Source organism: Hordeum vulgare, chromosome 5H (assembly GCF_904849725.1).
Source record: "Hordeum vulgare subsp. vulgare chromosome 5H, MorexV3_pseudomolecules_assembly, whole genome shotgun sequence".
In the NCBI taxonomy this organism is placed as follows: Eukaryota; Viridiplantae; Streptophyta; class Magnoliopsida; order Poales; family Poaceae; genus Hordeum; species Hordeum vulgare.
In genome coordinates this window covers 129,181,734-129,253,822 of record NC_058522.1, presented here as the reverse complement: position 1 = coordinate 129,253,822, position 72,089 = coordinate 129,181,734, and positions in this window count along the sequence as shown.

Genomic DNA, 72,089 nt, shown 5'->3' with positions numbered 1-72,089 from the left:
ACTACTTTGCCATGTTTAATGCTTGTCACTAGGGCCCGAGTGCCATGATTTCAGATCTGAAATTATTATGTTGTCACCAATATATGTGTGTTTTAGATCCGGTCTTGCAAGTTGTAGTTACCCACTATGTGTTATGATCCGGCAACCCTGGAGTGACAATAACCGGAACCACTCCCGGTGATGACAATAGTTTGAGGAGTTCATGTGTTCACCAAGTGCTAATGCGTTGGTCCGGTTCTTTATTAAAAGGAGAACCTTAATATACCGTAGTTTCCTTTTGGAGCCCGCTGACACGGCAGGGATGGACAATAGATGTCATGCAAGTTCTTTTCCCTAAGTACGTATGACGACACACGGAATGGATGCCTACATCACATTGACGAACGGGAGCTAGCTACATATCTCTCCGTGTTATAGCTGTTGCATGATGAATATCATCCAAACAAATCACCGACCCATTGCTTATGAGTTTGTCCTACTGCTGTTACTTGTTTTGCTCTACTGCTGCTGCTACTACTGTTGCTACTGCTGTTACTTGTCTTGCTCTGCTGCTGCTACTACTGTTGCTACTTCTGTTACATGTTTTGCTATCCTCCTGCTGCTACTACTGTTGCTATTACTGTCGCTTGCTACTGTTGCTACTTGCTACTACTGTTCCTTGCCACTCCTGTTACTCTTTACACTGCTGCTATCTGGTACAATTTTGGTTCACTGGACGTTGACGGGAAATGACAACTTCCGTCAACGCGGCAACGGAGGCGCCATTGATACAATCGTTAGGAATAGTCTCCCGTCAACAGATCGTTTCTGACACCGTTGTTATCATATTACTTTGTTGTTACTACTTTGCTTGCAGATACTAATCTTTCAGGTGTGGTTGAATCTGACAAATTCAGCTGCTAACACTCGAGAGTATTCTCTCACCTCATGTCGGGCTTATCAACAAATTGGGTCGAATACTCTACCCTCAAAAACTGCTGCGAACCCACACGCTGGTGGGCCATCAACAACATTCTTCTAGTTCCATTGCAGGGGAGTGCTAGCAGCATTCTTCTGGTGCCGTTGCAAGGGAAAGTTTGTTGTCATCAGCATTCGTCTAGCCATCGCCAGAGATTGCAATTAGGACGACACCCGTGGATACTGCTAGCCATGGGAAGTGTTTGAATGGTTGATGGGGAGAAAAATTTCAATTTTGTTTTGGAATCGCCAATAATGTGATTAGGATGGAATATATTGAAACCCTTGTCGTAATGTTGACAGGAAAGGCACATCACTAAAAAATATATTCATCTCTGCTTTAAACAATGAGTTGTGGCACCTATGCATATCCCCGCTTCCCTGCGCGAAGGGACAATCAATTTACTTTCATCTTATTTACTTTTCATGTCGATTCAGCTTCCTATTCGAACCTCAATCTATTAGTTTGCAAGCACTATGTGGTGGGGAAAGATCCAAACACATATATCCTGTCAAATATATTTGATCATGATTCATTATTGTTGACAATTATCTTCATGATAACTATGTTGGGAGGTGAAACACTGAGCCCCTATCTTTCCCTATGTTCGATGTATTTTGTTTGTTATAAAAAGATACTTTGAGTATTATCAATCATATAAGACTATATGTTAATTGAGTATGTGGATCTCTTACTTAGACTTGATGATACTTTGAAATTTTTTAATGACTAAGAACATATATTGTTAAGTTTCAAGAGAAATGCATTGTTCGAATCATGACATGTGAACTGATTCCTACTCTATCATAATGAATTTAATGAGAAGATTTGATGTTATTCATGTTAAGGAAAACTGGTTGAATTATCAATGATATATGCTAGCATTCACACTTCATAAATTACTTCTTTTATCATTTACCAACTCGAGGGCGAGTAGGAATTAAGCTTGGGGATGGTGATACTTTTCCAATGTATTGATAACTTGTGAAGTATTCATGGCATTTTTGCCTATGTTTACAATATTTTTAAATGGTTTTGATGCATGTTATATGAATTAATTAGAACTAAACTAGACTGACGTTGTTTTCAGCAGAATTACAGCAGTGTTATTTTTTGTAGAGAAAATGAAAGTTCTCGGAATCACCCGATACTTTTGATAATTTTTTCTGGCACAAATGAAAAATATTAGAGCAAACACCCACGAGAGGAGAGCCACATGTAACATCCCAAAATTATAAATTTTGGAATGTTAATATAATTATTAGATTGATTGTTTGTTTGTTTGAGTGATTGAAACTTGAGTGAAATTTAAAACTTTTTGAAACTTTTAAATGAGAGGGAATAAAATGACTTTCCCATTTTTCTTTTGAATTCAAATTCATCCATTTAAAATCAGTGAGAGAAGATAACATGACTTCTTCAACTATAAAGAATTTGAATGAATGTGGCATTTGATTTTTCCTTTAGTTTTTGATTTGAATTTTATTTTTGGCACAAGATTTCAACCACAATTTTTTTCGTGACAATATACTTGCCAAGAAAGAAAGAGAGGAGGTAACATGACACCCCCCAAAAATATAAAGTCAGAAGAAAAATAGTGCCAAAAATTTAAAGAGAAAATTTGGATTTTATTGAATTTAAAAAAATATTTTTTTATAAAATTTTTATTTTTTGAAAAATCAAATGTTCATGTTGTAGGACATTTTATTCTCAATTTTTTTGATATATAATATGCCTATATAAAATATTCTCTTATTTTCGTTTATATTTGTTTTCGCTGTTTATTTTCAAAAATAAAAAAGGCACTGTTCACGAGGAAATACTGTTCATCCGAAATAGAAAAAAGGCCTGGCCGGACTTGCGTGTGGGCTGGCCGAAATTCACTTGGCCCATGGACATTTGGTCCCTCTTTTTCTCCTTTTTATGTATATGTTTAGTCCCACGTTGCCTAGCTATTGACCTTTAGACCTTCTTTCCACCTATAAATATAGACCCATAGGAGCATCCAAAAATCATCTATTGCGGGTTAAATCAATCTTTGACTAGGTTTATTAAATAAAAATATTCTCTTCTCTTCGGCGGGATTTCTCGAAGTCGTCTCCTTATTGGAATTAATTCTTACTCTGCATTCTAAAGGTATTTCTCTTCGTATTTTTTTCTTTTATACTCCCGTAGTTTATTATTTCTAGACTAGTATTACTACACTAGTATACGGTAGAGTAATTAGATTTATCAATTAGTCTCTGTATTTACACATTAGTCCTAGAATTCTTCTAGACATCGCATTTTTCTTCCGTAAAACAGCTTGGCCCTGATTTTTCAAATAGGCATAACTTTTTACTCGTTTATCCGAATTAGATGAAACAAACGTCTAGAGTTGTTTTGATCCCACCTATCCGGTGAACCTATCGCATCAACTTTTTTGAAATTTTCAAATTTCGAAATTTGTTCACACTGATATTCAAACTTCTTTTGATCATATCTTTTTATCCGTAACTCCATTTTAGATGAATCCAATTGCGTATGATTCATATCAAAGTAATCTTCCCGTTTGTATCATTAGTTTTAACTTTTCAACTTATAATTTTGATCAAATCAGATTTATCTATTAGTGCACAAAAGTGTTCACATTGTTCTAAGCCGATTCAATGTTATATTGAAGTATTTGTATCTTTTGATCCAGTATTTCAAATCTAGTAATTACTTTTTTCTACACGCTCATATTGATCTCCTATATCCAGTAGCATCATTAGTTTCGACCTTTGAACCTTACAAATTTGAGAGATTCAAATTTGTATTCAAATATTCATTTGATCTTATCTTGCAAATCGTACCACCTTTTCAATTGATTACTTTAACCCCTAAACACTCATGTCATATATTTTTGTATGTAACCATCGTACTTCAGTTCAACTTCTCTTGACCTTCTGAATGCAAATTCAATTCATACTTCAATTCGCTATAACTTGTGTTGTAGTGCTGCATTTCAAGAAATTCTTTCGACAAATAAATTCTTATGTCTTAATACTATTTGTCAAACAACATTCATGTTGTTCTCCCAATATTTTTGATCATCTCCCATAGTGTATGCAAGTCGAGCTTATATAGCGATAGTTGATCATCCTTTGACTCTTTTGAGTTGACCCCTTTCACCGTTCCTTTTAAAACACCATAAGGCCGTATATTTTCTTATTAAATCTTGGTATGTTGTTATTTTGCACCAAGACATGTTTTGTTCTTATGTTCTTTTGGTTCTTCCTTTTGGCATGATTGTTTATTGAATGCTATTTCATTTACGATAGATTGCTCGAATTGTGACGAGTAGAATTATCAGGATTATGAGAGCATCTATCTTCATCAAGTAATACCAGGCAAGTCACGTTGATCATATTATTACCTATGTTTTATATGCGTTGTAGTTCTACCTTTCTTCACCCAATTGCATGCAAAGTAGGTACTTGGAAATTTTGTAATCTTGATGTAGTATCATGTGGTAGGCACCCACCCCCTTGTTACTTTGGTTGGGACGTTATTATGCTATGCTCATAGTAGACGGGGTTTTGGTTGAATGTTTACCATGAGTGTTGTGAGAACTGAATAATCAAGACCTGAAGAACTCCAAGACTTGCAAGACCTTAGAACGAAATATACCTCTGGGTGAAGGACGGTTTAGATGGGCTCCCTGGAGAAACCACTAGATGACCCGGGATGCATGGGGAACCGCCATGACATCTTGCGGAAAGCTTCACCCAAGCTCAAAGAGACGGACGGATATTTTCAAGACCCAAGGCTTACCTGCACAGCCACAAGTCATTATGGGATCTGGCTTGGTTGGACAACGTGGCGACTCTGGACAGGCGGTGCTAGCAGATGTAGAAGAACGGTAGGATTGGATGGGCACCGACAGGGGATCAGAGGGACCCATTGAAAGACCATGTTTTGATCATCCGGTCTTCAAACATCCTGAAGTGCGAGGACATACACGGAGGCGATCAAATCTTGTGGGGAACGTGTGCAAAACTCTGCAGAGTACTCAAACCTAATCGATTAGCCGTGTCCATGGTCATGGACAACTTGAGCCAAAGGAACTGAAATTATCAGGAATTCTCAACACCATTATATAAATTTGATGTGGGTAATATTGATAATTTGGGCACGAGAATTGGTTGGCGGAACCATATTGTTAACAACCAACAATATAGTAATATTTTGCTTTTAACCCTCTCTTGTTGTAGGAGAAAACTTGCTTTTCGCTGAACACTTATAGCCCCACCTGCCATATATGCATATAGTATATATGATTACTTTTCACCCCTCTCTCATGTGACTTGCCGGCATATTTAATATGCTGACCTACACGGATGCAACGTCTTATGTTGCAGATATGTTTCTTTGACGAGTAAGAGTACGATTCAGGGTTACGGTCTGCACTCAACTTGCCGTTGTTGTTTATTGGGACTCCAGTCCCTTTGACTGTTTCCGCTGAGAATTTAAGGTATATATCAGAATTACGTTAGTTTACATGTGATTGCACTTTGATATATACATTGATGTACTGTGTGTGCCAGCATACTGATCCAGGGATGGCACAGATACACAGAGGCTTGACTCGTTTTGAGTCGGGTCGCTACACCACATGTGGGCCACGAGGCAATAGGGCGCACCCCACCCCACCTAGGCGCACCCAGTTGTGTGTTGGCCCCACGTGGCTCGGTTTGGCGTGTTTCCAACATTGAAAAATCCTATATATACCAAAACCCTCATAAAATTAGGAGAGAACTTCCGCTCCACTATCGTCACTCTACGTATCGAAGAAAAACCCAATTGGAGCCTTTGGAGTACCCTATCGGAGGGGGACATCATCTCCGGTGGCCATCTTCATCATCCCGGTGGAGGCCATAGGAGGAGGGAGTAGTTCACCCTCGGAGCTGGGGGTATGTTAAAGATCTATATGTTCAATCTCTCTCTCTGTCTCGTGTTCTTGAGATGGCACAATCTTGATGTATCATGGGCTTTGATAATATAGTTACATCATATGGTGTTTGTCCCTTGCCATCTTGTTGTGATGAATTGTATCTTTCCCTTTGAGATCTCGTTATGTTGGATTGAATATTGGATTTGAGAATACTTGATGTATGTCTTGCATGTAGATACTTGTGGTGACAGTGGGGTATTCTATTGATTCACTTCATATATGTTATGGCATCAACTTGCAGATTCCAGTGACCTTGGGAATCTATGCATAGGGGTTGTTTGCATGTTTTCATACTACGTTCTCCGATAGAAATCTTGGGGTACTCTTTGAAGTTCTATGTGTTGAATTGAATATGATGAATCTGAATTTGCTTGATTCATGTCGTGTAATTAACCCACGGATACTAGAGGTGACATTGGAGTATCTAGGTGACATTAGGGTTGATTGATATGTATCATAGGTGTTATTCTAGTACAAAATCTAGTGATGTTTGGGATAGTTGTAGGAATAGCCCAAAAGATTGATCGAAAAGAATAACTTTGAGGTGCTTCGTTGCCTACAACAACTTCTTCCTATATTCTCTGCTAATGGGAACTTTGGAGTGATTATTTGTTGCATGTTGATGGATGATCATATGATTAAACTTTGTTAGCATTGTTGAGAGATTGCACTAGTGAAAGTATGAACCCTAGGATTTATTTCCAATCATTTATACAACCTTTTTCTCGATATTTAGTACTTGTTACCTTGCTATTTTTATTTATTCCGATTATAAAAATATATTTATACTAGCCATACTACACTTATATCAAGATCACTTCGCCGACCTAGCGTACCTATACAATTTGCCATTGAAGTGGGTGTGTTGGAGACGCAAGAGATTTCTTGTATTTGATTGGAGGGTTGGTTGAGATTGACCATCTTCATCCTACACCTCCCACGTATTGATAAACCTTAGGTCATCCACTTGAGGGAAGTTTGTTATTGTCCTACAAAACTCTGCAATTTAAGGCCCAACAATGTCTACAAGAATAAAGTTTCCTAGTAGACATCAACGGGCAAGAGGGTTGTCAATCCCCTTGGACTCATTATCTCTAAGCAAGTAAAGTGTGTAGATAGAAATTTTAAATTGTACAGTAAGTAAGAATTAAATGAAGGCACTAAGAAATTGTAGCGTTTGTAAACTTATAAGTGAATAGACCCGGGGTCGTAGTTTTCCCTAGTGGCATCTCTCATGCAGTAGGCGCACGATCGGTAAACAAATTGCCTTTGGGCAAATGATAAAAAAGAGCATAGTTATGTGATACTCAGAGCAATGACTATGTGTATATAGGAATCACATCCATAAGAGAATAGGCCAACTACTCCCTGCACCTATTACTATTACTCCACCCATCGACAGCTATCCAGCATGCATCTAGAGTATTAAGTAAAATAGAGTAATGCTTGGAGAACAATGACATGATGTCAAAAGAGAGAACTCAATTAATATGAAATAACCCCATCATTTTATCGTTAGTGGGAACAATACAAAGACATATATTTTCTTCTTTTGTCACTAGGATATAGAAACCCGTCACGTTGAACCCAGTACAACGCACCCCTCTCACTGAAGAAATATCAATCTAGTTAGGCAATGTATTTCAATAGACCGTAGAGGTATATGAAGCTATGATAATTATGGAAATTAGTATCATAATTATAATTAAGAGAAGACTCATATATTTATCATGAATAATCTGAACATAAACACACAATTCATCAGATCATGACAAACTCACTGCACAATAGGATTACAACGGATAGATTAAAGCGAAGATTCAATGATCATTGTATTGAAGATCAAGAGAGAGAGATAGCCATCTGGGTACTAGGTACGAACTTGTAGGTCCGTGGTAAACTAGTCACACATCACCATTGGATCAACAAGGTTTATGTATAGCTCCTCCGTGATCGATCGCCCCTCCCACAAGACACCCAAAAAGGGCTCCAGATGGTCTCAAGGCGAAACAAAGACTTGTGGAGGCGGAAAAAGGCAGGACAGATGATCTCTAGGGGTTTTGGGGTAATTGAGGATTTATAGAACGAAGAGGGACATCAGGAGGCGCCAGGGGGGCCCACCACACATCACGGCACAACCACCACCCCGGACGTGCCATGTTGTGTGATGACTCTCTCATGTGGCATCTTGCCTCCTTTCGAAGCTTCCATGTGTTCTTTTGGTCCAGAAAATATCATTAAAAAGTTTCGGGGAATTGGGCTTCATATAATATTAATTGGTACAGAAACACCAACTGGCACTCGGCACTAAGTTAATAGGTTAGTGCTAAAAAATAATATTAATTGATATAAAAACACCCAAAAAGTATCTTATTATGATAATATTATAGCATGGAACAATAAAACATTATAGATATATTCGAGACATATCACTCCTCCGCCTAAGGGATCCCGTGTTTGAGCAAATAAATTACCTCATACTTTGAAATATGCTTATCTTGATGAAAAGAAGATATATCCTGTTATTATTAGTGGTAACCGTTTAGAGCATGAAGAAAAGAGATTACTCAAAACTCCGAGGAAGCACAGGGCTGCTATTGGATACACTCTGGATGATCTTAAAGTCATTAGTTCCACTTTATGTTAGCACAAGTCTGACATGGAACCGGATGCTAAACCGGTTGTCGACAATTAACACTGCTTAAATCCTAAGATGGAGGAGGTGGTAAGAACTGAAATACTAAAGCTTCTCTAGGCAGGTATAATTTATCCTATTGCTAATAATAGATGGGTAAGGCATGTTCATTTTGTACCTAAGAAAGGATGTATAAATGTTGTGCCTAATGATAAAAATGAATTTATCCCACAAAGAATCATAACTGGTTATAGGATGGTAATTGATTTCAGCAAATTAAAAAATCTACGAGAAAAGATAATTACCCCTTACTTTTAGTGATCAATTGTTAGAAAGATATCTAATCACACACATTTTTGCTTTGTTGATGGATACACTGGTTTTTCTCAAATACCTATGTCAAAAGAGGACAAAGAAAAAACTACTTTCACATGCCCTTTTGGAACTTACGCTTATAGACATATTCCTTTTGGTTTATGCAATGCACCTACTACTTTTTGAAGACGTATGACTGTTATATTCTTTGACTTCTGTGAAAAGATTGTGGAGGTATTCACAGATGATTTTTCCATTTACGGGTCTTCTTTTAACAATTGCTTGAGCAACCTTAATCGAGTTTTGTAGAGATGTGAAGAAACCAACCTTGTCTTGAACTAGGAGAAGTGCCACTTTATTGTGTATGAGGGTATAGTACTTGGGCATAAAATTTCTGAAAAAGGTATCAAGGTAGAAAAGGCTAAAGTTGATACAATAGAGAAAATGCCATGTCCTAAAGATATCAAAGGTATACAAAGTTTTCTTGGTCATGTTGATTTCTGTAGGCGTTTCATTAAACATTTCTCAAAGATTTCTAGGCCATTAAATAGTCTTCTTCAAAAAGAAATTCCATTTTTTTGTGATGATTATTGTGTAGAGGATTTTGAAATACTTAAGAAAGCCTTGATTTCTCACCTATTGTACAAGCACCTGGCTGGAATTTACCATTTCAAATTATGCGTGATGCTAGTGATTATGTTGTTGGTGTTGTTCTAGGACAAAGAGTAGACAAGAAATTAAAATTCATCCATTATGCTAGTAAATCCAAGACAATGCTCACAGAAGTTATGCTACTACTTAGGAAGATTTTTAGCAGTTGTGTGTTGCATGTGATAAGTTTAGACCTTATATTGTTGATTCCAAAGTTACGGTTCACACTGATCATGCTTCTATTAAATTCATTATGGAAAAGAAAGATGATATTTCTGTTAAACATGAAGTACTGGCACGTCTAGGTTCGATCTATCTTGAGGATCAAGGAGTTGTTAGGAGATAGTTATTCAGTTTACCCATTGTATCTTATCTCTATCTCCCTCCTTGTAAATATCTCTCCCACCGGTTGATCTCTATTAAAATCGGTGCTCAACTTGTACCTCAAGTCAAGATAAATATATAGTAATACTATTCATCATCCAGGGTGCAAAATAAGTTATTCTTCACCCAGGTAATCTTACGATTGTTTCATAAATAAATTACATTTCTAATACAAATAGTTACATTCATATTTATCTCTATGTAAAATTTGGCATAAGAAAACAAAAATATAGGCCATAAAATAAAAAAAAAGCATTTTATGTATAGTTTTCACTATGTTTTTACATTCGTAATGTTATGTAGCAAAAATAGTTTTTACAGTGATTATATATTTCCTTACGATCTCTTTTTATGTATAAAATAAGATAAAATTTACGAAACGTAAAATTACGGTGCATTGATGTTAAAATAAAGGGGGTGAAGAATAACTATTCCTCACCCAGGGTGACGAATAGCGCGACCCAATATAGTAATAATATATATATATATATATATATATGTGTATGTATGTATGTATGTATGTATATGCGGGCTCCCATCTATGGGGGTTGGAGACACTTCATACAAATTTGATATGGTATACAAAGCCAACGTCTTCCCTCGTATCTAAAACCCATCCTCTCCGACACAACACCCAACCATCATCTTCCTCCTTGCACCGCCTTGTCAACCTCAACACAATCTGCCTCCATCGGCCTCAATTACACAACTTCAAAACCCCTCACATCGACCAACTTCATCCTATGGCGATCCCAAGCTCGCCCCCAAAGCATGAGAGCAGGGCTATATGGGTATGTCTATCTATCAGCTCCCGAGCCACCCAAAACCATCATCACAAAAACCTCAGATGGGAAGGACCAGGTCGTTCCCAATCCTGCTTATACCCCTTGTCTAGTCCAAGATCAGCAAATAGTTGTTTGCTTGCTCAGGAATCTCTCCAAAGAAGTTATGATTCAAGTTGCATCCTTAGAAACATCACATGTCATTTGGTTGGCTCTAGCAAACATGTTTGATGCACAATCTAGGTACTGCATCAACAAGTGTCGTATCGCCCTATCCAATGCCCAGAACGGAACCCAACCAGCTGCTACCTTCTTCGGACATATGCGATCTCTCTCAGATGAGTTAGCAACAACTTTCAAACCTATCTCCGAGGAGGAGCTCGTTTCTTTCATCATAGTCGGGCTTGATATGGATTATCAACCCATCGTATCTATTGGAAATATGCCCTAGAGGCAATAATAAAGTGGTCATTTTTATATTTCCTAGTTCATGATAAGTGTATATTATTCATGCTATAATTGTATTAACCGGAAACCGTAATACATGTGTGAATATATAGATCACAATGTGTCCCTACTGAGCCTCTAGTTGGCTAGCTCATTGATCAATAGATGATCATGGTTTCCTGATCATGGACATTTGATGTCATTGATAACGGGATCACATCATTGGGGAATGATGTGATGGACAAGAGCCAATCCTAAGCATATCACTAGATCGTGTTGTTCGTCCAGTAAAGCATTTGTAAAATCGAGTATCGTTTCCCTATACCATGAGATTGTGAAACTCCCGGATATCGTAGGAGTGCTTTGGGTGTATCAAACATCACAACGTAACTCGGAGATTATAAAGGTACACTACAAGTATCTCCGAAAGTGTCTGTTGGGTTGGTACAAATCGAGACTGGGATTTGTCACTCCGTGTGACGGAGAGGTATCTCTGGGCCCACTGGGTAATTCATCATCATGTTAAGCTAAGTGTGACTAAGGAGTTAGACACGTGATGATGTGTTACGGAATGAGTAAAGAGACTTGCCGGTGACGAGATTGAACAAGGTAAAGGGATACCGACGATCGAATCTCGGGCATGAATCATACCGGTAGAGAAAGGGAATTGCATACGGGATTGATTGAATCCCTGACATCGTGGTTCATCCGATGAGATCATCATGGAACATGTGGGAGACAACATGGATATCCAGACCCCGCTGTTTCTTATTGATCAGAGAGGTGTCTCGGTCATGTCTGCATGCTTCCCGAACCTGTAGGGTCTACACACTTAAGGTTCGATGACGCTAGGGTTATATGAGAATAGTGTAGGTGGTTACCGAAGGTTGTTCAAAGTCCAGGATGAGATCCCGAATGTCAGGGGAGTTCTGGAATGGTCCGGAGATAAAGATTCATATATAGGAAGTGAGGATTTGATTGCCGAAAGTGTTTCGGGTGTCACCGGTAATGTACGGGGACCACCGGAATGGTTCCGGGGGTCACCGGGATGGGCCACCAACCCCAAACTGCTACATGGGCCAAAAGTGGATGGAAACCTGCCCCTAGGTGGGCTGGTGCGCCACCACTAAAGGTCCAAGGCGCAGAAGGGGTGGAGGGGGGCAAACCCTAGTCGTGGAGGGGCTGCCTTGGGCCTCAAGGGCCACACTAGGGTGCCTCCACCCTTGGTCGCCGCCCCATCTAGGGCTGCTGCACTCCTTTGGGTGGAAACCCTAAGGGTGGGCACCCTCCTCCCTCTCCTCCTATATATAGTGGAGGGTTTGGGGCTATTTTGAGACACACTTGCCTCTCTCCTTGGTGCAGCCCTACTCCTCCTCGTCCTCGTCCTCCGTAGAGCTTGGCTAATCCCTGCCGGAGTACCACGTAGCTCCACCATCAACACGCCGTCTTGTTGCCGGAGCTCTCCGTCAACCTCTCCTCCCTTCTTGCTGGATCAAGGCGTTGGAAACGTCACTGGGCTGCATGTGTGTTGAACATGGAGGCACCGTTGTTCGGTGCATAGATCGGAATCCACCGCGATCTGAATCGCTGCGAGTACGAATCCATCAACCGCGTTGTAGCAACGCTTATGCTTAGCAATCTTCAAAGTTACGAAGATGCTCTACTCCTTTGTTCGTTGTTGGTTCTCCATAGATAGATCCTTGTGTGACGTAGGAATTTTTATGAAATTACTATGTTCCCGAACAGTGGCATCCGAGCCAAGGTTCTTGTTGGAAATATGCCCTAGAGGCAATAATAAATTAGTTATTATTATATTTCTTTGTTCATGATAATCGTTTATTATCCATGCTATAATTGTATTGATTGGAAACACAGTGCATGTGTGGATACATAGACAAAACACTGTCCCTAGTAAGCCTCTAGTTGACGAGCTTGTTGATCAAAGATGGTCAAGGTTTCCTGACCATAGGCAAGTGTTGTCACTTGATAACGGGATCACATCATTAGGAGAATCATGTGATGGACTAGACCCAAACTAATAGACGTAGCATGTTGATCGTGTGATTTTGTTGCTACTGTTTTCTGCGTGTCAAGTATTTGTTCCTATGACCATGAGATCATATAACTCACTGACACTGGAGGAATGCTTTGTGTGTATCAAACATCACAACGTAACTGGGTGACTATAAAGATGCCCTACAGGTATCTCCGAAGGTGTTCGTTGAGTTAGTATGGATCGAGACTGGGATTTGTCACTCCGTGTGACGGAGAGGTATCTCGGGGCCCACTCGGTAATACAACATCACACACAAGCCTTGCAAGCAACGTGACTTAGTGTAAGTTGCGGGATCTTGTATTACGGAACGAGTAAAGAGAATTGCCGGTAAACGAGATTGAAATAGGTATGCGGATACTGACGATCGAATCTCGGGCAAGTAACATACCGAAGGACAAAGGGAATGACATACGGGATTATATGAATCCTTGGCACTGAGGTTCAAACGATAAGATCTTCGTAGAATATGTAGGATCCAATATGGGCATCCAGGTCCCGCTATTGGATATTGACCGAGGAGTCACTCGGGTCATGTCTACATACTTCTCGAACCCGCAAGGTCTGCACACTTAAGGTTCGACGTTGTTTTATGCGTATTTGAGTTATATGGTTGGTTACCGAATGTTGTTCGGAGTCCCAGATGAGATCACGGACGTCACGAGGGTTTCCGGAATGGTCCGGAAATGAATATTGATATATAGGGTGACTTCATTTGGTTACCGGAAGGTTTTCGTGCATTACCGGTAATGTACCGGGAATGACGAATGGGTTCCGGATCTTCACCGGGAGGGGGGACCACCCACCCGGGAGGGCCCAAGGACCTTGGGGGTGACGCACCAAGTAGGTGGGGTCAGCCCAAGGCTGTCTTTCGCAAGAGAAAGAAAAAACCAAAAGAAGAGAAAGAAAAAAAAGGAAAGGTGGGAAAGGAGAGAAGGACTCCACCTTCCAATCCTAGTTGGACTAGGATTGGAGGAGGACTCCTCCTCCCCTTGGTGGCGCAGCCCTTGGTGCTCCTTGAGCCTCAAGGCAAGCCTCCCCTCCCTCCGCCTATATATATGGAGCAATTAGGGCTGATTTGAGACAACTTTTTCAAGGCGGCCCGACCACATACCTCCACGGTTTTACCTCTAGATCGCGTCTCTGCGGAGCTCGGGCGGAGCCCTGCCGAGATTAGATCATCACCAACCTCCGGAGCGCCGTCACACTACCGGAGAACTCATCTACCTCTCCGTCTCTCTTGCTGGATCAAGAAGGCCGAGATCATCGTCGAGCTGTACGTGTGTTGAACGCGGAGGTGCCGTCCGTTCGGCACTAGATCGTGGGACAGATCGCGGGACGGTTCGTAGGACGGTTCGCGGGGCGGATCGAGGGACGTGAGGACGTTCCACTACATCAACAGCGTTCACTAACGCTTCTGCTGTGCGATCTACAAGGGTACGTAGATCAGAAATCCCCTCTCGTAGATGGACATCACCATGATAGGTCTTCGTGCGCGTAGGAAATTTTTTGTTTCCCATGCGACGTTCCCCAACAGTGGCATCATGAGCTAGGTTCATGCGTAGATGTCTTCTCGAGTAGAACACAAAAGTTTTTGTGGGCAGTGATGTGCGTTTTGCTTCCCTCCTTAGTCTTTTCTTGATTCTGCGGTATTGTTGGATCGAAGCGGCAAGGACCGACATTACTCCTACGCTTACGAGAGTCTGGTTTCATCGCTACGAGTAACTCCGTTGCTCAAAGATGACCGGCGAGTGTCGGTTTCTCCAACTTTAGTTGAATCGGATTTGACCGAGGTGGTCCTTGGGTGAGGTTCAATAGAAATTCATATATCTCCGTTGTGGTGTTTGCGTATGTAAGATGCGATCCTACTAGATACCCATGGTCACCACGTAAAACATGCAACAACAATTAGAGGACGTCTAACTTGTTTTTGCAGGGTATGCTTGTGATGTGATATGGCCAACAATGTGATGTGATATATTGGATGTATGAGATGATCATGTTGTAATAGTTAATATCGACTTGCACGTCGATGGTACGGCAACCAGCAGCAGCCATAGGGTTGTCTTGAAACTAACGTTTGTGCTTGCAGATACATTTACTATATTGCTAGGACGTAGCTTTAGTAGTAATAGCATGAGTAGCACGACAACCCTGATGGCGACACGTTGATGGAGATCATGATGATGGAGATCATGGTGTGACGCCGGTGACAAGAAGATCGTGCCGGTGCTTTGGTGACGGAGATCAAGAAGCACATGATGATGGCCATATCATGTCACTTATGAATTGCATGTGATGTTAATCCTTTATGCACCTTATCTTGCTTAGAACGATGGTAGCATTATGAGGTGATCTGTCACTAAAATTTCAAGACGAAATTGTGTTCTCCCCGACTGTGCACCGTTGCGACAGTTCTTCGTTTCGAGACACCACGTGATGATCGGGTGTGATAGACTCAACGTTCACATACAACTGGTGCAAAACAGTTGCACACGCGGAACACTCGGGTTAAGCTTGACGAGCCTAGCATGTGCAGACATGGCCTCGGAACACATGAGACCGAAAGGTCGAGCATGAATCGTATAGTTGATATGATTAGCATAGAGATGCTTACCACTGAAACTATTCTCGACTCACGTGATGATCGGACTTGAGATAGTGGATTTGATCATGTACCACTCAAATGACTAGAGAGATGTACTTTTTGAGTGGGAGTTCTTAAGTAATATGATTAATTGAACTAATTTTCATGAACATAGTCTAATGGTCTTTGCGAATTACGATGTAGCTTGCGCTATAGCTCTACTGTTTTTTATATGTTCCTAGAGAAAATTTAGTTGAAAGTTGATAGTAGCAAACTTTGCAGAGGATTGTCCTCATTGCTGCGCAGAAGGCTTATGTCCTTAATGCACCACTCGGTGTGTTGCACCTCGAGCATCGTCTGTGGATGTTGTGAACATCCGACATACACGTTTCTGATGACTACACGATAGTTCAGTGCAAAACACTTAATGGCTTAGAAGCAAGGCGCCGAAGACATTTTGAAACGTCACGGAACATAAGTGATGTTCTAAAGAGATGAAATTGTGATTTCATGCTTGTGCCCTTGTTAAGAGGTACGAGACCTCCGACAAGATTCTTTGTCCACAAAGTAAAGAGAAAAGCTCAATCGTTGAGCGTGTGCTCAGATTGTCTGAGTACGACAATCGCTTGAATCAAGTGGGAGTTAATCTTCCAGATGAGATAGTGATGGTTCTCCAAAGTCACTGCCACCAAGCTGTGAGAGCTTCGTGATGAACTATAACATATCAAGGATAGATACAATGATCCTTGAGCGATTCGCGATGTTTGACACTGCGAAAGTAGAAATCAAGAAGGAGCATCAATAGTTGATGGTTAGTAAAACCACTAAGTTTCAAGAAAGGCAAGGGCTAGAAGGGATACTTCGTGAAATGGCAAAACAGCTGCTGCACTAATGAAGAGACCCAAGATTAAACCCAAACCCGAGACTAAGTGCTTCTGTAATGAGGGGAACAGTCACTGAGGCGGAGCAACTCTAGATACTTGGTAGATAAGAAGGCTGGCAAAAGTCGAAAGAAGTATATTTGATATACATGATATTGATGTGTACTTTACTAGTAATCCTAGTAGCACGAGGGTATTGGATACCGGTTCGGTTGCTAAGTGATTAGTAACACGAAATGAAAGCTACGGCATAAACGGAGACTAGCTAAAGGCGAGGTGATGATACGTGTTGGAAGTGTTTCCAAGGTTGATATGATCAAACGTCGCACACTCCATCTACCATCGGGATTGGTGTTAAACCTAAATAATTGTTATTTGTTCCTTGCGTTAAGCATGAACATGATTGGATCGTGTTTATTGCAATACGATTATTCATTTAAAGAGAATAATGGTTACTCTATTTGCTTGAATAAATCACCTTCAATGGTTTATTGAATCTCGATCGTAGTGTTACACATGTTCATAATATTGGTGCCAAAAGATACGAGGTAATGATGATAGTACCACTTACTTGTGGCACTGCCGCTTGAGTCATGTTGGTATAAATTGCATGAAGAGGCTCCATGCTGATGGATCTTTATACTCACTTGATTTTGATTCACTAGTGACATGAAAATCATACCACATGAGCAAGGCCTTGTTTTCATTGAGATGAAACACGATAGTAACTTGTTGGAAGTGATACATTTTTATGTATGCAGTCCAATAGGTGCTGAGGAACGCAGTGGATATCATTATGTTCTTACTTCAATGACGATTTGAGCAGATACAAGAGTATTTACTTAATGAATCACAAGTCTGAAATATTGAAAGGTTCAATTCTGTTTCAGGAGTGAAGTTCGTCGTAATAAGAGGATAAACTGTCTACGATATGATCATAGAAATGAATATCTGAGTTACGAGTTTTGGACACAGTTAAGACAACGTGGAAAGTGTTTCGCAGGTCATGCCACCTCGAACATCATAGTGTGATGATGTGTCTGAACGTCATAGCCACGCACTATTTGGTATGGTGCATGCTATTATGTCTCTTATCGAATCACCACTATCGTTTATGGGTTATGCATTAGAGACAACCGCATTGACTTTAAATAGGGCACCACGTATTTCCGTTGAGATGACACAGTATAGACTGAGGTTTAGAGAAATCTAAACTGTCGTTTCTTAAAAGTTTGGGGCTTCGACACTTGTGTGAAAAAGTTTCAGTCGAATAAGCTCAAACCCAAAGCGGGTAAATGCATCTTCATAGGATATCCAAAACAGTGGGGTACATCTCCTATCTCAGATCCGAAAGCAAAGTGTTTGTTTCTAGAAACTGATCCTTTCTCGAGGAAAGGTTTCTCTTGAAAGAATTGAGTGGGAGGGTGGTAGAACTTAATGAGGTTATTGAACCATCACTTCAACCAGTGTGTAGCAGGGCGCAGGAAGTTATTCCTGTGGCGCCTACACCAATTGAAGTGAAAGCTGATGATGGTGATCATCGAGCATCGGATCAAGTTACTACAAACCTGGTAGGTTGACAAGGTCGCGTACTACTGCAGAGTGGTACGGTAACCCTGTCTTGGAGGTCATGTTGGTGAGAAACAGTGAACCTACGAGTTATGGAGAAAGCAATGGTGGGCCCGGATTCCGACAAATGGCTGGAAGCCACGAAATCCGAGAGAGGATCCATGTATGAAAACAAAGTGTAGACTTTGGAAGAACTACTTGATGGTCATAGGACGGTTGAGTAAAGATGGATTTTTAGAAGGAAGACAGACGATGATGGTGATAAGTCACTATTAAGAAAAGCTCGACTTGTCGCAAAGATGTTTCCGACAAGATCAAACAATTGACTATGATGAGACTTTCTCACTCGTAGCGATGCTAAAAGTCTGTTAGAATTATGTTAGTAGTTGTTGCATTATTTATGAAATATTGCACATAGGATGTCAAAACATTGTTTCCTCGACGGTTTCCTTGAGCAAACATTGTATGTGATACAACCAGGAGGTTTTGTCAATCCTAAAGATACTAGCAAGTATGCAAGCTCCAGCGATCCTTCAATGGACTGGTGCAAGCATCTCAGAGTTCGAATATACACTTTGATGAGATGATCAAAGATTTTCGGTTTGTACAAGGTTTATGAGAAACTTGTATTTCCAAAGAAGTGAGTGGGAGCACTATAGAATTTCTGATAAGTATATGTGGTTGACATATTGTGGATCAGAAGTAATATAGAATTTATGTAAAGCATACAAGGTTGTTTTCAAAGGAATACCTGGATTGCGCTACTTGAACGTTGAGCATCAAAGATCTATGGAGATAGATCGAAAGCGCTTAATGGAAGTTTCAACAAGATCCATGCCTTGACAAGTTTTTGAAGGAGTTCAAAATAGATCAGCAAAGGAGTTCTTGGTTGCGTTGTGATGTGTGAATTTGATTAAGGTTCAAAACCCGACCCCGGTAGAATAAAGAGAATAGACGAAGGTCGTCTTCTATGCCTTGGCCGTAGAATCAGAAGTATGCCATGCTGGGTACCGCACCTGATGTGTGCCTTGACTCAAAGTCTGTTGAGAGGTACAGAGAGTGATCCATGATTGAATCACTAGCAGCGGTCAAAATTTATCCTTAGTAACTGATGGACTAAGGAATTTTTCTCGATTATGGAGGTGGTTAAAGAGTTCGTCGTAAAGGGTTACGTCGATGCAAGCTTTGACACTAATCCGAATAACTATGAGTAGTGAAACGGATTCGTATAGTAGAGTAGATATTTGGAGTATTTCCGAATAGCACATAGTAGCAGCATCTATAAGATGACATAAAGATTTGTAAAGAACACACAGGTCTGAAAGTTTCAGAACCGTTGACTAAAACCGCTCTCACGAGCAAGACGTGATCAGACACCATGACTATATGGGTGTTGGATTCGTTGGAATCACATGGTGATGTGAACTAGATTATTGACTCTAGTGCAAGTGGGAGACTGTTGGAAATATGCCCTAGAGGCAATAATAAATTAGTTATTATTATATTTCTTTGTTCATGATAATCGTTTATTATCCATGCTATAATTGTATTGATTGGAAACACAGTGCATGTGTGGATACATAGACAAAACACTGTCCCTAGTAAGCCTCTAGTTGACTAGCTCATTGATCAAAGATGGTCAAGGTTTCCTGACCATAGGCAAGTGTTGTCACGTGATAACGGGATCACATCATTAGGAGAATCATGTGATGGACTAGACCCAAACTAATAGACGTAGCATGTTGATCGTGTGATTTTGTTGCTATTGTTTTCTGCGTGTCAAGTATTTGTTCCTATGACCATAAGATCATATAACTCACTGACACAGGAGGAATGCTTTGTGTGTATCAAACGTCGCAACGTAACTGGGTGACTATAAAGATGCTCTACAGGTATCTCCGAAGGTGTTCGTTGAGTTAGTATGGATCGAGACTGGGATTTGTCACTCCGTGTGACGGAGAGGTATCTCGGGGACCACTCGGTAATACAACATCACACACAAGCCTTGCAATCAATGTGACTTAGTGTAAGTTGCGGGATCTTGTATTACGGAACGAGTAAAGAGACTTGCCGGTAAAAGAGATTGAAATAGGTATGCGGATACTGACGATCGAATCTCGGGCAAGTAACATACCGAAGGACAAAGGGAATGACATACGGGATTATATGAATCCTTGGCACTGAGGTTCAAACGATAAGATCTTCGTAGAATATGTAGGATCCAATATGGGCATCCAGGTCCCGCTATTGGATATTGACCGAGGAGTCACTTGGGTCATGTCTACATAGTTCTCGAACCCACAGGGTGTGCACACTTAAGGTTCGACGTTGTCTTATGCGTATTTGAGTTATATGGTTGGTTACCCAATGTTTTTCGGAGTCCCGGATGAGATCACGGACGTCAGGAGGGTTTCCGGAAACGAAGATTGATATATAGGATGACTTCATTTGGTTACCGGAAGGTTTTCGGGCATTACCGGTAATGTACCGGGAATGACGAATGGGTTCCGGATCTTCACCGGGAGGGGGGACCACCCACCCGGGAGGGCCCAAGGAGCTTGGGGGTGGCGCACCAAGTAGGTGGGGTCAGCCCAAGGCTGTCTTGCGCAAGAGAAATAAAAAACCAAAAGAAGAGAAAAAAAAGGAAAGGTGGGAAAGGAGAGAAGGACTCCACCTTCCAATCCTAGTTGGACTAGGATTGGAGGAGGACTCCTCCTCCCCTTGGTGGCGCAGCCCTTGGGGATCCTTGAGCCTCAAGGCAAACCTCCCCTCCCTCCTCCGATATATATGGAGCAATTAGGGCTGATTTGAGACAACTTTTTCAAGGCAGCCCGACCACATACCTCCACGGTTTTACCTCTAGATCGCGTCTCTGCGGAGCTCGGGCGGAGCCCTGCCGAGATTAGATCATCACCAACCTCCGGAGCGCCGTCACACTACCGGAGAACTCATCTACCTCTCCGTCTCTCTTGCTGGATCAAGAAGGCCGAGATCTTCGTCGAGCTGTACGTGTGCTGAACGCGGAGGTGCCGTCCGTTCGGCACTAGATCGTGGGACGGATCGCGGGACGGTTCGTAGGACGGTTCGCGGGGCGGATCGAGGGACGTGAGGACGTTCCACTACATCAACCGCGTTCACTAACGCTTCTGCTGTGTGATCTACAAGGGTACGTAGATCGGAAATCCCCTCTTGTAGATGGACATCACCATGATAGGTCTTCGTGCGCGTAGGAAATTTTTTGTTTCCCATGCGACGTTCCCCAACAGTTCTATGCGTAGATTCTATGCACGAGTAGAACACAAAAGTTGTGGGTGCTGATTTTGTCAATTGCTTGCCGTTGCTAGTCTTATCTTGATTCAGTGGCATCGTGGGATGAAGCGGCCTGGACCGACTTTACACGTATTGTTACGTGAGACTGGTTCCACCGACTGACATGCACTTGTTGCATAAGGTGGCTAGCGGGTGTCTATCTCTCCCACTTTAGTTGGATCGGATTTGATGAAGAGGGTCCTTATGAAGGGTAAATAGAATTGTCATATCAACGTTGTGGCTTTCACGTAGGTAAGAAGCGTTCTTGCTAGAAACCCTAACCAGTCACGTAAAAGTTGCAACAACAATTAGAGGACGTCTAACTTGTTTTTGTAGGGTATGCTATGTGATGTGATATGGAAAAAAGGATGTGATGTATGCGATTGATCATGTTCTTGTAATAGGATTCAGGACTCGCATGTCGGTGCGTATGACAACCGGCAGGAGCCATAGTAGTTGTCTTAATTTATTGTATGAGATGCAATGCCATGTGATTACTTTACTTTATTGCTAAATGTTAGCTATACTAGTAGAAGTCATAGTTGGCATGATGACTTCACGGAGACACAATGATGGAGATCATGGTGTCATGACGGTGACAATGATGATCATGGTGCCCCGAAGCTGGAGATCAAAGGAGCAAGATGATATTGACCATATCATGTCACTATATGATTGCATGTGATGTCTATCATGTTTTTCATCTTATTTCTTAGAACGACGGTAGCAAAGATAAGATGATCCCTCATTAAAATTTCAAGATAAGTATTCCCCTAAGTGTGCACCTTTACGATGGATCCTTGTCTTGAAGCACACATGATGATCGGGTGTGATAGATTCTAACGTTCACATACAACGGGTGTAAGCCAGTTTACACACGCAAAACACTTAGGTTGACTTGACGAGCCTAGCATGTATGGACATAGCCTCGAATACGGGATACCGAAAGGTCGAACATGAGTTGTATGGATGATACGATCAGCATGGAGATGCTCACCATGGATGACTAGTATGTCTGACATGATGATCGGACATGGCCTAGTCGACGTGGATCATGTATCACTTGGATGACGAGAGGGATGTCTATCTAAGTGTGAGTTCATTGAGTAATTTGATTAGATGAACTTAATTATCATGAACTAAGGCCAAAATTGTCTTTAAAAATGTTGTAGATCCAATGGCCAACGCAAACGTCTCATTCAACTTCAACGCGTTCATAGAGAAAACCAAGCTGAAAGATGATGGGAGTAACTATGCGGATTGCCCTCGTAACTTAAAGCTCATCCTCACTACTTACAAGAAGGCATATGTCCTTAATGCACCACTAGGTCATCCTCCCATTCCCACGGCAACCCAAGATGTTAGGAACGCTTCGCAGTCAAGGAGTGATGACTACTCTCTGGTTCAGTGCAGCATGCTTTATAGTTTAGAACCGGGGCTCCAAAGGCGTTTTGAGCAACACGGAGAATATGAGATGTTCGAGGTGCTGAAACTTGTTTTTCAAGCTCATGCCCGGGTCGAGAGATATGAAGTCTCCGACAAGTTCTTTAGCTGTAAGATGGAGGAGAATAGTTGTGTCAGTGAGCACATACTCAGAATGTCTGGGTTGCACAACCGCTTGACTCAGCTGGGAGTTGAACTTCCGGATGATGCGGTCATTGAAAGAATCCTCCAGTCGCTTCCACCTAGCTATAAAGTCTTTGTGATGAATTAAAACATGCAACGGAAGGAAAAGACTATTCCCGAGTTGTATTCAATGCTGAAATCTACGGAGGTAGAAATCAATAAAGAACATCAAGTGTTGATGGTGAATAAGACCACCAGTTTCAAGAAAGACAAGGGTAAAAGGAACTTCAAGAAGGATGGCAAAGCAGTTGCCGCGCCCGGTAAACCAGTTGTCGGGAAGAAGCCGAAGAAAGGACCCAAGCCTGCGACTTAGTGCTATTATTGCAAGGGAACCGGTCACTCGAAGCGGAATTGCCCTAAGTACTTAGCGGATAAGAAGGCCGTCAACGTCAAAGGTATATATGATATACGTGTTATTGATGTGTACCTTACCAGCGCTCGTAGTAGCTCCTGGGTATTTGATACCGATGTTGTTGCTCACATTTGCAACTCTAAGCAGGAACTGCGGAACAAGCGTAGCCTCGCTAAGGACGAGGTGACGATGCGCGCCGAGAATGGTTCCAAGGTCGATGTGATCGCCATCGGCATGCTACCTCTACATCTTCCTTTGGGATTATTTTTAAACCTTAATAATTGTTATTTCGTACCACCTTTGAGAATGAACATTGTATCAGGATCTCGCTTGATGCAAGATGGCTACTCATTTAAATCTGAGAATAATGGTTGTTCTATTTGTATGAGTGGTATGTTTTATGGTCATGCCCTACTGGTCATTGGTTTATTCTTGATGAATCTCGATCGTGATGTTACAATATTCATAGTGTGAGTACCAAAAGATGTAAAGTTGATAATGATAGTACCACATACTTGTGGCACTGTCGCCTTGGTCATATCAATGTCAAGCGCATGAAGAAACTCCATACATATGGACTTTTGGAGCCTCTTGATTTTGAATCATTTGACACATGCGAACCGCGCCTCATGGGAAAGATGACCAAGAATCCATTCTCCGGAATAAAGGAGCGAGCAACCAACTTATTGGAAATAATACATACCGATGTATGTGGTCCAAGGAGTGTTGAGGCTCGCGGTGGCTATCGTTATGTTATCACCCCACCGATTATTTAAGTAGATATGGGTATGTCTACTTAATGAAGCACAAGTCTGAAACCTTTGAAACGTCCAAGGAATTTTAGAGTGAGGTGAAGAATCAACGTGACAAGAAAATGAAGTTTCTACGATCTGATCGTGGAGGAGAATATTTCAGTCACGAGTTTGGCACGCATCTAGGGAAATGTGGAATTGTTTCACAACTCACACCGCGTGGCACCGCCGCGTAACATTGCGTTTGAATGTCGTAATCACACTTTATTTGATATGGTGCAATCTATGATGCCTCTTACCGATTTACCGCTATCATTTTGGGGATATGCATTGGAAACTACCGCATTCACTTTAAATAGGGCACCGTCTAAATCTGCGGAGATGACACCGTATGAATTATGGTTTGGCAAGAAACCTAAGCTGTCGTTTCTGAAAGTTTGGGGCTGCGATGCTTATGTTAAGAAACTTCAACCAGAGAAGCTCGAACACAAAGCAGGGAAATGAGTCTTCATAGGATACCCTAAGGAAACTATTGGGTACACCTTCTATCTTAGGTTCGAGGGCAAAACGTTTGTTGCTTAGAACAGATCCTTTCTAGAGAAAGAGTTTCTCTTGAAAGAAGTAAGTGGGAGGAAAATAGAACTTGACAAGGTAATTGTACCTCCTCTCGAACCAGAGAGTAGCACAACACGAGAAAATGTTTGTGAGGTGCCTGCACCGGCTAGAGAAGAAGTTAATCATGCTGATCACGAAACTTCAGATCAAGTTGCTTTTGAACCTCGAAGGTCCACAAGGACACGTTCTGCACCAGAGTGGTACGACAATCCTGTCATGGAAATCATGTTGATAGACAATAGTGAACCTTCGAACTATGAAGAAATGATGGCGGGCCCCGATTCCAACAAATGGCTTGAGGCCACGAAATCCGAGAAAGGATCCATGTATGAGAACAAAGTATGGACTTTGGTGGACTTGCCTGATGATCGGCAAGCCATAGAAAATAAATGGATCTTTAAGAAGAGGACTGCCACGGATGGTAATATGACCATATATAAGGCTCAACTTGTCACGAAGGGTTATCGACAAGTTCAAGGGATTGACTATGATGAGACCTTCTCAACCGTAGCAATGCTAAAGTAGGACCGAATCATGTTAGCAATTGCCGCATTTTATGATTATGAAATCTGGCAAATGGACATCAAAACGGCATTCCTGAACGGCTTTCTTAAGGAAGAATTGTATATAATACAGTCAGATGGTTTTGTCGATCCTAGTAATGCTAACAAGTTGTGCAAGCTCCACGCTCCATCTATGGGCTGGTGCAAGCATCTCGGAGTTAGAACATTTGCTTTGATGAGGTGAACAAAGCGTTTGGGTTTGTATAAACTTATGGAGAAGCCTGTATTTGCAAGAAAGTGAGTGGGAGCTCTCTAGCATTTATCATATTATATGTGGATGACATATTGTTGATGGGAAATGATATATAACTATTGGAAAGCATAAAGGCCTATTTGAATAAGACTTTTTCAATGAAAGACCTTGGAGAAGCTGCTTACATATTAGGCATCAAGATCTATAGAGATAGATCGAGATGCCTCATAGGTCTTTCACAAAGCACATACCTTGACAAGATATTGAAGAAGTTCAATATGGATAAGGCTAAGAAGGGGTTCTTGCCTGTATTAGAAGGTGTGAGGTTGAGTACGACTCAACGCTCGACCATGGAAGAAGATAGAGAAAAGATGAGTACCATCCCTTATGCTTCAGCCATTGGCTCTATTATGTATGCCATGATGTGTACCAGACCTGATGTGAACCTTGCCATAAGTTTGGTAGGGAGGTACCAGAGTGATCCAGGAGTGGATCACTAGACAACGGTCAAGAACATCCTTAAGTACCTGAAAAGGACTAAAGATATGTTTCTCGTTTAGGGATGTGCCGAAGATCTCGTCGTAAAGGGTTACGTTGATGCTAGCTTCGACATAGATCCGGATGACTCCAAGTCACAAACCACATAGGTGTATATTTTGAATAATGGGGCAGTTAGCTGGTGCAGTTGCAAGCAAAGAGTCGTGGCGACATCTACATGTGAAGCGGAGTACATAGCTACTTCGGAAGCAGCACAGGAAAGAGTCTGGATGAAGGAGTTCATCACCGACCTAGGAGTGATTCCAAGTGCGTCGGGCCCGATGACTCTGTTCTGTGACAAAACTGGAGCCATTGCCATTGCAAAGGAGCCCAGGTTTCACAAGAAAACCAATCACATCAAGCGTCGCTTCAAATCCATTCGTGGATACATCTTGGATGGAGATATAGATATTTGTGTAGTACATACGGATCTGAATGTCACAAACCCGTTGACTAAACCTCTTCCACGAGAAAAAACATGATCAACACCAGAACTCTATGGGTGTTCGGTTCATCACAATTTAACTAGATTATTGACTCTAGTGCAAGTGGGAGAATTTTGCAAATATGCCCTAGAGGCAATAATAAAGTGGTTATTATTATATTTCCTAGTTCATGATAATTGCCTATTATTCATGCTATAATTGTATTAACCGGAAACCGTAATACATGTGTGAATATATAGATCACAATGTGTCCCTAGTGAGCCCCTAGTTGGCTAGCTCATTGATCAATAGATGATCATAGTTTCCTGATCATGGACATTGGATGTCATTGATAACGGGATCACATCGTTGGGGAATGATGTGATGGACAAGACCCACTCCTAAGCATAGGACTAGATCGTGTTGTTCGTCTCCTAAATCTTTTCTAATGTTAAGTATCATTTCCTTAGACCATGAGATTGTGCAACTCCCCGATACCGTAGGAGTGCTTTGGGTGTATCAAACGTCACGACGTAACTAGGTGATTATAAATGTGCACTACAGGTATCTCCGAAAGTGTCTGTTGGGTTGGTACGAATCGAGACTGGGATTTGTCACTCCGTGTGACGGAGAGGTATCTCTGGGCCCACTCGGCAATTCATCATCATATTGAGCTCAGTGTGACTAAGGAGTTAGCCACGGGATGATGTGTTATGGAACGAGTAAAGAGACTTGCCGGTAACGAGATTGAACAAGGTATAGGGATACCGACGATCGAATCTCGGGAAAGTATCATACCAGTAGACAAAGGGAATTGCATACGAGATTGATTGAATCCCCGACATCGTGGTTCATCCGATGAGATCATCGTGGAACATGTGGGAGCAAACATAGATACCCATACCCCACTGTTGGTTATTGATCAGAGAGGTGTCTCGGTCATGTCTGCATACTTCTCGAACTAGTAGTGTCTACACACTTAAGGTACGATGATGCTAGCGTTATATGGGAATAGTGTATGTGGTTACCGAAGGTTATTCGGAGTCCTGGATGAGATACCGAACGTCATGAGGAGTTTCGGAATGGTCCGGAGGTAAAGATTCATATATAGGAAATAACGATTTGATCATCGGAAGTGTTCCGGGCGTCACGGGTAATGTACCGGGACCACCGAAAGGGTTTAGGGGGTCCACCGGGAAGGGCCACTGCTGCGGCAACAAAAGTCCTTCCCTGGCGCGTAGGAATTCTTCTTGATACTTCTCCGGTTTGTGTCGGTTTTTCCCTTTAGGAGGAAAGGATGATGCAGCATAGGAGCAGTAAGTATTTCCCTCAGTTTGAGAACCAAGGTATCGATCTAGAAGGTGGGCCTCGTCAAGTCCAAAGTACATGCGCAAACACAAACAAGCTTGCACCCAACGCTTCAAAGGGGGTTTTCAATCCCTTCAAGATTGTTTGCAAAGTGAGATATGAAGGCGGAAAGTGCAACGAAGTAAAAAGCTTAAGGCTGAAAATATGGTGTGGAGTAGACCCTCGGGGCCATAGTGTTCACTAGAGGCTTCTCTCAAAATAGCAAGTATTACGGTGGGTGAACAAATTACTGTCGAGCAATTGATAGAACCACGCAAAGTCATGACGATATCTAAGGCAATGATCTAGCATATAGGCATCACGTCCAAGACAAGTAGACCGATACTTTCTGCATCTACTACTATTACTCCACTCATCGACCGCTATCCAGCATGCATCTAGTGTATTGAGTTCAGGACGAACAGAGTAACGCTTTAAGCAAGATGACATGATGTAGAGGGATAATCTCAAACCAATGATGAAAACCCCATCTTTTTACCCTTGATGGCAACAACACGATACGTGCCTCGCTACCCCTTTTGTAACTTGGTGAGGTCACCACACGGTATGAACCCAAAACCAAGCACTTCTTCCATTGCAAGAATCATAGATCTAGTTGGCCAAACAAAACCCACAACTCGAAGAGAATTACAAGGATATGAAATCATGCATAAGAGAGATCAGAAGAAACTCAAATAAGATTCATAGATAATCTGATCGTAAATCCACAATTCATCGGATCTCGACAAACACACCGCAAAAGAAGATTACATCGGATAGATCTCCATGAAGATCATGGAGAACTTTGTATTGAAGATCCAAGAGAGAGAAGAAGCCATCTAGTTACTTGCTATGGACCCGTAGGTCTATGGTGACCTACTCATGCATCATCGGAGAGGTCATGATGTTGATGAAGAAGCCCTCAATATCCGAATCCCCCCTCCGGCAGGGCACCAGGATGTGCCCCAGATGGGATCTTGCGGAGAGAGAAGCTTGCGGCGGCGTAAAAGTAATTGCGATCGTCTCCTGATTTTTTTGGGAATATTTGGGAATCGATAGGCGCAAGATATAGGTCAGGATACATCCAGGGGGCCCACAAGCCTGCATGGCGCGCCCCCTGGCTACGGGGTGGGGGCTTGTGGGGCCCCTGGGGCTCTTCGGGCTTGGCTCCCAAGTCCTCCGATCTTCTTCCGTTCCAGAAAAAATCTTTTCGGGGTTTTTCTTCCGTTTGGACTCCGTTTCAAAATCTTCTCTAAAAGGGGTCAAAAACATGAAAAAAACAGGAACTGGCACTTGGCACTTAGTTAATAAGTTATTCCCAGAAAATAAATAAAAGGCATGCAAAACATCCAAAGTTTGACAAGATAATAGCATGAAACCATCAAAAATTATAGATATGTTGGAGACGTATCAAGCATCCCCAAGCTTAACTCCTGCTCGTCCTCCAGTAGGGAAGTGATAAAGAATGAATTTTTGATGTGGAATGTTACCTAGCATAGTTGTCCTTTGCAACTTATTTCACGTGGCATGAACGTTCAGATCCGTAAGATTGAAAACAATAGTTTTCTATTGACATGAAAACAATAATACTTCAAGCAAACTAGCAAAGTAATCATGAACTTTTAAAATAACAAGGCCAAAGAAAGTTATCCCTACAAAATCATATAGTCTGGCTATGCTCCATCATCCTCACACAATTAATGTAAATCATGCACAACCCCGTAATTCGCCAAGTAATTGTTTTCGCACTCTTACTTTCTCAAACTTTTTATAACTATCACGCAATACATGAGCGCGAGCCATGGATATAGCACTATAAGTGGAATAGAGTGTGGTGGTGGTTGTGAGACGAAAAGGAGGAGATGGTCACATTGACTCGGCATATCAAAAGCCTATGAAGATGCCCATTAATAGATATCAATGTGAATGAGTAGGGATTGCCATACAAGAGATGCACTAGAGCTATAAGTATGTGAAAGCTCAAGAGGAAAACTAGTGGGTTTGCATCCAACTTGCTTGCTCACGAAGACCTAGGGCAATTTTGAGGAAGCCCATCATTGGAATATACAAGCCAAGTTTATATAACGAAGATTACCACTAGCATATGGTAGTAACAAAGCAAGAAGCTCTCAATCATGAAGAACACGGTGCTAACATGAAGCACAAGTGTGGAAAAAGATAGTAGCATTGTCCCTTCTCTCTTTTCTCTCATTTCTTTTTTTTATTTGGGCTCTTAGGCCTCTTTTTTTCTTTTCCCCCCTTTTTTTGTTTTTGGGCTCTTTGGCCTCTTTTTTTCCTCGCATGGGACAATGCTCTAATAATGATGATCATCACACTTTTAGTTACTCAAAGCTCAAAGATCACAATGATGATGACTCCATAGAAAATGCCTCCGGCAGTGTACCGGGATGTGCAACGATCTAGTATGATCATGCAATGGCAATATGAGAGTGACGACACAAGTCATGAGACGGAACGGTGGGAGTTGCATGGCAATAGATCTCGGAATGGTTATGAAAATGCCATAGTAGCTAGGTATGGTGGCTGTTTTGAGGAAGGAATTTGGTGGGTTTGTGCACCGGCGAGAATTGCGCGGAACTAGAGAGGCTAGCAGTGGTGGAAGGTGAAAGTGCATCTATACCATGGGCTCACATTAGTCATGAAGAACTCATATACTTATTGTGAAAGTTTTTATTAGTAATCGAAACAAACTGCTAAACGCATACTCCGAGGGGAAGGGTTGGTAGGTGTAAACCATCGCAAGATCCCGACCTCAACACAAAGGATGACAATGAATAGATCAATTATACTCCAACTTCCTAAGATAGCGGTTCACCATACGTGCATGCTACGGGAATCACTAACTTCAACACAAGTATTTCTAGATTCACAACACCCTACTAACATAACTCTCAATATTATCGAATCCACGTATCAAAACTAATTGAGAGGAATCAAAACTTCTCTTTCTATTCAATGCACATGAAGATGGAGGTTTTTTCATCCTCTTTGGGTACCTAGCACATGGGACTACTTTCATAGCATAAGCCAACTTCCAAATCATGCACCACCGTGCTCTAAAGATATAAGTGAAGCACAAGAGCAAAAGGTATCTAGCTCAAAGGATATAAGTGAAGTACTAGAGCAAACATATCTAGCTCAAAAGATATAAGTGAAGCACAAGAGCAAAAGTATATAGCTCAAAAGATATAAGTGAATCACTAGAGCAAAAGTATCTAGCTCAAAAGATATAAGTGAAGCACTAGAGCAAAAGTATCTAGCTCAAAAGATATAAGTGAAGCACCATGAGCATTCTAGCAAAATCACCATGAGTGCGTGTCTCTCTCTCAAAAAGGTGTGCAGCAAGGATGATTGTGACACAACAAAAAGAAAAGACTCCTAAGATACAAGACGCTCCAAGCAAAACACATATAATGTGGTGAATAGAAATATAGCCCCAAGTAATGTTACCGATGGATTGAAGACGAAAGAGGGGATGCCTTCCCGGGGCATCCCCAAGCTTAGGCTTTTTGGTGTCCTTGAATTTGTCTTGGGGTGCCTTGGGCATCCCCAAGCTTGAGCTCTTTCCACTCCTTGTCTCTTTGTCCATGAGAACATCACCCAAAACTTGATAACTTCACAACACAAAACTTAAACAGAAACTTGTGATAACATTAGTACAAGAAAACAAACTACCACCTTTTTTGGTACTGTAGCAAACTTGAATTCCATCTATATTGATGATGGGCTACTGCATTCTCACTTTTCCATGGCTAGTACCCCCCGATACTAACCATAGTTTCATCAAAAAAAGCAACCAACCCAACAAAAAACAGAATTTGTCAAAAACAGACCAGTCTGTAGCAATCTGTATACTTCGTATACTTCTAGCACCTCAACAAATCTGAAAAATTACGACGGTCTAGGAAAACATATATCAATCAGAAGAAAAATGAATCAACTCAAAAGCTATTTCTGAATAAAAATTAAAAATCATGTCGTGAGCAGAAAGTTTCTATCTTTTTCCAGCATGATCAAACAACCATTACCAAGACTGATCATAAAGGCTTTGATTGGCTCAAACACAAAAAGAAACACAAAAAACACAATCACCACAGAATTATGAAAGTGTGGACGCAACAAAACAGAAAGAAAAAATATAAATTCATTGGGTTGCCTCCCAACAAGCGCTAATGTTTAACGCCCTTAGCTAGGCATAGAAGCGATAGAATCTCGTATTGTCGTCTTTGGTGCTCAAACCATAAGTGACCCTCATCATGGATTCATAAGGCAATCTTATTTTCTTTCTAGGAAAGTGTTCCATACCCTTCCTTAAAGGAAATTGAAATCTAATATTCCCTTCCTTCATACCTATGATAGCACCAATAGTCCTTAGGAAAGGTCTACCAAGAATAATAGGGCATGTAGGATTGCAATCAATGTCAAGCACAATGAAATCCACGGGTACATAGTTCCTATTTGCAATACTAAGAACATCATTGATACTTCCCATGGGTTTCTTGACAGTAGAATCAGCAAGATGCAAATTAAGAGAACACTCTTCAATCTCATTAAAACCCAGAACATCACATAAAGACTTTGGAATCGCAGAAACACTAGCGCCCAAATCACACAAAGCATTGCACTCATAGTTTTTGATTTTGATTTTGATGGCAGGTTCCCACTCATCATGAAGCTTTCTGGGGATAGAGAGTTCCAATTCAAGTTTCTCTTCAAGAGCTTTCATCATAGCTTCGACGATATGATCAGTAAAGGCTTTGTTTTGTCTATAAGCGTGTGGAGTGTTCAACATGGATTGCATCGAAGAAATGCATTCAATCAAGGAGGAACTATCATAATTGAATTCCTTGAAATCCACAGTAGTAATTTCATTAATTCTCAAAGTTTTAACGTCTTCTACTCCACTTTTAATGCTGTTAGCATCAAGATAGATGGACTACGAATCATTGGGGCACTTTTCAACCAAAGTGGATTCATATCCAGCCCCATAATCATTAGGTTTGACACAAGAAAACAAATATTCAATAGGAGTCACACCAAGCACTTTAAGATCTTCGTGATTATCATCACGAGAACACGCCTTTTTAAGCCATTCATGTATAGCACAAATTTGGGCGGTTCTTTCTTGGCTCTGAATCATGGAAACACGCATAGCTTTCAAAGTTTCATCCATGTTGATTTCGGGAGGAGCACATGTAACTTACAAAGCATCAACATCACAAGAAATCCTATCAACGCTCTTAGCCAAATCGTCAATTTTGTGTAGTTTTTCCTCTATGGACGCATTGAAAATCTTTTGAGAGTTGATGAACTCTTTGATATTACTCTCTATATCAGAGGGTAATCTATTGTAGTTTCCATGAGTATTGTTGTAGGAGTTGCCAAAATTATTAGAGGAGTTACTAGGAAAAGGCCTAGGAACATAGTTTCCTCTAAAAGCATTGTGGTTGCCAAAGTTATTCCTACCAACAAAATTAATGTCCAAGCTAGCGTTGCTACTCTCAATCAAAGAAGACAAAGGCATATCATTAGGATCCAAAGGAGAACTTCTACTAGCAACCAAATTCATTAACTCATCCATCTTAGCACTCAACGAGTTAATTTCTTCTATAGCGTGTACCTTCTTACTAGTAGGTGACCTTTGAGTGTGCCATTGAGAGTAGTTTGTCATGATGTTGTCTAAGAGCTTTGTGGCTTCTCCTAACGTGATTTCCATGAACGTTCCACCTGAGGCGGAGTCCAAGATATTTCTAGAACTGAAATTCAAGCCAACATAAAAGATTTGAATAATCATCCAAAGGCTCAAGCCATGAGCGGGACCATTTCTAATCATTAATTTCTTTCTCTCCCAAGCTTGTGCAACATGCTCATGATCATGTTGCTTGAAATTCATGATATCATTACGGAGAGAGATGATTTTAGCTGGCGGAAAATACTTGGATATATAAGCATCTTTGCACTTATCCCAAGAATCAATACTATTTTTGGGCAAAGAAGAAAACAAAGTTTTTTGCGCGATCTCGCAACGAGAAAGGAAAAAGCTTCAATTTAATCATGTCATTATCCACATCTCTTTTATTTTGCATATCGTAAAGCTCAATGAAGGTATTGAGATGGGATGCGACATCTTCACTAGGAAGGCCAGAGAATTGCTCTTTCATAACAAGATTCAGCAAAGCGGCATTGATTTCGTATGACTCCGCACTAGTGGCGGGAGCAATCGGAGTACTAATAAAATCATTATTATTAGTATTCGAGAAGTCACAAAGTTTGGTGTTTACGTTCATGGTGACTTCAGCAACCAAGCAAGCACACAAGCAAACAAAAAGCGGGCGAGAAAAATGGCGAATGAAAAGGCGAAGGAAAGAGGCAAATTGGTGAAGTGGGGGAAAGGAAAACGAGAGGCAACTGGCAAACAAACTAAATGCAGGAGATGAGTTTGCGACACTTACTTGGATGAGTTCTTGACTTGATCTTCCTCCCCGGCAACGGCGCCAGAAATTCTTCTGCTGCGGCAACAAAAGTACTTCCCTGGCGCGTAGGAATTCTTCTTGTTACTTCTGTGGTTTGCGTTGGTTTTTCCCTTGAAGAGGAAAGGGTGATGCATCACGGGAGCAGTAAGTATTTCCCTCATATTGAGAACCAAGGTATCGAACCAGAAGGAGGGCCTCGTCAAGTCCAAAGTACCTGCGCAAACACAAACAAGATTGCACCCAATGCTTCAAAGGGGTTGTCAATCCCTTCAAGATTGTTTGCAAAGTGAGATCTGAAGGCGGAAAACTGCAACAAAGTAAAAAGTGTAAGGCTGAAAATATGGTGTGGAGTAGACCCTGGGGGCCATATTTTCACTAGAGGCTTCTCTCAAAATAGCAAATATCACGGTGGGTGAACAAATTACTTTCGAGCAATTGATAGAACCGCGCAAACTCATGAAGATATCTAAGGTAATGATCTAGCATATAGGCATCACATCCGAGACAAGTAGACCAATACTTTCTGCATCTACTACTATTACTCCACACATCAACCGCTATCCAGCAAGCATCTAGTGTATTGAGTTCGTGACGAATAGAGTAACGCTTTAAGCAAGATGACATGATGTAGAGGGATAATCTCAAACCAATGATGAAAACCCCATCTTTTTACCCTTGATGGCAACAACACGATACGTGCCTCGCTACCCCTTCTGTCACTGGGTGAGGTCACCACATGGTATGAACCCAAAACCAAGCACTTCTCCCATGGCAAGAGTCATAGATCTAGTTGGCCAAACAAAACCCACAACTCGAAGAGAATTACAACGATATGAAATCATGCATAAGATAGATCAGAAGAAACTCAAATAAGATTCATAGATAATCTGACCATAAATCCACAATTCATCGAATCTCGACAAACACACTTCAAAATAAGATTACATCGGATAGATCTCCATGAAGATCATGGAGAACTTTGTATTGAAGATCCAAGAGAGAGAAGAAGCCATCTAGTTACTAGCTATGGACCTGTAGGTCTATGGTGAACTACTCACGCATCATCGGAGAGGTCATGGTGTTGATGGAGAAGCCTTCCGCGTCCGAATCCCCTCTCCGACAGGGCACCAGGACGTGCCCAGATGGTATCTTGCGGAGACAGAAGCTTGTGGCGGCGGAAAAGTGATTATGATGCTCCCCTGATTTTTTTGGGAATATTTGGGAATTTATAGGCACAAGATCTGTGTCAGGGGACCTCAAGGGGGCCCATAAGCCTGCATGCCCCGGCCCCCTGGCCGCGGGGTGGGGGCTTGTGGGGCCCCTGGGGCTCTTCTGGCTTGGCCCCCAAGCTCTCTGATCTTCTTCTGTTCCAGATAAAATCTTTTCGGGGATTTTCTTCCGTTTGGACTCCGTTTCAAAATCTCCTCCGAAAGGGGTCAAAAACATGGAAAAAACAGGAACTCGCACTTGGCACTGGATTAATAAGTTAGTCCGAGAAAATAAATAGAAGGCATGCAAAACATCCAAAGTTTGACAAGATAATAGCATGAAACCATCAAAAATTATAGATACGTCGGAGACGTATCAGGCAGCGCCCCTTCTACAACAACAATAGGGGCCATCAACGAAACAACTTTCAAGGTTATCATGGCTATAAAAATAAATGTTAGATATGCAAAAAGACTAATGGCATTTCTAAGGATTGTGAATGGCGCGACGCCGAAGACAATTCCCAACGCAAGAAAGTTGCAGCTGTTGTGGATAACTCCTAGAGGTTTACACAAATTGGTATGCCGACTTAGGAGCTACGACCCACGTCACCATGATCTTGAGAAGGTGACATTGCACGAGAAATAGGGCGGCCATGACCAAGTCCATAATGCGAATGGTGAAGGTATGTATATAAATCATGTTGCTCATTCAATAATCAAAGCCCCACATCATGATATTCATCTTCGAAATATTTTACATGTCCTAGAAACCTCAAAACACTTCTTTATGTCCATCCCATTGCTCTTAATAACAAAGTGTTTCTAGAATTTCACCCTTACTTATTTTGATCAAGGATGTGGTCACGACGAAAATTCTATACAAAGGTAGATCCGTGCATGGGCTATATCCATTGATTCCCCGGTTTAGAAGATTCAATAAATAGTTTTGTAGTGTCATCAAATCTCGTCAGAAAGATGGTACGCACGCTTAGGACATCCATCATTTTCTATTGTTCAACAAGTGCTTAGGAATAATCAGCTCCCATGTGTTGGTGAGCGTAGTTGTGAAACTATTTGTGATTCATGTAAGAAAGCAAAGTCTCATCAATTGCCATATCCTATTTCTACTAGTGTTTCTACCCATGCTTTGCAACTTATTTTTTTATGTGCGGGATCTAGCCCTTCATCTACCGGTAGACACACCTACTATGTTAGTTTCATTGATGATTACAACAAATTCACGTGGATTTACCTTCTTAATAAACGCTTAGACGTTTTTAAAGTCTCCCATAATTTTCAAGAACTTGTTGAACGCTAGTTTGATCGCACAATCCTCGCTGTCCAGTACGACTGGGGCGATGAATTTGAGAAACTAAACATCATTTTTCCAAAATCTTGGTGTTTCTCACCATGTATCTTGCCCTCATGGGCATCAACAAAATGGCTCAGCTGAATGCAAACATAGGCATATTGTTGAAGTCGGCCTTGCTCTTCTTACAGGTGCATCCATGCCTCTCAAATTCTTGGATGAGGCTTTTCTCACCGTTGTACATCTTATCAATATGTTTCCTAGTAGGGTTATCAACAACGAGATACCTATGCAGCGATTACTTCACACCCGTCCCAACTATAGCTCTCTTTGTGTCTTTGGTTGTGCCTGTTGGCCAAACCTTCGGACTTACAACAATCGCAAGCTTATGTTCTTCTCAAAACAATGTGTTTTTCTTGGCTATAGTGCACAACATAAGGGTATCAAGTGTCTTGATGTTTCTACAGGCCGATTCTACATCTCTCGCGTTAACTATTTTTCCTTTCGCTGATCTTCACCCTAATGCCAGTCCTATTCGTTGCAAAGAAATTTTGCTCCTTCCCTCTCATTTATTAGGCATTCATCTTGGGGATCATACTTTGAATGATCACTTGACTAACCCTTCTGACCATGCATCCGAGACTCATGTTGCAGGACACGATGCTGAATCACGAGAAGAAAATTTGACTGACAATGCTCAAGAAATTGCTCCAACCAGGCCATATTTCATGTATCCCCGAGCCAGTGGCAATCCTGCTCCTAAATCCTCCTTGATCCTCCCCGGGATCGCTATCTTGGTAGGCGGGCACGGGTGACAGCTCTAGTTCTGCTCCCGATGTGGTGCTCCAACCAGCAGCTGTCGCGCGGTCGTACCAAGCGACCAATGCGCGTGCTCTAGGTGAATCCAGCGCTACCGTGCGATTCTCCACTAAGACGCGTATGTACACCAGGTGGGCCTCTTCTACATCAGCTGCTGCAGACACGAAAACCCGAGCTGGTTCAGCGTGTCTGCCTGGATCGTCTGCGGCTTGTACAATGTCTCCAACACCAGTGTCCGTCATAGTAGAGGGATCCTCTGCACCCCTTGCTTCGGCTGATCTTCAGCAACTACCTTCTCCACCACGCACACGTCTTCGAGCCGGGATAATTGCGCCCACAAATTGCAAAGTTAAGTTTGGTTTAACTTGTTCAACAGGAGAACCCTGTACTTTTCGTGAAGCCAATGCTGATCCAAAGTGGAGAAAGGCCATGGATGAAGAGTTTCAGGCAGTTTAGGAAAATAAAACTGGGCATGTCGTTCCTTCACATCAAGGTAACAATCTCATTGATTGCAAGTGTGTGTTCAGAATAAAGAAAAATTCGGATGGAACAATAGATTGGTATAAAGCTAGACTTGTTGCTAAAGGTTTTAAGCAAAGGTATGGCATTTGTTATGAGGATACCTTCCGTCCCATTGTCAAGGCTGCCACCATTCGCCTTGTTTGATCCATTGATGTATCAAGAGGATGGAGCCTTCGGCAGTTAGATGTGCAGAATGTGTTTCTTCATGGCGTTCCGGAAGAGGAAGTCTACATGAAACAACCTACTGGTTTTGAGGATAAGAATAAACATTTTCATGTTTGCAGACTTGACAAATCTCTTTATGGACTGAAGCAGGCTCCTAGGGCATGGTACTCTCGGTTAAGATCAAAACTACAAACACTTGGATTTACCCCTTCAAAGTCAGATACATCATTGTTCATTTATAATAAGTCAAATACCTCTATATTTGTTCTTATATATGTTGATGACATCATTGTTACAAGTTCATCAAATGATGCAATCACAACTTTGTTGAAAGATTTAAACTCAGAACTTGCACTTAAGGATCTAGGAGATTGTGGGGACTCGGACTCATGAGTCAAGATCGCTGAATGAACGTGCTCAGTGATCCCAGAGATGAATGCTCACCGAACACACATATGTTGAATATTAAGAGTCTAACATCCATCATACCGAAATAATACAACGCATGACCAGTAAGGTCAAGTTCACATAGGTAGGGCCCATAAGGCCAAAACACGCTGATACATCTAATAGAAAAAATGTTGGGGCTAAGTGGGTGCCCATACCATTAGCCTACAGCAACAGGCATTCTGACTGGGAAGCGTCCTAGTTCGTAGGTCCATCTCCGAAGACGTACTCTTCTCCAAACTCCGATCCTTCCATGTCTGGTTAATAATATAACCAACGGCAAGCCAATGAGTACTTTGAATGTACTCGCAAATAGCCCATGATATGGATGATGCATTTGGTTTGGTAACACGTATATGCAATATTGGTGGATAACAGCTTCACTGTAAATAAACATGATCATATATGGATATGCAACATAAGCTAGATTGTATTTGGAGAACAGGTTACATATATCAACATATCTATCATGGGCTGAACACTTCGGTTCACCCGATATGCCAAGTCACCAAACTTGGTCATATCAACTCTTTCTCAGGTAACACCATTAACACACATATACTCACACTTGGTTTATGCGGAAACGACTGGATGTAGTTTAAGCAGCACCACCCAACTATCCTTGACCGTGGACACGGCTATTCGAATAGTTTTACACTCTGCAGAGGTTGTATGCTGTACCCACGAGATCCGAGAAACATCCGTGTCATCCACGACTCACGGTATATAACATACCCGAGGTAAGTACCCGATCAATGCCTTTCCCCTAACAATATTAGACAAAGAGGTCCACTCGATTGGTACCCAGCCCACATGATGTACGTATTACGAGCACGGACTCTGGACAGTATCATCCATGCGCGGACCAGCAGTGTGCCTGGAACACGTAAAAACGACATAGTCGTCCTACCTGGCACGACCCCATCACGAGAATGACCACACATCACTCCCGCCACTAGTAATGTGGCTCTTTGCTAGCACCGCCCGGAGTAATCAACAAAGGCACGTCCCATAAAGGGGTAACGTGGTTGCACATGTAAGGTTGGGACGGTCGACACATCATAAATCTAATCCCATTTCCGAAACCACTCACACCAAAATATACCCGGTGCACCACTTCTCCAAAAGTGGTCACCTATCTCATCATCACCCTCGGGCATTAGTGTCAACCGACGGGGTTTTTATAAACCTTTGATATTTACCATCATCATGAGCATTCTTCTACTATGCTTAGCTCTACTTGTGAACATGATATTAGCGTGACCCTCATAGGTGGTAGGGTCATGCTCAAAATGCAAGTGCTCCGGAGGAGCCACCGATAACATCATATCAATGTTTTACCGAAAATTTATGATCATATGCAATAGAAATAATTGCTCAAGCATGGTCAAAGGGCTGCTTGCCTTCATCAGCTAAGTATCCGAGGTCTTCGTGGTCTTCAAGTCCAACTCCTCCGTCAAACGTGGTTTCTATCGTCGTAATAAATAAAAAAGTAATAAGTAGCTCACCCAAAAACAGATCACACATTCACTTTAAAAATGTTGCTCTATTCTGATAAATCTATATTATTATGTAAAAAAAATTGTCTCTGGTTTTGGTGAAAGGATTATTTTAAAAATCATTTTAACAGAAGCGAAAAAATTCCAAATAGCCCTTTTAATTATTATTAAGTAGAAAAGTTGTCTTACAAATTTGTGCAAAGGCTCTCTTAAATTCTACTCTTTTTTAGAAGAATTATGGTGTAAAAATAATAAAAATATATTGGATAATAGTTTTTATAAGAATCCTTTAAAACTGGATTAAACAGAAAAAGAAAAAGAGGCTAAGGCTCAGGCCTGGCTCGGCCTGTGGCTTGGGCCGGCCCAGCTAGCCAGCCAGCCCAGGCGCGCGCGTGGCCAGGTTCAAACCTGACGTGCGGGCCCGTGCGGTCAGTGACAGAGACGAGAGAGGGGGAGAGAGAAGAGCCATCGACAGGTGTGCCCCAGCTGTCGGGGTCGTCTTCAATCTGTGGACAGAGGGGAGGGGAGGCACACCGGCGACGCTACCGGTGCCCTCGAGCCCAGCTGATGGTAGAAATGGAACCAACTCACCGTCGCCTACCTGCTCATTGTCGAGGGGTCGACGGGGAGGCCCTGGTTGACCGATGACGATGTGTCTGTGACGGAGCCGATTCGGGAGGTTGATGAAATAGGTGCTATGGGCGTGGATTAGCTCGGGGAGGTGATGGGGAAGCTCCCTGAGGCTGCTATGGTCACAGAGAAGGAGAGAGGAGCATCGGAGATGGCCCGTAGCCCGAGATCGACGGAGCTCCGAAGCGGCGGGGCCTCGGTCAATCTGGAGCACAGGAGCTCGATGTGCTCAAATGCAGTGGGTAGGGGTGGAATTTAGGCTGTGGAGGAGTGGGATGGGGGTGTTGGAGCAAGGGGGAAGGCCTATTTATAAGCCTGTGACGGTGCACACAGCCGTAGGCACCGGTGCTTTCATCGCAACTCACAGGAGGGGCAGTGAGGGCTCGGTGTCGAAACCACGGTATGCAGATGTGGTTTAGTACCCCCGTGACCCACTGAGAGGGAGAGAGAGCAAGGAGCAGCGTGCATGCATGGTTGCGGTCTTCTGGCCGAATCTGGCGCGCGCGGGCACGCGTCGCTCCGGTCAACAAAGCGAGGGAGGAGGGGCCCTGTGGCTGCCCTGATACAGAGAGGTTATCGGGGACACGAATGGGCAATGGGGGGAGGCTCGAACCGGCCGTGGCTGGCCATCTTTGCTTTGGGTGTGCCCAGCAGCGTGTCTAGAGCATAGTTTTGGCATGCCAAGGCATGCTGACACGCTCTGGGGCGCCTTGGCCCTGTCTGGGGTGTCCTGGGGTTCTAGAGATGCCTAGCCATTTGAGACCCGAGATACCCTCTGTTGTCCATGGGGTGTGATTAAAGGAGGGATGCCAGCTTTGAACCATAACTTAGAATGGGGTTTTTGGCTCTACTTCTTGGATTCAAGGAGGGGCCAGCCTCCTGCAGTTGGGGAGTGGTGCTGGTTGCTTGATCAAAGAGTTGGGAGGAAAGAGCAGGGGTGTGGAGTGTGGTAGGAGTTGATTTACTAATCTAGCACAAGGTGTTCGACATGTGTTTGGGATAGCAACACCTCACCGCTGGTGATGAGAGTTAACATGATTAAGTTTGATGCAAAAATAGGATTCTCCACCAAATTTGAGCTTCATTGGACAAGTTTGGCAATGCAAACTTGAAATCACCCCCAAATGGGCAGATTCGTCCCTTCCAAAGGGAATGTGGGTAGATTACCTCATGCAAATCCCATTTTTGGTAGAGACTCCTCATTTGGGGTGTTGAGCACTCTTGCGAAGTTTCAACCCATTTGGATAAAGTTTGCAATGTAGAGATGTTTCAACTTGGTTCTGGATAGAGAGGGTTTTAGGATTATTTAGTGAGCCAAACCACCTTGGAATGAGGTGAAACTTGGTGTGGCCACCAAATGTAGCTTGGGAAGGTTGCTGGAATTTTCTAGGATTTTATTGGAAATATTTCCTTTGGAAATATTCCAAAAGATCAAAACAGACATAATAGGTTTTCAAGGTGTTGCTCAAATATTTTTAATATAAATGGGGCTTGAAAATCTTATGTATGTAAAATATATGTCCTCTAAGTATCTCCAAAGTTTCTGAGATTTTTTCTTAGGCAGAAAAGTAATTTTCCATATAGAAATTTCATTTCTGGCCTCAGAAATGGACATGCATATAAAATAGGAAAATAATTTGTAAAATAATTATTTTATGATTTTGGAGAGTTAAAATAGTTTTAAAACCAGATCACCATCTTTGGGTAAGAGCACTCCCATGCCATCAAGGACATGTAGTGCAACCCAAAGCAATGTTTTGAAATAATCAAAAATAAGCAAAATAATCTTGGGAATATTCATGTTAAGAAAATATGGTCTTTGAATCCACTCATTCAAGCATACAAACATGCAATGACAATCATGGCACTCACAACATTGGTTTTTGATTTTTTTTAATAAACTAATATTTTGAAACTACACTGGAAGTGAGGTGAAAACATGGTGTGACAGAGATTTCCATTTCTTTCTTGGTATTTAGGTTAACAGAGATAGAGAAGGTGGCCTTCATCTCTCTCAATAGAAATATGCAACTGATCTTTTGAAAAGAGTAGGTCTGCAGGATTGTAAATCATCATCAACACCTCTCTCTAGCACAGAAAAATTGTCTCTTGCCGAAGGGGAACTCCTGAATCAGGAAGATGGCACCAGATATAGAAGCGTGGTAGGTGCCCTCCAATATTTTACTCTAACCCGACCTGATATTTCCTTTGCGGTGAGCAAAGTATGTCAATTCCTTCATGGTCCCACTTCATTGCATTTGACCGCTGTTCAACGTATACTCACATATGTCAAGAGTACTTTAAGTGTTGTCATAAATTTCAGCAAGTCTTCATCCACATTTGTAATTGCTTCCTCTGATTCACACTGGGCAGGGTGTGTAGATGTTAGAACATCAACATGCAGCTTTGCAGTATTTTTTAGACAAAATTTCATATGATGGTGTGCAAGGAAACAAGTCACCGTGTCCTGATCCAACACTGAGGCAGAATAGAAAGCTTTAGCAAATGCTACAACTTAAATTATTTGGGTTAAGCGAATACTCAAGGAACATGGGTTAAAATATAAACAAACTCCATGTCTTTGGTGTGATAATCTTGGTGCTACATATTTGTTTGCTAATCTAGTTTTTCATTCAAGAACCAAGCATATTGAGATTGATTATCATTTTGTTAGAGAGAGAGTTGCTAATAAAGAATTGGATATACGGTTTGTGCATTCAAAGGATCAAGTTGCAGATGGGTTTACAAAAGCATTACCTACAAGGCCTTTTTGAAGAGTTCAAGTGTAATCTTAACTTCGTCAAGTTATGATTATGGGAGGGTGTTAAACATGAAGTATTGGCACGTCTAGGTTCGGCCTATCTTGGGGCTCAAGGAGTTGTTAGGAGATAGTTATTCAGTTTAACCTGTTGTATCTTATCTCTATCAATCTCCATCTCCCTCCTCGTAAATCTATCTCCCACCGGTTGATCTCTATAACAACCGGTGCTCAAATTGTACAGTGCTCAAATCTTACCTCAAGTCAAGATCAATAGCGGGTTCGAGATGTGATAACCCACAAGTATAGGGGATCACAACAGTTTTCGAGGGTAGAGTATTCAACCCAAATTTATTGATTCGACACCAGGGAGCCAAAGAATACTCTCGAGTATTAGCAGTTGAGTAGTCAATTCAACCCAACCTGAAAGACTTAGTATCTGCAGCAAAGTTTTAGTAACAAAGTAATATGATAGTAACGGTAGCGGCGGTAACAGCAGCACTAGTAATTTGTATAGCAAGTGTGACAGCAGTAGCGGTAAAGTAACTTAGCAAGGACCAGTACAGGAAAAGCTCGTAGGCATTGGATCGGTGATGGATAATTATGTCAGATGACATTCATCATGTAACAGTTATAGCATAGGGTGATATGCAACTAGCTCCAGTTCGTCATTGTAATGTAGGCATGTATTCCGTATTTAGTCATACATGCTTATGGAAAACAACTTGCATGACATATTTTGTCCATCCTTCCCGTGGCAGCAGGGTCCTAATGAAAACTAAGGGATATTAAGGTATCATTTTAATAGAGAACCGGAACAAAGCATTAGCACATAGTGAATACATGAACTCCTCATACTATGGTCATCTCCGGGAGTGGTTCCGGCTATTGTCACTCCGGGGTTGCCGGGTCATAACACATAGTAGGTGACTACAACTTGCAAGATAGGATCAAGAACACACATATATTGATGAAAACATAATAGGTTCAGATCTAAAATCATGGCACTTGGGCCCTAGTGACAAGCATTAAGCATAACAAAGTAGTAGCAACATCAATCTTAGAACATAGTGGATACTAGGGATCAAACCCCATCAATACTAACTCGATTACATGATAGATCTCATCCAACCCATCACCATCCAGCAAGCCTACGATGAGATTACTCACGAACGATAAAGAGCATCATGGAATTGGCGATGGAGGATGTTGATGATGATGACGGCGTCGATTTCCCCTCTCCGGAGCCCAGAACGGACTCCAGATTTGCCCTCTCGAGGAACAACAGGCGGTGGCGGCGGCTCCGTATCGTGAAACGCGATGAACTCTACTCTGCAAATTTTTCTTGGGCGAGAGAGACTATATAGAGGTGGAGTTGGAGGCTGCGGAGCCACGTGGACCCCACGAGCCTGCCAGGGGGCCCTAGGGGGGCGCGCCTCCTAGGCTCGTGGGCCCCTTGCTCCGTGTCTTCGGGTAATTCTTGCGCCAGTATTTTTTATATATTCCACAAAAAATCCTCGTAAGTTTCCAGGCCATTCCGAGAACTTTTATTTCTACACAAAAACAACACCATGGCAATTCTGCTGAAAACAGCGTGAGCCCGGGTTAGTTCCATTCAAATCATGCAAATTAGAGTCTAAAACAAGGGCAAAAGAGTTTGGAAAAGTAGATACGATGGAGACGTATCAACTCCCCCAAGCTTAAAGCCTTGCTTGTCCTCAAGCAATTCAGTTGACAAATTGAAAGAGACAAAAGAAAAACTTTTACAAACTCTGTTTGATCTTGTTGTAATTATGTCTAACTCATATTCGGATTTTCAGCAAGATCATAAGCTAACCACATAAGCAATAACATTTAGGTCTCGTGGTGTACTCATATCAATAGCATAATCAACTAGCGAGCAATAATAATAAGTTTCAAACATCAACACTTTAATCAAAACAATCATGATACAATATGAATAGATGGTATCTCGCTAGCCCTTTCCGAGACCACAAAACATAAATGCAGAGCACCTTCAAAGACTAAGGGCTGACTGAACATTGTAATTCATGGCAAAGAAGATCCAGTCACAATCATACTCAATATCAATTAAAAGCAAAGCATAAAAATGATGGAGGTGCTCTCTAATTGGTGCCTTTTATAAGAAGAGGATGACTCAACAGCAATATAAATAGATAGGCCCTTCGCAGAGGGAAGGATTGATTTGGGTGCCAGAGCTCAAGCTTTTAAAACAGAGATAAATAATTTTGGGTGGCATGCTTTCATTGTCAACGCGATGACCAAGAGTTTTCACCATCTTCCATGCTACACATATTATGGCGGTTCCCAAACAGAATAGTAAAGAATTGACTCCCCCACCACCGATCAATGAGACTCCATGACTAGTCGAATCCTCGGGTGCCGTCCATACGAACAACAATCCAGGGGGAGTTTTGTTTGCAATTATATTTTCGATTTGATTTGAGCATGGAACTCGGAAATCCGATTACCGTCCCCTTTCTCGTGAGTGATAGTGAACAAACACGTATCAAGGATAACACGCCTAGCATGGAACATACTGACCGCCCCTTGTCACCACATTAGCGGTTCGGGCATACAAAACAGATTATTATTTGAAGATTTAGAGAGTGGCACATGCAAATTTACTTGGAACGGCAGGTAGATACCGCATAAAGGTAGGTATGGTGGACTCATATGGAACAACTTTGGGTTTATGGAAGTGGATGCACACGCAGTATTCCCGCTTAGTATAAGTAAAGGCTAGCAAAACACTGGGAGGCAACCAACCAGAGAGCGACAACAGTTATCAATATGCATTGAAATTACCCAATGTTGAGTGCAAGCATGAGTAGGATATAAATCACCATAAACATGAATATCGTAGGGGCTATGTTGATTTTGTTTCAACTACATGCGTGAACATGTGCCAAGTCAAGCCACTTGAATCATTCAAAGGAGGATACCATCCTATCATACTACATCATAATCATCTTGAAATTCATGTTGGCATCCAAGACAAACCATTATAAGCTCCTAGCTAATTAAGCATTGCATCAGAAACTATGATCTCTAAGTTGTCGTTGCAAACATGTTTCTCTCATAACTATGCTGAATTTGGAATGATGAGCTAGTCATATTTACTAAAACAAAATAGGTCGAGTTCATACCAGATTTTCCAGGCTCAGTCACTTCATCATATATCGTCATTATTGCCTTTCACGTGCACAAACGAATGATGTGAATGACTAAGCGGGAATCTGCAAGCTAACTCAGAGGAGAAGACAAAGTAATATGGCTCTTTGACGAATAAACAATGATGCATATGAGAGCCACTAATCACTTTAATCATGGTCTTCTACCTCGACCCAAAGAAAAAGAAAATGATTTACACGGGAAAGCTCCCAACTAGCAAAAGAAAAACGGGAAATCTTTTTGGGTTTTCTTTTTAATTACCACTAAGCAAGCTCGAAAGTAAACTTACAACTAATTTTTTTGTTTTTCTCATTTTTAAACAAACACACAAGAAGAATGCAAGAAAAAGAAATAAGCTAGCATGGATGATACAATGGAAAAGTGTGAACACCGACTATCAAAGTGAATGTGTGAGCATGAATATAAAGTCGGTGAGAAACACGTACTCCCCCAATCTTAGGCTTTTGGCCTAAGTTGGTCTACTCCCAAGGAGGTAAGTAACCGTCTTCGGGGTACTCCGGAGTATACTGAGGGTGCCACTGTTGGGTGAGCTCCTCTGGCTCCCACTGGTAACCTCGCATCTGGTACTCGACTGGTGGCCCGGGCATGGGCGCCTGTGGTGGCGCTATGCCCCAATATGCGTAGATGTCCGAGGGCATAATAATGTACCTGCCTAGATGAAGGTTGAACAAAGGAGCAGGCAAAGTAATAGTCTCACGAGTACCCTCGCTAAATACCAAGTTATAAATCATCCTCTTATCATTATCTTTATCAAGAAAAGCATGGCGAACCATGCTATCATAATCTAAATACCTCTCAGGAAGAAGCATCTCTTCTTCCTCGTACAGTCTAATAGGTATCTCAAAATGTTTAACAAGACGGGTAGCATAGATACCTCCATAAACAACGCCTTTGGTATGGTTCGTGTTCAACCGTTGAGCCACTATAGCGCCCAAGCTATAAGTTTTACCATTATAAAGAGCTTCCCGCAAAATCGCAAGATCTGAGGAGCTAAGAGCCCCAGCTTTCCCACGGCCTGTCAAACATTTTCCCAGGAATAATGAGAGATATCGAAGCATGGACAAATGTACACTAGCAACTCTAGCGCCAGGCACTCCTATCTCCTCTCCTACAGCAATAGTATCAATGAAAGCCTCCAAGTCCCGTGGACGAGGTTCATGAATATCGCCAACATAAGGTAAATTGCAAACATTGCCGAACTCCTGAAGTGACATGCGCTGGGGGATATCATATAACTTGAACTCAACCATAGGAGGGCTCTTCCTCGAATAAAAATTAAAGCTTTGCACGAAAGTATTAGTGAGGAGGAGGTATTGTGGACACTTATCTTTGACAAATGCGGTAAGGCATGCGTTCTCCACCAAGTAATAAAAATCCTCATAAAGACCGACGGCGTGTAAGAACACATCGCTTGGCCACTCGCATGGTCGAACCTCTGCAACTCGGGGGACCGGATACTTGGGTTTCTTCTTCTCACCTTCATCTTCCTTGGGGTCACGGCTCGAAGAGCCTCTTAGGAACCTCCTCATCTTTTCCTTTTTCTTTCTTTGAAAATTTCTGAAATTTTTAGTGACTCAAAATAAAAGTGAACAAGGCTTAACAAAACTCATAGCAACTACTCCTACAAGTGCCTAGAGGCCATATCGTGCATCAAAACTACTTGGGACCAACTAAAATTAACGTGCGAAGCTCAAGAACAGGGTCACCAAGGCAGCAATAATATGCAATGAATAAAGAACTAGAACAAAAACTAATTGGACCAATGGAGGTGTCACATACCAAGGAACAGTTCGCCAAAATAGTTTGGTGAATCGGGCTTTGCACAAGGAGATCGAAAAATGCAGCAAAATGAGCAAGAACACATGTTTGAGCTGTGGAATCATTTTTTCTGGAGGTAGACGAAGGAGATGGGTGGTGGAATAAGTGGAGGGGGCCACATGGGACCCACGAGCCTGCTAGGCGCGCCCAAGGGTCGGTGGGCGCGCCTCCTGGGCTCGTGACCCACTGGTGCATCCCCCTGACTAGTTATCTAACTCAAAATTTTTTAAATATTCCAGAAAAAAATCATACTTGAATTTCAAGGCATTTGGAGAACTTTTATTTTGAGGTCATTTTTCTATTGAACGGAAAACGCGGAAAACAGGAAAATAAAGCTAAATTTATTATTTTTCTACTAAACAACAGAAAGTAAAAGTTGGGAACATAAGGTTGTGACTTCTAGATTCATCCATCTCCTGGTCATCAAAACAAATTCATCAATGAGGTTGATCAAGTCTCCTTGACAAAAATAATTCGAATCACATAAAACCGGAGAATTTTTGAATAATCACTAGGTTACCTCAACGGGGATGTGCATATCCCCAATAAGTATATCATATTTCATATTGACAGTAGGAATAGGACATTTAAACCTTCCAATAATAATTTATGAAGATTTTTCAATAGCATTTATGCAATGAACTCGATATTGTTTCTTCGGAAAGTGCACCGTGTGATCATTACCATTAACATGGAAAGTGACATTGCCTTTGTTGCAATCAATAACAGCCCCTGTAGTGTTTAAAAAGGGTCTTCCAAGGATGACCGGCATGACATCATCCTCGGGAATATCAAGAATAACAAAGTCTGTTAAGATAGTAACATTCGCAACCACAACAGGCACATCCTCGCAAATCCTGGTAGGTAAAGCAGTTGATTTGTCAGCCATTTGCAAAGATATTTCAGTAGGTGTCAACTTATCCAATTCAAGTCTATGATATAAAGAGAGATGCATAACACTAACACCGGCTCCAAGATCACATAAATCAATTCTAACGTAATTTCCTTTAATGGAGCAAGGTATAGTGGGCACTCCGGGATCACCTAGTTATTTAGGAGTCCCACCCTTAAAAGTGTAATTAGCAAGCATGGTGGAAATCTCAACATCAGGTATCTTCCTTTTATTAGTCACTATATCTTTCATGTACTTAGCATAAGGAAACATTTTAAGCATATCAGTCAAACACATTTGCAAAAAGACGGGTCTAATCATTTCAACAAAGCGCTCAAAATCCTCATCATCCTTTTTCTTGGATGGTTTGGGAGGAAAGGGCATGGGTTTCTGAACCCATGGTTCTCTTTCTTTACCATGCTTCCTAGAAATAAAATCATTCCTATCATATCTCTTGTTCTTAGGTTGTGGGTTATCAAGATCAACAACAGGTTCAATCTCCACATCGTTATCATTACTAGGTTGAGCATCAATATGAACACCATTATAAATATTATCACTAGGCTCATGTTCATCACCAGATTGTGTTTCAGCATCAGAAATAGAGACATCATTTGGATTCTCAGGTGTAACAGCAACAGGTTTACTAGCATGCAAGTCCCTATCATCTTTCTTTTTCTTCCTATTACCAGGATGACTAGGTGCATCAGTATTAACTCCTTGAGGATCTTGTTCAATTCTCTTAGGATGGCCCTCAGGATACAAAGGTTCCTGAGTCATTCTACCACCTCTAGTGACAACTCTAACAGAATTGTCATTCAATTCATTGAGCAAGTCATTTTGAGCCTTAAGTACTTGTTCTACTTGAGTAGTGACCATAGAAGCATGTTTACCAATAAGCTTAAGATCATTAACATTCCTATCCACACAAGCACTTATATGATTAATCATACGAGCATTTTGTTGCAGTTGTCTGCTAACATAATCATTAAAACATTGTTGTTTGGCAACAAAGATATCAAATTCATCTAAGCATAAGCTAGCAGGTTTATCATAAGGAATATCACTCTCATTGAATCTATGAAGACAATTTACCTCTACTACCCGTGTCGGGTTATCAAGACCATGTATTTCTTCAATAGGTGGTAGATTCTTAACATCTTTAGATTTAATACCTTTCTCTTGCATAGATTTCTTGGCTTCTTGCATATCTTCAGGACTGAGGAATAGAATACCTCTTGTCTTCGGAGTTGGCTTCGGAGGTGGTTCGGGAATAGTCCAAGCATTATCATTGCTCAAGATATTATTCAATAGAATTTCAGCTTGTTCCACAGTTCGTTCCCTGAAAACACAACCAGCACAACTATCTAGGTGGTCCCTAGAAGCATCGGTTTGTCCATTATAAAAGATATCAAGTATTTCATTTTTCTCAAGAGGGTGATCAGGCAAAGCATTAAGTAAGTGGACAAGCCTCCCCCAAGCTTGTGGGAGACTCTCTTCTTCAATTTGCACAAAGTTATATATATCCTACATGGCAGCTTGTTTCTTATTGGCAGGGAAATATTTCTCAGAGAAGTAGTATATCATATCCTGGGGACTATGCACACAACCAGGAGCAAGAGAAGTAAAACAAGTTTTAGCATCACCCTTTAGTGAGAAAGGAAACAACTTAAGGATATAGTAATGGCGATTTGGATCGCGAATAAATTGCGATAAAACTGATATTCCTCATGAAGATACTAAAGATGAGGAACTCGGTGTGTCCTGAAGAAAATCAGTCCAAAGACTTTTAAGCGTGAAGATTTATTCATTCTGTTTCATTTTCTTCACTCTTGAGTCATAGGAACACCGTACTGTTAAAGGGGGTCGAGGTAACACGACGGAATGAATTTCCTCATGATGCTCAACCCAAGCCTAATCCTACAAAAGCCTCAAGTGAGGTATATGAGAGACATGAGGACTCTCACAGTTGAGAGTCCCGACCGTTGCAGCAATTCGCGCCACCTCACCGATATTATCCACACCAACGGTCATAATATTTAAGGGCATTTATGTCAAATCATGTCGGGATGCTCCCAGGCTATCAATAGCCGCCCCCACAACCATTATCTGGTTGGATGCTCCGCGAGACACTGACACTTGTCATTTAGAGCAACCCAAATTCCTCAGAGTCTTCGAGAGTAAATCATCAGTGAGGAAATACACCAAACACCAAACCACAAACCAAAACCAAGTGATTGAGCATCACTAAAGATTTTGTTCATGTGTGGGACTGGAGCCTTTTACCTTTGAGGACTGTGCATCCACCAGACGGTTAGGCGCCATGGTCTAGAGCAATCCAGCAGTCAATTGTGGATCGCCGGGTGACCAAGTTTGTGAGGGTTTAGAAGTCTGCCCTAAAGACTTACCACAAGTGTTGAGCGAGGAATGTGTGTCCTTAGCTCAAGGAGATAACGATATGGACTGTGTGTCCCGGGACAGTGTGTCCTTTGGTTTCAATACCAAGCCTCTCCAAACTAGACATACGACTGTCACAGCAGTTGGAACTGGGTCATCAACAACTGTCTTCACTGTGATATGGGTTCTATTTCTTCAACTCTTTCAATTCCTCAATATTGTATGTTGAAGACTTTCATTGTCTCTGTTTGAAGAATTTTCTGAAGATTTTCTCTGATCTTCCTCAACCCAAATTCTTCACACCCGTTAATCCTCACATGCATACTCTATGCGTGCGTACTGTGCAAACTGTTTTTGAGAATCATCATCGAGAAAACTGTTGTTGTAGTCTTTGCACTTCTGATTCTTTGCTGTTTCCACTGCAAGTTATTCACCAGTGAGGAATTTCCTCGAAAGCAATTTCCTCGATGATGAAATTCTAAAAATCGCCTATTCACCCCCTCTAGTCGATATAACGCACTTTTAATTGGTATCAGAACAAGGTAGTCCCTTGTTCTGTGTGATTTTTGTTTAACCACCTAGAGTTTTAGTTATGTCAACTGCAGGCATGATCAAGGTTACTACAGGATGTCCTACCTTCGAAGGAAAGGACTTTCCCTACTGGAAGACCAAGATGCAGATGCATATTCAAGCTATTTACAATGATCTCTAGTATATTGTGGAACATGGCGTTCCCTCCATCGCTATTACTGTCTCTACCGCTGATGTGAGGAAATTCAAGCAACTTGATTCTCAAGAAAAGAATATCATCTGTGGCCATCTGAGCAACGGTCAGTATGTCAGGGTGAGTGCTTTGGGCTCAGCGAAACATATCTGGGATTGGCTGTCCAAAGTCAATGAAGGAATATCAACTCAGCGTGACTCTCGTGTTGATGTTCTTCGAAATCTCTTCAATCGCTTCAAGAGGCTTGACAATGAAAGCTACCAAGATACCTTTGATCGCCTCACTAACATGGCAAATGAACTGCAAGCACTGGGAGCTTGGGAAATAACTGACCGTGAAGTTGTGAAGAAACTGCTAAGATCTTTGGATTCATCATTTGATACACTAGTTCTGACGATTCAAGAAAGAACAGACTACAAGATGCTTGATCCTGCTGATATACTCGAAAGACTCAATACTCATGAATTCCAACAGGAAGAAAAGAGAGATATGTATGGACCAAGCTTCTTTAGACCTCGTGCACTGAAGGCCAAAGCAATTTCCTCATCAGAAGAAGAAGACTCAGATTGCAACATTGGTGATCCTGAAGAACTTGGACAGGAGGTTGCCATGCTCGTGAGGAAATTCCAGAAGTTTACAAGACGTGGCCGGTTTGGTAAATCTTCAAGAAGAGATATGAGGAAACCAGAATCTTCATGTGAGGACTACAAGAAAAGAACCTGCCACAAATGCAAGAAATCAGGTCACTATATTTCTGATTGTCCTCGCTGGGTGAAGGAATCAAAGAAGAAGAAATAAAAGATGAAAATTCTGATGACTCGAAGAACAAGAAGAAATCTTCAAAATCCTCATCCTCAAAGTCCTCATCACACAAGAAGACTAGTTTCAGAAAGGCTCGGGCACTCATTGGCAAGGAAATGGATTCTAAGGAAGAAACTGAGGAATGTGATGAAGAGGAAGTTTCTGAAGAAGACTCAGAGTCTCGTGTGGCAAGTCTTGCACTGGCTACCACACTCGTTAGCAAGTCAATCTTCAACCTTGAAGAAAACGACAATGCCATCTACACTGATGACTATGTTGATGACTTCGCTCCAACCTATTGCTTCATGGCAAAAGGTAAAATGGTACCGAATGACACTTCCTCCTCTCATTCCCGTGACCGTGAACCTGATGATTATAAAAAACCCATTTACAGTAAACTTGCCAACAATGCAACTAAATAACAAACTGCCGTTGAAAAAGCTTGAGAAACTGCTAGATAGAAGCGATGACCTATTGAATGATGAAATGAATCTTAACCAAATCCTCACTGAAGATATGAAAAATCTTCAGTCCATATTTGATAATCTTCAAGATCGTCATGGCACACTCTTGGTTGATCATGAGAAACTTTCCTATGTATTTCTTCAAAGGAAACTTGATCTTGAGAAGTTTAGGATGTCTCATGATGATCTTTCGAATGGAAAATGATTCATTACTTGCTCAACAGATCAGTGCTGCTCAGGTTGAGTTCATTCCACCATGTCTCAAATGCATCAACCGTGAAGCTGCCAATTCTTCACCAGAATCGTCAAATGCTTCTATTGCTACAAATTCTTCAACTGCTCATGTGGTATCAAATTCCTCACTTGAGGAAAGCACAAATGTTACTGACGAAAATGCAGGGCTGAAGTAATTGTATGTGACAGGCATGTACAAAAGTCTCAAAGGGCATCAAACCCTTTGCGATATGCTCAAAAAGCAGATATTGATCAGGAACCCGAGGAAAGAAGGAATTGCTTTTGAAAGGAAACTGAATGGTGATGGATCATCCTGGAAACCTAAGCAGTATCCCAAAACCTCATGGGTTGCTGCTAAAGGACCTCCTGTTGATCCACCCAATCTAACAGGATTTGCATGTGCATTATCCTATTCCTCAGACGAGTCATTTGACTCCAATTATAAACTGTTCAAAAATCAATCTGGTGAAGTATTTCCTCGATATGTTGGAACTAACTGCAGGAATGGACCACCCCTGAGGAAAATCCGGGTCCCCAAAAGTTGCTTGGAAAATCTTCAACTGAATGTCCTCATGACACCACCAGTGAAGAACCAGAACCCAGATCAAATTCCTCAGGTGTACCAAAGTATTCAAGAGGATCAAAATCCTCAACTGGTCAAAACTATGCTCGTACTCGTGCTAATGCTTCTGATATGCAGGGAAACTACAAGGGATATGAATATGAGCATTACTCCTCAAATCATTATGTTCATAAATCCTCAAAGAACTTCTGTGCCTATTCATTTCAGCACTCTAACCCCCTACTACGAAGAGAAGTGCATTAGCTTCAATGCCCCCTTTCTCATATTGTGCTCGCAGGATGATAAACTCTTTGCCACCCATTCAGATGTGGGTGGTGAAGAAATTGAACTAATCGCTTCTGCAGGTCAGGTCTCCAGATGAAAATCATCATCTAAAGAATTTGGTGGAGACCAGAGGAAAAATGCTTGAATGGACGCAAGCTAACATTGATGAAGTCATAACATTTCACACGTCCTCAAATTTACTGTTTATGATGAAATTCCGATCTGATGAAATTGATATCATATTCTTCAAGTCTGAAGCATATGAGATGGTAAGCTGTACTAATTCATCTGCAGGATGACAAACCCAAGAGTACTAAGCAGGTTCTTGATAGTGGCTGCACACACCACATGACTGGTGACAAGCTGGCTGATGAATATGCCACTGACTCCATCACCAGTGAAGCAAATCATCTATGCTGACAAAGGTAAAAGCAAGGTATTGGGACTTGGCAAAGTGGCCATTTCCAAGGACAGGCACATGGACAAAGGGATGCTTGTTGAATCCCTTGGGTTTGACCTCATGTTAGTCTTAATGCTTTGTGATCTTGATATGGTTGTTATCTTTGGAAAATATAGATGTGTTGTCATCATGGAATCTAACAGATCCAAAGTCTTCGAAGGTGTTAGGAGAGGAGATTTGTACATTGTTGATTTTTCCATAGGTCCTCAACTAGCCACATGCTTATTAGAAAAAACCTCAGAAGACTGACTATGGCATCGAAGACTTGGTCATGCATGCATGAGGAATCTGCACACACTCGTGAACAGGAAGCATGTCATTGGCATCGAATCAGTCAAATTCCTCAAGGACCACCTCTGCGGTTCTTGTAAGTCTGAAAAAATGACCACATCCAAACACCCCTCGAAGACTATCATGACTACTACTCGTACATTTTGATTGCTTCACATGGATCTATTTGGACCTACTCATTATGCTACTCTAACAAATGCAACATCTTTATACGGCTTGTCATAGTTGATGATTATTCTAGATATACTTGGGTGCATATCATTCTGTATTAAACTGAAGTGCACGAAGTCTTCAAACGATTTTCCTCAAGGGCCTCGACGAACTTCGGCGTCAAGATCAAACACATCAGGAGTGATAATGGGACAGAATTCAAAAACACTGGTCTTGATGATTATCTTGATGAACTTGGTATTACTCACGAATTGTCTGCTCCTTATACTCCTCAACACAATGGCGTCGTCGAAAGAAAGAACATGACTCTGGTTGAAATGGCACGGACCACGATTGAAGAATATCAGACTCCTCATCGTTTCTGGCCTGAAGCAATCAACACTGCTTGCCATATCATCAATACAGTATATCTTCACAAATTCCTCAAGAAAACTTCATATGAACTCCTCACTGACAAAAACCCAATGTAAGTTATTTCAAAGTCTTCAGTGCAAAATGCTGGATTAGAGATCCTCACCATAGCTCAAAATTTGCACCTAAAGTACCTGAGGGTTTTATGCTCAGTTACGGAAAGGACTCGCACACCTACACAGTCTTCAACAACTATCACAACAAGATTGTGGAAACTATGGATGTGCGGTTCGATGAAACTAATGGCTTGCAAAGAGAGCAATTGCCTCCTGAACCAGATAAATTATCTCCTGAGGAAGCAATCAAGTTCAAAGCTACCGAAGACATTGTTTCTACTAAGGAAATTGCTTAAGAAATCATTACCAGCACTGATGAAAATCAAGAAGATGCTCCTGAGGAAATTGCTCCAGAACAAATTCCTCAGCCCAGACGAAATCCTCAAACAGCTCATCCGACGATTGCAAATGAAGTAGAACTTGACAAAATCCTCGATCACATCAACGCGCCACGTCCTCTCACTCGCTCAAAAGCTTCACACTTAGTTAACTTTTGTGGGCATTCATCTGTTGTGTCTATCACAGAACCTTCAAAAGTTGCTGAGGCTTTCATGGAACCTGAGTGGATTCAAGCCATGCAAGATGAACTTCTTCAATTCAAGCTAAATGACGTATGGGAGCTCGTCAAACGACCTAATTCTCGCAAGCACAATATCATCAGCACCAAGTGGATTTTCGAAATAAGCAAGATGAGGATGGCCAAGTGGGGAGGAATAAGGCACGACTTGTGGCCCAAGGCTACACACAGGTTGAAGGAATTGATTTTGATGAAACTTTTTCACCTGTGTCTAGACTTCTATTACAATTCTACTTGCTTATGTTAATCATCATAACATTACTTTATATCAAATGGATGTGAAAAGTGCATTCCTCAATGGTAAGCTTGAGGAGGAAGTATATGTTGCTCGGCCCCCAGGTTTTGAGGATCCGAAGAATCCAGATAAAGTCTTCAGACTCGAAAAGGCACTCTATGGCCTCAAGCAAGAATTCCTCATGAAGAAAGGCTTCAAACCTGGTTCACTCGATCCAACTCTTTTCACAAAATCATATGACAATGAACTATTTGTATTCCAAATATATGTTGATGACATCATATTTGGGTGTACTGACAAACGTTATAGTGATGAATTTGCTTACATGATGAGTGAAGAATATCAGATGTCTATGATGGGGGAGCTGAAATTCTTCTTAGGTATTCAAATTCGTCAACAACGGAATGTCATCTTCATATCACACGAGAAATACCTGAAGGTTGTTCTGAGGAAATTCGACATGCATGAATGCAAAGGCGCCAAGACTCCCATGCCAACCAACGGCTACCTTTGCACTGACAAAAATGGTAAAGATTTCGATCAGCAGGTATATCGCTCGAGGATTGGCTCTTTATTGTATCTAAGTGCATCTAGGCCAGATATAATGCTTAGTGTTTGCATGTGTGCTCGTTTGCACGCAAAACCGAAGGAATCACACCATAAGGTTGTGAAGCATCTTCTTCGATACTTAGCTCATACACCAACACTAGGATTATGGTACCCCAAGGGCTCAAATCTTCATCTCGTGGCGTATTCTGATTCTGACTATGTTGGTGACCGTGTGGATCGCAAGTCAACTTCTGGCACTTGTCATTTCCTCGGAAGATCATTAGTCTGCTGGTCCTCAATGAAACAAAATTGCGTTTCTCTCTCCACTACCGAAGCTGAGTACATTGTTGCTGGATCCTGCTGTGCTCAATTGCTATGGATGAAGCAAACCCTCAAGGACTATGACATCAACATGAAGAATGTGCCTCTCTACTGCGACAATGAGAGTGCAATCAAGATTGCATACAACCCAGTACAACACTCGAAGACTAAGCACATCCATATTCGTCATCATTTTATTCAGGACCATGTCCTCAAGGGAAATATCATCATCGACCATGTGAAGACTGACGATCAACTAGCAAATATTTTCACTAAGCCCTTGGATGAGAAAAGGTTTTGCAAGCTGAGGTGTCAGCTAAATATCTTAGAGTCTTCAAATGTTTTGTTAAAACATGCACACATCCCAACACTTATGCAAAACTGATGTCTTAGATGTGCAACACACGAAGAATCGATTTTCTTCAATCAATGAAGAGTATCAGTCTTAGTGTGAGGAAATCAATGAAGAATTTGGTTCTCAAGGCCCTACGATAGTTGTACGCGGCGCCTAAAATCATCATTCTTATACGGTGGGTCACGCCACCACCCAACTTTGAAAACCTTCAAGCTGCATTCTCTTGAAAGTTCAAATTCATCAACCTGACGCTTTGTCACAAAATCCTCAAGTTTTTCAAAATCTTCAAAATCTTGAAAACACTTGATGATTTTCATTTGCCTAGATATATGTATATATATATAGACTGAGATTTCAAAGTCCTCAACAGCATTCACTTATAGCTATGTCTTCAATTTGATATTTCATCTAAGTGAATGTGATCGGACCCTACTCCCCTCTATGCTATTCTCAACCCAGTCTATTCAATTCTTCATATGCGTTCTACGTGAAACTTTGTTCAAAATCCTCACTGTGTCCTTGTCAGCTGAGGATTTTGCAACGAAATCCTCAAATCTTCAAAAATGAATCTTATGACGTTACACAGTAATTGAACCCACTTCCCATGCTAGGATAAGCACGATCTCCACCGCTTCTATCGTGGGCTACACATGTCGAGCGGAGATGAACATGCAAGGGCAGTTCGGTCCTAAAGATTCGCTCGAACAGTTTTCCACTTGAGCTATAAATAGGTCCTTACACCCTCAGTTAAAACCCTTAGATCTCTCTTCATCTCTTCGCTTGAGCTCATACCTAGCGCCACCGCTAGCAATCTCGTCGCCGGGGAGGAACATCTTCACTGCCTCGACCTCTCAGTCGCCGAACTCACGCCGGAAGCGGAACATCTTCCTCCGCCGCTACCATAGCTGTCTTCTGCCGCCAAGTTAGGGTGCATCAGACTTGAACCGAAGAGCTTCTCACTGTTACTGCCTCTGTTCTTCGTGTTCATCACACAGGGTAACTAAAATCTTATTTTACTGCCCCTTTTGATCTACTATGTCACCTTAGATTCAAAAAATCTGTTTTCCTTAGTGTCTGTCTGCTTCGCACACTCAATTCCTCAAACAATTGATGAATTTCACTAAGCCACTAAAATTCTTCATGTGATTCCTCAATTGTGTAAATTCTCGAATCTGCACAACTCTAGACACCCAAGATGAGAATGCTTAGTCAAATTCCTCAACCCACTGGTCAAATTCCTCAACTTCTAAAAAATTTAATTTCTTCAAATCTGAGAACGCATATGACCTCTCCAAATTCCTCGCACCCATACTCTGTTCATAGGAATAAAATGTCAGTTGGTGAATCTCTAGGTTCTCATCAACTTAACTCATTTGCAGTGTTCCTCGAAGAAACTTTGCCACGGTCATCAGACTCTTCAAGAGTGCAAATTCCTTAGCAAAAGCATCAGTTAAAGAAAATGGAAGATGACAGAAAGCAAAAGGGTGAAAAGAAACTTGAACAGAACACTGCAGTTGATATCCCTGAGTATATATACGCTGATTACTGCATGCCAAATCAGGAAATACATGGAAAATAACCCATGCCGAAGCGTAAAATTAGGCTTCAGAATATAGAACGCAGGTGGACTAAGGAGTGGAAGGAATATCGCTATGTCACTCCAAAGTATGCGAAGAAATTTGCCCTCAAGCCACCTTGCAAGATGCCTCCTCATGGTAATCAACAGGCTGCACATCCCTCAAGCATGAAAACAGTTGAGGATTACCCTGAGGAGAAAGACAAACACTTGTCTAAACTTCAGAAGAAACCAGAAGCTGCAGTGAAGAAATTCAATGAGGAATCTGCTGTTGCCACTGCAGCCACCTCTTCTGCTGCTGAAGCTTCAAGTACAACCATTCCTCAAATGAAGACTGTGCCAAATAAACCAAAGGCCTCAATGTCTAAATAACAATTGCCTCAGAAGGCTACACCCACACCAAAACCTTCAACAGCCACACATGCCTCAAAGCCTGAATAAAAACAGATTGTCAAGCATCAGCCTGCTCATTCTAGCTCCTCTGTGCCATCTGCCACGAGCTCAGCGACAAAGTCTTCACCAACACTGTTGACGACTAAAATGACTGCTAGAAGAGGCATCAAACCTGCCCCAGAAAAGTCATCAACATCCCCTCTGCATCAGAAGGGAGTGAGGAATCCAATGATGAAACTCTTCAAGCAATCATCAGAAACAAGCAGGAACGAGTTGCACAAGCCTCAAGCAGCTCTATTCCTCTTGCCATGGACCCCAAGGTTCTGCTGGTTTTCATCAATGTCTGGTATGAAGACCCAAACACTCCCATTGATGATTTGAAGCCCCCCTGGTCTCATCCACATGGTTGCCACATCATCAATGAGGCTAAATGGAAAGAGCAGCAAGCCAAGCAAGCAAAGGCTGCAAAACTCAAGAAGGAGAAATTCCTCAGGCAAAATCTCCTCAATCTGACGCCTCAAGCTCTTGTGTCCACCCAGGCTGAACTGAAGACTTTGACTGACAAGTACACAAATCTATCTGATCGTCAAAGTCTCAAGATAAGTTTCATCAAGTTTGCAACTAATGCAGTTGCTGAATACGACAAGATGGCTGGTCCTCCTATGAAAAAAAAGTTCCCTGAGTCGAACTATTCGGTTCAGCTGACTCAAGAAGATGAAGCTGATGAACCTGTTGTTGAGGAAATGCCTCAAGATACTCCAGCTGATGAATCTGCTCCAGCTGTTGAAAATGCTCCAGCTGAAGAAAATGCTTCAGCTGAGGAAACTGCGAGGACTGAGACTGCACCAGCTCCTGAAGAAAGAATTCCTTCACCTCAACCTTCAAAGGTGAAGAAGATGGTTCCGTCTGTATGAAACGAGAAGAAAACCAAGGCTGCTAGAAAGAAGGAAAGAAACGAAAAGATTCAATGACCTCAGAATCATCAGAGGCCAAGCGCCCAAAGGTCACTAAGTCTTCAACTACCACAATGGATGCTATGTCTCTAAATGTAGCTCCATCTTATGCACTTGTTCCCTTCCGAATTGACTATGTCATTCCGAAAGAAGATGAGGAAATGAAAGATGCTGAATCTGAAGAAATCATGGATGAGGAAATACAAATTGATGATATTCCTCAGTCCTCCATTCCTCAAAAGACATTTGATGATATTGATTGCACCAATCCTGTTTTCCGTGATGATGTCTTGGAAGATACAACCCAAGTCTTTCCTACCCCTGCTGCAATAGAAATCCTCATAGGATCTGATGGGAAAACAATCTGTGATGAATCTGTTCAAGGATCAACTGCATCAGCTGAAGATTTTGCCTCCTCCAGCAAGCAAATTCCTCAAGCTAAGGAAAATCCTCAAGCTGAGGAAAATCCTCAATCTGAGTAAAAAGGTCAAAATGAAGAAAATGCTCCTGCACCTAACATCAAAACTGCTATTGTAGTGGTCAACACAGAAACATCAATGATAGTAGCTCCTCTTCAATAACATCAGCATAATCTTCAACCGCAGCAAAATCAGCCTTTGGCAAGGAGGACAAAGTTTCAAAAGGAAGCTTTCTATGAAGAATAGATGTACTTCACTTGTGCAAATCCATATGATAAGCATCGCATCAGCCAAAGGAAATTCTGGACGAGGACTCAGCTCAACAACTATGCCTCTGTGCTCTGCGGGAGGAACAAAATATTTCAGCACAAGCATATTCCTCATGTTGACATGGAAGAAATTCCCTGCTTCGTTCCAGTCCTGAATGTTCTTCATGAAGCTGGATTGCTGCCTCTCTGCACTGACATAGGTGACTGGAACAACGACATAATTCTTCAGTTTTACTCTACTTTGCATATCTCTAGAGACCCGAAGGATGTCAACACTTGGTTATTGGACTGGATGACTCAGCACACACATTACAAAGCACCAGCCACCGAATTTCTTCGTGCGCTTCCTGTCTCAATTCCCTCAGAAAATGCCGTGCTAATGTATGATGAATGGGAGTTACCCAAGAGACTGATGGAAGTCCTCAAGAAGCCTTTGGCCAAGGATCAACCTCCAAGAACTACCTTTCTTGTTCAAGACTTGAAGTATGAACCACGAACCGTCTACAGGATCCTGTGCAATGTCATCGCTCCAACCAAAGGCCATGATGATGAAGAAGATGTCGTAGGCATCATGAAGAATACCCTCTTCAACATCATCCATGGCATACCAATAAACCTTTACGACTTCTTCCTGAGGACTCTCTCTGATAATGCTCTGCCGCCCTTCGACATGAAGATTTATGCTCCTTGGATCATGAGATTCATCAGAAGCAGGTCAGGCATCAACTACCTTGCTGATTTCCCTAACCACATTGGGTATCTGCCACCTGTCAGAGTCATCAAGAAGACATTTGAGCCAGTTGAAGGCAAAGGAAATTCTGACATTGATGAAGGAAAAAGGCCCCTTGATGACTAGTTCCATGAAGCAGAGTCATATTCCTCATATGATGACACTGCTACCCAAGAACCACCAAGCCCTGTTGCCCCCAGAGTGAAGAATAACAGAGAGCTACTCCTCAGGCTTCATCAGAAGGTCGATCGCAATCACAATTGGGTAAAACGTCAATTCCGTGCCATTGTGAAAGCCTTCAATGCTACATAGAATGAAGTGAAGAAAAATTACTACTATCTTCATGAGGTGTTTGATCGTACCTGGGCCACCTTGGCTCATCTGAAGACTCAAGAAGAACTTGATGAATTGTAAGTGCATCTAGTTCCCTTAGTGATTTTGGTGGTTTGAAGACTTATAGGTTAAGTGCCTAATGTGTTTATAAGTGTACACTGGCTCTATAAGTCGCTGAGCAGTTTGAGTTATACGATGAATATGGACCACTAAAAATGTATATCTTCAGTTGAAGAAATTGGTCTTATGCTGAAGATTTGGATCGCGAATAAATTGCGATAAAATTGATAGTCCTCATGAAGATACTGAAGATGAGGAACTCGGTTTGTCCTGAAGAAAATCAGTCTGAAGGCTTTGAAGCATGGAGAATTATTCATCCTGTTTCATTTTCTTCACTCTTGAGTCATAGGAACACCGTACTATTAAAGGGGGTCGAGGTAACACTACGGAATGAATTTCCTCATGATGCTCAACCCAAGCCTAATCCTACAAAAGCCTCAAGTGAGGAATGTGAGAGACACGAGGACTCTCACAGTTGAGAGTCCCGACCATTGCCGCAATTCGTGCCACCTTATCGATATTATCCACACCAACGGTCATAATATTTAAGGGCATTTATGTCAAATCATGTCGGGATGCTCGTAGGCTATAAATAGCCGCCCCCACAACGATTAGCTGGTTGGCTGCTCCGCGAGACACCGACACTTGTCATTTAGAGCAACCCAAATTCGTTAAGAGTATTCGAGAGTAAATCATCAGTGAGGAAATACCCCAAACACCAAACCACAAACCAAGACAAAGTGATTGAGCATCAATGAAGAATTTGTTCGTGTGTGGGACTAAAGCCTTTTACCTTTGAGGACTGTGCATCCTCCACACGGTTAGGCGTCATGGTCTAGAGGAATCCAGCAGTCAATTGTGGATTGCCGGGTGACCGAGTTTGTGAGGGTTTGGAAGTCTGCCCTGAAGACTTACCATGAGTGTTGAGCGAGGACTGTGTGTCCTTAGCTCAAGGAGAAAACGGTAGGGACTGTGTGTCCCGGGACTGTGTGTCCTTTGGTTTCAATACCAAGCCGCTCCAAACCAGATGTACGACTGTCACAACAGTTGGTACTGGGTCATCAACAACTGTCTTCACTGTGATACGGGTTCTATTTCTTCAACTCTTTCAATTCCTCAATATTGTATGTTGAAGACTTTCATTGTCTCTGTTTGAAGAATTTGCTGAAGATTTTCTCTGAACTTCGTCAACCCAAATTCTTCACACCCGTCAATCCTCACCTGCATACTCTATGCCTATGTACTGTGCAAACTGTTTTTCATAATCCTCATCGAGAAAACTGCTGTTGTAGTCTTTGCACTTCTGATCCTTTGTTGTTTCCGCTGCAAGTTATTCATCATTGAGGAATTTCCACAATAGGAATTTCCTCAATGATGAAATTCTAAAAATCCCCTATTCACCGCCCTCTAGTCGATATAACGCACTTTCAGACTTTTGTCTGAAATATGATAAATTGTAATTGCCTCAATGAATAAGAACATAGTTTGTTGATTCTCAATAAAGTCTATGCTTCATACATCAACAATTGTGTATAGATAGATATAAGATGAAAAACTTGCTCCTATCTTAATATTCATGATGCTTTAAAGTCTGTATTCCGTTTTTATCAACACCTCTCTCTCGAGTTCGGCTTTCGCTTGAGGACAAACGACGTCTAAGCTTGCGGAAATTGATACGTTCATTTTGCATAATGAATTCTTATTGATATTTATGTTGTTCTTGTCGACTATTCCTCATTACGATACAACTATTATGATTTTACCTCTGAATATAGAAGGTATAACACAAAGGGGAAATTTCTGGAAACTAGAATACTAGACTTGAAAACCAAGAGAGAAGGGTGAAAATCACTAGACTCCAAATGATATGAAACTTCACAGAGAATTTTTGTGTAATATATGTGAATTATTGGGACAAAAATATATTAGAGGGGGGCCACATGCTGGCTACAAGCCAACAGGGTGACCCCGACTTCCTAGGCGTGCCTTATCAGTTTGTGGGGCCCTCGCAGGTCCCCTTCCCCCCTCTTCTAGTATAAGGTGTGTTTTGACCTAAAAAATCAAGAAGATACTTTAATTAAGAAGTGCCACCGTGTCGAGGCAAAAAGCTGGGCAGAGCCCCTTTTGCTCTCTAGCAGAGCGATTCTATCAGGGAAACTTCCCTTCCGGAGGGGAGATCGAAGCCATCGTCATCTCCAACGCTTACACCTTCATGGGAGGACCAATTTTCATCAACATATTCACCATCACCATGTCATCTCAAACCATAGTTCAACTTTGTATTCAATCTTTGTCTCAAAACCTCAGATTGGTACATGTGTGTTACTAGTAGTGTAGATTACATCTCGTAGTTGATGCTTGCTCATTTACTTGGTGGAAGATATTATGTTCAAATCCTTAATCATGATTATTAATACTTTGATATTGAACATGTTGATGATCTGTAAGTAGTTACTTTTGTTCCTAAGGACACATGAGAAGTCTTATTATAAGTAATGATGTGAAGTTGGTATTCATTCGATATTTTGATGATATGTATGTTGTTTCTTCTCTTAGTGGTGTCATGTGAACATCGACTACACAACACTTCACCATGCTATGGTCCTATAGGAAAGCATTTTGGAGTAATAAGTAGAGGATGCATTGCGAGAGTGATTGAATCTTAAATGTAAGTTTATGTGTTATTTCATAAGGGGATGATATGGATCCACACATTTCATGATATGGTTAAATTTATATTAATTCTTATTTCATAGTTACCGATGCTTGTGAGGGGGGTAATCATTAGTGGATTGCTTGCTCAAGTAAGTACAACACCTTAGCAGCGGTCCACCCACATATCAAATTATCAAAGTAACAAACGGGGACCAACTCGACATGATGAACATGACTAGATGGATATTCCCATGTGTCTTCGGTTGCGCTTGCTTCATATAAGAGTATTTCCAGTCCAATAATTTTCTATGAAAAGGATTGGGCTATCTTTACACACTTTCTACTATTGTTACTTGTCACTTGTTACAAATTATCTTGCTACAAAACTATCTATCATTGTTACTCACAGCACTTGCAGAGAATACATTGCTAAAACTGCTTATCATTACCTTTTGCTCCTCGTTGGGTTCAACACTCTTATGTATCCAAAATACTATGATTGATCCCTATACTTTTGGCTCATCTCACCCCACCGTCAGCCGTCGGGGCCATCAGCCGCTCCGCCACCATGGCTCAAAGGCGGAAGGAGGGGGCCGCCGCCAAAGCCAAGTCGCTCGGCTTTTGCGTCAGCGACCTTGCATGCTACATCAACTTCCTAAATGAGGAGGTGGAGCACCAGGTCGAGCATGCACAAAGGCTCACTGCCTTCATGGTTGCAGCATATGATGTAGCTGTGGCGCGGAATGAGGATATGTATGCCGTGTTTCCCCACTTCTATTAGGCGCGTCAGGAGCGAAGGAGGGCAGCTGCGGCGGATGACGGATTCGACTCCTCCAACTGGTTGGCTGTCTCTTCCTCCTCTGTCTCTTACTGAACGCGCTTGGTACAGGAGAGCCTGTTGGATGTAGTAAAAAGCCCCTTTGAAGTAGTATTTACGGGCAATTTTGTATAGTTCATGTAACTATAGATATGGTCTAATTGTAACACATACTTTATATTAGCTAGTCTATATAGTTGAACTAGATATTTTAGTACATGGTTGCCAACAACTGGGGAAAACTTTCTTCGGTTCAGCTGTCGAGTTGAACTATTTTGTAGAAATACCACTTCTTAATATGTGAATGAAATCTATGTTTACTGAATTTCATTTGCAAAATTGCGCTATAATAGTGATTTTGTTCCTACAAATTTTGATAAATTTCAGTGTTACAATGTTGTTAAATGTCAATGTTACTTGATCGAAAAATGCCAATGTCTCCAATTTGACAAACAACAATTTATCCAATGTGACATATGCAACTCTAAACTCATTGTCTGTACTAAGCACACGGGTCATCATATGGAAAGGTGCTTGCGATGATGCAATGAAAAGAAATCATTCGTGCCATATTTTGACTTGGCTTAGTAGCGGAGGAACCATTGCCATCAGTGTGCATACATGTGTTCAATCTTAAACGTTTGCGATGATGGTCAAAGGACATGCCTCCCTAATAATCGTGTGGAGGACTGGTCGCATGCTTCTCGTCTACTCAAACACTTGTTGACGGTGTCCTGAACTAGGGGGTACTAACCTAGTCGGCCCAGGATCCTCGGATTGGTCTGATGGGTCCTCCTCATTCTCGAGATGGACTCTGGAAGCTGCATCATGGGGCATGATCACGACTGCATCTGCCGAAGGCTTGACATATGCTCCAAGACTTCTCGTGCCGCCTCCAAGCCAAGATACCAAAGTTGTAACCCTAAATACCCTACCTAGCATGTATATTAGTGATAACCCACAAGCATAGGGGATCGTTTGTACCTTTTTTCGATAAGTAAGAGTGTCAGACCCAACAAGGATCTAAAGGTAGAACAAATATTCCATCAAGTTCTATCGACCGCCAATACAACTGTACGCACACTTAACATTTTCTTTGCCTAAAACAATAATAAAACTAGAAGTACTTTTCAAGAAAATAATGAGCAAATAATAAAAATTTGGGCCTCTTTAGTAGAAAGCTTTTTGTGAAACACAAGAAAAAGATTGTCCATAAGAAATTGAATATAACATGATAGATACTTATCATGTGCAATGAGGGAGACGCATACGCTAACACACTTTCGGTACTTGCATCATATGCACTTACGATTGGACCTCTAGCAAGCAACCACAACTACTAGAAATCATTAAGGTAAACGCAACCATAGCATTAAACATCAAGTCCTCTTTACTCCCATATGCGCAAAAGTCCCTTACTCGGGTGTATGTTCCAGTCACTCTCGCCACCCACTATAATCGAATCGTGAACATTTTGCGAACCTTCTAGCGTGTATCCTTCAAGTGTGCGCCTCACAGAAGGCACCATAGGACGAAACCATATCAACACAGAACTCATATCAATAACATCATATCACAATTAACCGGTAGGACAAAACAAATCTACTCAAACATTATAGAATTGCCACAAATCATTGGAGAATAGTATGTATTATTGAGCACCATGTTCAAGTAGAGAGTTATATTGGGAAAAGATGTGTTACACCGCTGCATAGAGGGGAGAGAGTTGGTCTTGACGGCGGCAAGATTGTTGATGTAGGTAGCCATCAAGCTCCTTGCCCCAACGGCACTCTCACGCCACCAGGGAAGAGCGCGAGAGAACCCCCTCCTTCTTCTTCTTCCTTGGCCTCCCCCCTAGATGGAAGGAGAATTCCCCCTATGGTCCATGGCCTCCATGGCGGTGGAGGGGAAGGAGCCCCTCTGAGATTGGATCTCCCTCTTTGTTCTCTTTTGTTTCACGTTCATGTTTTCTCGCCCTTCACCGTTTCTTCTTTTCCTGAAGATTCGTGACACCGATCGGGCTGAAATTTCGAAGGGATTTTTATTCATAAATTATATTTCTTCTGTCCAAAGAAGAGACCCAACCGAATTACGAGGTGGCCACTAGGCACCACCACGTGACATGGGGTATGGGTAACGCCCTGGTACCTGGTGGTATACAATTGGCATAAAATGTTGCCAAAATATGTGAAAGTTGTATATAATTGGCATGGAACAATCAAAAACTTTAGATATGACGGAGGCGTATCAACATCCCCAAGCTTAATTCCTTCTCATCCTCGAGTAGGTAAATGACAAAAAAGATAATTTTTGACGTGGAATGCTACCTAGCATAATCTTGATCATATATCTAATCATGGCATCAATATTAAGAGACAAGTGATTCAAGGCAATAGTCTATGTGTTGAAAAAAGGCATCCATACACATGATTACTAGCAAAAAATCATGTCCTTTCAAAATAATGCTTGAAGATTGCTATCCCTACAAAATCATATAGCTTTTCATGCTTGGTCTTCCTAGCATGAAGTATAAATCATGAGCACCCTGGTGTCAAATTAAACAATTGGATAGTACTTTTTAACGCGCTTCAACTTTTTATTACTCACTCAATATAAGAGCGTGAACCATGATATAACATAAAGGTGGAATAGATTATGGTGGTAGGTTTCAAAGGGGTAAAAGTGAATCAGAAAGTCTCGCATCAACTCGGCGTATCAACGGCCTATGGAGATGCCCATCAATAGATATCAATACGAGGAGCAGGGATTGCCATGCAGTGGATGCACTAAGAGCTATAAGTGTATGAAAGTTCAATATGAAAACTAAGTGGGTTCCCACTAGTATATAAAAGTGACAATATAGGAGACTCTCTATATGAAAAAGATGGTGCTACTTTGAAGCGCAAATGTGGAATTAGCATGCCGCTTCTCTCTTTTTTCTATTTTCTCTCATCATTTTTTTCTCTCTTTTTTCTTTCGTTCTCTTTTTTCTTGTTTTCTCTAGATATTTAATTTTTTGTGGTGGGCTCATTTGGCCTCCCCCATTTTCATTTTTCATACAGAGTCTCATTCTGCCTTGTGGGGGAATCATAGTCGCCATCATCCTTTCCTCACTGGTAAAATGCTCTAATAATGATGATCAACACACTTTTATTTACTTACAACTCGATATAGAAAACTGATAGGATTATATGACTCTATATGAATGCCTCTGGCAATGTACCTGGATGTGCAATGATCTAGCGTAGCAAAATATATCAAAAAACGGACAAGCCATGGAAAAATTATGCTAGCTATATTATGATCATGCAAAGCAATATAACAATGAATGCTCAAGTCATCAAAACGGAAGCGGTGGAAGGTGCATGACAATATATCTCAGAATGGCTATGGAAATTCCATATTAGGTAGGTATGGTGGCTGTTTTGAGGAAGATATAATAAGGCTTATGTGTGATAGAGCGTATCATCTCACGGGGTTTGGATGAACCTGCAAAGTTTGCACCGACTCTCGAGGTGAGAATGGGCAATGCACGGTACCGAAGAGGCTAGCAAATATGTGGAGGTGAGAGTGCATGATGGATTCACATTAGTCATAAAGAACTCACATACTTATTGCAAGATTTTATTAGGTCTCTCGAAGAAAAGCACTACCCACGTTCCCCTAGGGAGAAGGTTGGGAGGAGTTAACCATCGCGCAACTCCGATTATAATAGCACAAAGTATTTCAATCAAGGATAAATTATACTCCAACTTCATCGCATAACTAGAGACTATACGTGCATGCTTAGGGAATCACAAACCTTAGCATCAATATTCTTACTAATACACAATTATAACCTAGTGCACCCATGTATTATTATCTTAATGTTGCAAAACTATTGGAGGGAGTCAAACATATCATACTCCCTGATCTACAAGTTTTATATAGGATTTTATGACTAACTATGTAAATGACCCATTCCTTTTGACTCTCTAAATAGGTATGAGTGAAGCATGAGAGTTTAATGCTTTCGACAAAAGACCATGCTCTAAAAAATATAAGTGAAGCAAAAGAGCATTCTTCAAATAACTATTTTTTTATGTGAGGAGAAACAGGCAATCCAAACTTCAAATGATATAAGTGAAGTAGATGAAGCATTCTATAAAGCCATACTCAAAAGATATAAGTGAAGTCCAATGAGCATTCTATAAATAAACCATTTACTATATCATACCAGCATGGTTCATAAAATAAAAGTAAAAACTAAACACAGAAGACGCTCCAAGATTTACGCATATAACGAGAACGAAACAAAGACGGCAACGTACCGATACTTGTTGAAGAAAGTTGGGATGCCTTCCGGGGCATCTCCAAGCTTAGACGCTTGAGTCTATTTGTATATTTACTTGGGGTGCCTTGGAATCCCCAATCTTGAGCTCTTTCCTCGCTTCCATCTCCTCATATCGATACCTCCTCAAACTTCAAACACTTCATCCACACAAAACTTAACAGAAGACTTGTGAGATCCGTTAGTATAATAATGCAAATTACTACCTTATGTAATGTTGCAAACCCATTAATATTTTTCTTGAATTATAGCTGCTTTAATATAACTTATCCATGGCTTATACCATCAATACAATCGATAGTTTCATCAAAACGAGCAAAACAATGCACCAAATACAGAATTTGTTAAAAACAGGATGGTCTGTAGTAATTTGAACATTTACCATACTTATGTAACTTAAAACATTCTGAAAAATTATTACAAAATAAACAATTTGCATAGCATTACTGTGTAAATTTTTTGGAAATCTATGTTCTTGTAAGTAATAGAAATTCATGCACTACAGCCGATGTTTCTGTTTTTGCACCGCACATACCAAGAAGCAATCTAATCATCCTAAAGGAAAATCTGGGCACATTATTTTATAAGAAAATGGATTTGTACAAGTGGATAATTATTTTTGTGATAAACTCATGTAAAATTCTACATTGTTTCCATGAGCGTGAACAAAGTGTTCAAGGACGACCATCACTTCTCCAATGCATAACCTTCCAACCGCTTCTCTTTTCGAGAAAGTTTTAAGTACCCCTCTATATTCTTTGTTTTAAAAATTTTTAAAAGCACTCTAACGAAATAAATGACTCTCCAAATCTTGTAGGTTGTCTCCCTGGTAGTGATACGTCTCCAACGTATCTATAATTTTTGATTGTTCGATGCTATTATATTATCTATTTTGGATGTTTTATATGCATTTATATGATGTTTT